The sequence below is a fragment of the Homo sapiens genome, chromosome Y (assembly GCF_000001405.40).
Source record: "Homo sapiens chromosome Y, GRCh38.p14 Primary Assembly".
Classification (NCBI taxonomy): domain Eukaryota; kingdom Metazoa; phylum Chordata; class Mammalia; order Primates; family Hominidae; genus Homo; species Homo sapiens.
This window is the reverse complement of record NC_000024.10, coordinates 11,532,278-11,592,902: the sequence shown is the minus strand read 5'-3', so window position 1 is coordinate 11,592,902 and position 60,625 is coordinate 11,532,278. Positions and strand designations below refer to the sequence as shown.

Sequence of the window (60,625 nt, the reverse complement as noted above, 5' to 3'; positions counted from 1 at the left end):
GAATTCCATTCCATTCCATTAGGGTCCATTCCATTCCTTTCCAATCCGTTCGATATCTTTCCATTACCTTCCATTCCATTCCATTCCATTCCATTCCATTCTATTCCTTTCCATTCCATTTCATTCCATTCCATTCCAGTCCGTTCTACTCCGATCCAATGGAGACCATTCCATTCCATTCCGTTCCGTTCGATTCCAATCAGTTCGATTCCGTTTTGTCCCTCGTCCATTTCTTTTGAGTCCATTCCATTCCATTTCATTCCATTCGATTCCATTACACTCGATTTCACTCCGTACCTTTCCTTTCCTTTGCATTCCATTCTATTCCATTGCATTGAACTCAAATCCCTTCAATTTTATTACATTCCATTCGATTCCATTCCCTTTGAATCAATTACATTGCAATCCATTAAATTCGAGTCTGTTCTCTTCCAGTCCATTCCATTCCCGTCCATTCCATTTGATTCCATTCCAATCGATTCCATTCCACTTCATTCAACTCCATTCCACTCCGTTGCATTCCATGCTATTCCATTCCAGTACAATCCTATCCATTCCATTGGATTCCATTCCATTCAATTCCATTCCATTTGAATGAATTAGAATTCAATCCATTACACTGCAGTCCGTTCTATGGCAGTCCATTCCATACTGGTCCATTCTATTTGATTCCATTACATTCGATTCCATTCCATTCTGTTGCATTCCATTCGATTCCATTGTATTGAATAAATTCCATTTGAGACCTTTCCTTTCGATTCCGTTCTATTTGAGTATATTCCTTTCGAGTGCATTACATTTGGGTCCATTCCATTCCATTCAATTCCATTCCATTTAGTATCTTACCATTACACGCCATTCCATCCTATTCTTTTCAATTCCATTGAATTCGTTTCCATTCCATTTGTCTCTTCTCCATTCGAGTCCATTCCATGCCGTTGCATTCCATTCCGTTCGATTCCAATCTGTTCAAATCCATTTTGATCCATTCCATTCCATTGGAGTCCATTACATTCCTGTCCATTCCTTCGTCTCCATTCCATTAAATTCCATTCCATTCCATTATATTCAATATCATCCCTTTACACTCCATTCCTTTCTATTATTTTTGATTCCATTCACTTGCAATCCATTTGATTACATTCCATTCTATTCCTTTACATTCCTCTCTACTCCAGTCGAGTACATTTCATTCCATTCCATTCTGTTCGACTCCAATCCATTTGATTCAATTTGGTTGGACTCCATTCCTTTCGAGTCCATTCCTTTTGAGTCCACTCCATTCCATTCCATTCCTTTTGATGACACTCTATTCGACTCCATTTCATGAAACTCCATTCCATTCCATTCTGTCCAATCGGATTCCATAACATTCTATTCCTTTCCATTCCATTCCGTTCCATTCTTTTCATTCCATTCGATTCCATTCCACTCCAGTCCATTCCATTGGAGACCATTCCATTCCAATCCATTTCTTTCCACTCCATTCCTTTCCATTCAATTCATTTCCATTCCATTTCATTCCAATCGATATCTTTCCATTACTCTCAATTCCATTCTCTTCCTTTCTGTTCCATTCCATTGCATTCCATTTCAATCCATTCCATTCGATGCGTTTGCATTTGACTCCATTCCATTCGTGTCCATTCCATCCCATTCCTGTCCATTTGATTCCTTTTTGTTCCAGTCCATTTCTTTCGAGTCAATTCCTTTCGAGTCAATTCCATTCAAGTCCATTCAATTCGATTTTGTTCCCATTGATTCCATTCCACTCGATTCCATTCCACTCGATTCCATTCCACTTGATTCCACTCTGCTCCTTTCCAATGCATTCCATTCTACTCCATTATATTGAATTCCGTTCCATTCCATTTGATTCCATTCCATTCGATTCCATTCCATTCGATTCCATTCAATGGTATTGTATTCCATTTGATTCCATTCTATTCAAATAAATTCCGCTCGAGGCCATTCCTTTCGACACTATTATATTTCAGTCGATTCCATTGGTGTCCATTACATTTGAGTCCATTCCATTCCATTCGGTTCCGTTCCATTCCGTTCCATTCCATTTCATTCGATGCCATTCGATTCCAATATCTTCCATTGCTTTCCATTCCATTCAAGTCCCTTTCATTCAATACCATTCCCATCGATTCTATTTTATTTGAATCCATTCTATTCCAATCCATTCCATTCCATTCCATTTGATTCCCTTCCTTTCAATTCCATTTCATTCCATTCCATTTCATTCCATTCCATTCGTTTCCATTCCATTTGTGTACATTCCTCTCCAGTCCGTTCTGATCGAGTCCATTCCATTCCAGTGCATTCCATTCGAGTTCATTCCATTCCCTTCCTTTCGATATCATTCAATTACACTCGATGCCTTTCTATTCCTTTTGATTCCATTCAATTCCATTCCATTGGATTCCATTCCTTTTTAGGTCCATTACATTCGAATACATTCCATTCGAGTCCATTCCACTCCATTCCATTCCATTCCTTTCTGTTCCGTTCGATTCTATTCCAGTAGATTCCTTTGCTTTCCATTCCATTCCATTCCATTCCTTGCCATTCCATTTGAATCCATTCCACTCCAGTCCATTCCAATCGAGTCCATTCCATTCGATTGCATTCCATTCCATTTGAATAAATTACATTGCAATATATTACGTTCCTGTCCATTCACTTCCAGTTCATTCCATTCCTGTCCATTCCATTCAATTCCATTCCATTCGATTCGATTCAATAGTATTGCATTCCATTCGATTCCATTCTATTGGAATAAATTCGATTTGACACCTTTCCTTAACAGTCCAATATATTCGCGTCCTTTCCATTCCATTCCATTCCATTTATTCCATTGCATTCGATTCCTTTCCATTGCATTGCCTTCCATTCCATTTCTTTACATTCTATTCGATTCCATTCCATTTGAATCAATTATATTGCAATTTATTTCATTTGAGTCCGTTCAATTGCACTCCATTCCGTTCCATTCCATTCCATTCTATTCCATTCTATTCGATACCATTCCATACTATTGCATTCCATTCAATATCATTCTATTCGAATAAATTACATTCGAGACCGTTTCTTTCCACTTCATTCTCTTTGAGTCCCTTTTATTTGAGTCTATTACTTTTGGGCCCATCCCATTCCAATCCATTTCATTCCATTCCATTCCATTCCATTCCATGCCATGCCATTCCATTCCATGACATTCAATTCCGTTCCATTCCATTCCATTCCATTCCATTCCATTCCATTCTATGCCATTACATTTCATTCTATTCGATTCGTGTCCATTCCATTCGATTGCATTCCATTCCATTCAAATCCACTCCATTCAATTCTGCTCCAGTCGAATCCATTCCATTCCATTTCGTTCCATTTGATTACATTCCATTCTATTCCTTTCCATTCCATTCCTTTCCAATCCATTCGAGACCATTCCACTCCAATCCATTCCATTCGAGTCCATTCTATTGCGCTCGTTTTCATTTGAGTCCTTTCCATTCCAGTCCATTCCATTCGTGTCCACTCAATTCCATTCCATTATTTTAATATCTTTCCGTTAATCTCCATTCCATTCTATTCATTTCTATTCCATTCAATTCCATTTCATTGGATTCCATTCCTTTCGATTCCGTTACATGTCACTCCATTCCATTCCAGTCCATTCCATTCGCGTACATTCCATTCAATTCCATTCGATATCTTTCGATGAAACTTTATTTCTTTCTACTGTTTTTGACTCCATTCAATTACATTCCAATTCGTTCCATTCCATTCGATTCCATTCCATTCGAATCCATTCCATTCCATTCCATTCCATTCCATTCCATTCCATTCCTTTCCATTCGAATCCAATACACTCAATTCCAATTTATTCCAATGCATTCCATTCGAGTCCATTATATTTACTTCCATTCCATTCTATTCTATTCCATTTGAGTACATTCCATTCGAGTCCATTCCATTCCTTTCTATTCCATTCCATTACATTCCATTCCATCCATTCGATGCCATTCCATTCGATTCTATTCCATTCCTTTCTGTTCCATCTGATTCCATTCTATTCCATTCCATTCAATGCGATTCCTTTCTATTCTATTCCTTTAGTTTCCATTCCATTCAATTCCGTTCCATCCGATTCCATTCCATTCTATTCCTTTCCTTTCAATTCCCTTCCTTTCCTTTCCATTGTTTTCCATTCCATTCGATTCCATTCAACTCTAGTACATTCCATTCGAGTCCATTCCATTCCATTATATTCCTTTCGAGTCCATTCAATTCTTTTCCATTCGATATTTTACCTTTTAACTCCATTGCATTCCATTTCGTTCAATGCCATTCCATTTTATTATATTCCTTTCATGTCGTTTCCATTGGAGTCCGCTCCATTCCTTGCCATTGGATGCCATTCCATTATATTGAATTCCATTCTATTTCTTTCCTTTTGACTACATTCCACTGAAATCCATTGCACTCCATTATACACCGTCCCATTGCCTTCCATTCCATTCCATTCCATGGCATTCCTTCCATTACATTTCATTACATTCCATCCGATTCCATTCCATTCCAGTCTATTCCATTCCATTGCGTTACTTTCTATGCCATTCCATGCATTCAATTCCGTTCTACTTGATTACATTCCATTCGATTTCAGTCCTTTCGAATCTAATACATTGTCATCCATTACATTCGAGGCTGTTCTATGTGAGTCCATTCCACTCGGGTCCATTCCATTCGATTCCATTCCATTTGATTCCATGCCACACTGCTGCATTCCATTGAATTCCACTCTTTTCGAATAAATTCCATTCAATACCATTCCCTTCTCTTCCATTCTATTTGTGTCCATTCCATTCGAGTTCATTACGTTTAGTTCCATTCCATTCTATTCTAATCCATTTGAGTACATTCCATTCGAGTCCATTCCATTCCATTCCATTCCATTCGATATCATTCTACACGATTATTTTCCATTCGACTCCATTACATTGCATTCCATTCTATCCGATTCCATTCCATTCTTTACCTTTCCGTTCCTTTCTATTCCATTCCATTCGTATCCATTCCTTTCCATTCCATATCTTTCCATTCGGTGACATTCCAATCCATTCTTTTCCTTTCGCCTCCATTCCATTCCATAGTATTTATTCTACTCCATTCCTTTCCATTGCATTCCATTCGTTTCCGTTCCATTCGTTTTCATTGCACGCCAGTCTATTCCATTCTATTCCATTCCATTCTTGTCCATTCCATTCGATTTCTTTTCGATTCATTCCATTCAATATCTTTCCTTTGCACTCCATTTTGTTCTATTACTTTCAATTCCATTCAATTCCTTTCCTTTCTGTTCCATTGCATTCGACTCCATTCCATTGGAGCCATTCCATTGCATTCCATTCCATTCCATTACATTCTGTTCCATTCCAATCTGGTGCAATCCATTTTATTCCTTTCCACTCCATTTGAGTACAATCCATTCCAGTCCATTCTATTCGAGTCCATTCCTTTCGAGTCCATTCCACTCCAGTCAATTACATTCGACTCCATTTCACTCCAGTCCATTCCATTCGTTTCTGTTGAATTCCATTCCATTCCATTAGGGTCCATTCCATTCCTTTCCAATCCGTTCGATATCTTTCCATTACCTTCCATTCCATTCCATTCCATTCCATTCCATTCTATTCCTTTCCATTCCATTTCATTCCATTCCATTCCAGTCCGTTCTACTCCGATCCAATGGAGACCATTCCATTCCATTCCGTTCCGTTCGATTCCAATCAGTTCGATTCCGTTTTGTCCCTCGTCCATTTCTTTTGAGTCCATTCCATTCCATTTCATTCCATTCGATTCCATTACACTCGATTTCACTCCGTACCTTTCCTATCCTTTGCATTCCATTCTATTCCATTGCATTGAACTCAAATCCCTTCAATTTTATTACATTCCATTCGATTCCATTCCCTTTGAATCAATTACATTGCAATCCATTAAATTCGAGTCTGTTCTCTTCCAGTCCATTCCATTCCCGTCCATTCCATTTGATTCCATTCCGATCGATTCCATTCCACTTCATTCAACTCCATTCCACTCCGTTGCATTCCATGCTATTCCATTCCAGTACAATCCTATCCATTCCATTGGATTCCATTCCATTCAATTCCATTCCATTTGAATGAATTAGAATTCAATCCATTACACTGCAGTCCGTTCTATGGCAGTCCATTCCATACTGGTCCATTCTATTTGATTCCATTACATTCGATTCCATTCCATTCTATTGCATTCCATTCGATTCCATTGTATTGAATAAATTCCATTTGAGACCTTTCCTTTCGATTCCGTTCTATTTGAGTATATTCCTTTCGAGTGCATTACATTTGGGTCCATTCCATTCCATTCAATTCCATTCCATTTAGTATCTTACCATTACACGCCATTCCATCCTATTCTTTTCAATTCCATTGAATTCGTTTCCATTCCATTTGTCTCTTCTCCATTCGAGTCCATTCCATGCCGTTGCATTCCATTCCGTTCGATTCCAATCTGTTCAAATCCATTTTGATCCATTCCATTCCATTGGAGTCCATTACATTCCTGTCCATTCCTTCGTCTCCATTCCATTAAATTCCATTCCATTCCATTATATTCAATATCATCCCTTTACACTCCATTCCTTTCTATTATTTTTGATTCCATTCACTTGCAATCCATTTGATTACATTCCATTCTATTCCTTTACATTCCTCTCTACTCCAGTCGAGTACATTTCATTCCATTCCATTCTGTTCGACTCCAATCCATTTGATTCAATTTGGTTGGACTCCATTCCTTTCGAGTCCATTCCTTTTGAGTCCACTCCATTCCATTCCATTCCTTTTGATGACACTCTATTCGACTCCATTTCATGAAACTCCATTCCATTCCATTCTGTCCAATCGGATTCCATAACATTCTATTCCTTTCCATTCCATTCCGTTCCATTCTTTTCATTCCATTCGATTCCATTCCACTCCAGTCCATTCCATTGGAGACCATTCCATTCCAATCCATTTCTTTCCACTCCATTCCTTTCCATTCAATTCATTTCCATTCCATTTCATTCCAATCGATATCTTTCCATTACTCTCAATTCCATTCTCTTCCTTTCTGTTCCATTCCATTGCATTCCATTTCAATCCATTCCATTCGATGCGTTTGCATTTGACTCCATTCCATTCGTGTCCATTCCATCCCATTCCTGTCCATTTGATTCCTTTTTGTTCCAGTCCATTTCTTTCGAGTCAATTCCTTTCGAGTCAATTCCATTCAAGTCCATTCAATTCGATTTTGTTCCCATTGATTCCATTCCACTCGATTCCATTCCACTCGATTCCATTCCACTTGATTCCACTCTGCTCCTTTCCAATGCATTCCATTCTACTCCATTATATTGAATTCCGTTCCATTCCATTTGATTCCATTCCATTCGATTCCATTCCATTCGATTCCATTCAATGGTATTGTATTCCATTTGATTCCATTCTATTCAAATAAATTCCGCTCGAGGCCATTCCTTTCGACACTATTATATTTCAGTCGATTCCATTGGTGTCCATTACATTTGAGTCCATTCCATTCCATTCGGTTCCGTTCCATTCCGTTCCATTCCATTTCATTCGATGCCATTCGATTCCAATATCTTCCATTGCTTTCCATTCCATTCAAGTCCCTTTCATTCAATACCATTCCCATCGATTCTATTTTATTTGAATCCATTCTATTCCAATCCATTCCATTCCATTCCATTTGATTTCCTTCCTTTCAATTCCATTTCATTCCATTCCATTTCATTCCATTCCATTCGTTTCCATTCCATTTGTGTACATTCCTCTCCAGTCCGTTCTGATCGAGTCCATTCCATTCCAGTGCATTCCATTCGAGTTCATTCCATTCCCTTCCTTTCGATATCATTCAATTACACTCGATGCCTTTCTATTCCTTTTGATTCCATTCAATTCCATTCCATTGGATTCCATTCCTTTTTAGGTCCATTACATTCGAATACATTCCATTCGAGTCCATTCCACTCCATTCCATTCCATTCCTTTCTGTTCCGTTCGATTCTATTCCAGTAGATTCCTTTGCTTTCCATTCCATTCCATTCCATTCCTTGCCATTCCATTTGAATCCATTCCACTCCAGTCCATTCCAATCGAGTCCATTCCATTCGATTGCATTCCATTCCATTTGAATAAATTACATTGCAATATATTACGTTCCTGTCCATTCACTTCCAGTTCATTCCATTCCTGTCCATTCCATTCAATTCCATTCCATTCGATTCGATTCAATAGTATTGCATTCCATTCGATTCCATTCTATTGGAATAAATTCGATTTGACACCTTTCCTTAACAGTCCAATATATTCGCGTCCTTTCCATTCCATTCCATTCCATTTATTCCATTTCATTCGATTCCTTTCCATTGCATTGCCTTCCATTCCATTTGTTTACATTCTATTCGATTCCATTCCATTTGAATCAATTATATCGCAATTTATTGCATTTGAGTCCGTTCAATTGCACTCCATTCCGTTCCATTCCATTCCATTCTATTCCATTCTATTCGATACCATTCCATACTATTGCATTCCATTCAATATCATTCTATTCGAATAAATTACATTCGAGACCGTTTCTTTCCACTTCATTCTCTTTGAGTCCCTTTTATTTGAGTCTATTACTTTTGGGCCCATCCCATTCCAATCCATTTCATTCCATTCCATTCCATTCCATTCCATGCCATGCCATTCCATTCCATGACATTCAATTCCGTTCCATTCCATTCCATTCCATTCCATTCCATTCCATTCCATTCTATGCCATTACATTTCATTCTATTCGATTCGTGTCCATTCCATTCGATTGCATTCCATTCCATTCAAATCCACTCCATTCAATTCTGCTCCAGTCGAATCCATTCCATTCCATTTCGTTCCATTTGATTACATTCCATTCTATTCCTTTCCATTCCATTCCTTTCCAATCCATTCGAGACCATTCCACTCCAATCCATTCCATTCGAGTCCATTCTATTGCGCTCGTTTTCATTTGAGTCCTTTCCATTCCAGTCCATTCCATTCGTGTCCACTCAATTCCATTCCATTATTTTAATATCTTTCCGTTAATCTCCATTCCATTCTATTCATTTCTATTCCATTCAATTCCATTTCATTGGATTCCATTCCTTTCGATTCCGTTACATGTCACTCCATTCCATTCCAGTCCATTCCATTCGCGTACATTCCATTCAATTCCATTCGATATCTTTCGATGAAACTTTATTTCTTTCTACTGTTTTTGACTCCATTCAATTACATTCCAATTCGTTCCATTCCATTCGATTCCATTCCATTCGAATCCATTCCATTCCATTCCATTCCATTCCATTCCATTCCATTCCTTTCCATTCGAATCCAATACACTCAATTCCAATTTATTCCAATGCATTCCATTCGAGTCCATTATATTTACTTCCATTCCATTCTATTCTATTCCATTTGAGTACATTCCATTCGAGTCCATTCCATTCCTTTCTATTCCATTCCATTACATTCCATTCCATCCATTCGATGCCATTCCATTCGATTCTATTCCATTCCTTTCTGTTCCATCTGATTCCATTCTATTCCATTCCATTCAATGCGATTCCTTTCTATTCTATTCCTTTAGTTTCCATTCCATTCAATTCCGTTCCATCCGATTCCATTCCATTCTATTCCTTTCCTTTCAATTCCCTTCCTTTCCTTTCCATTGTTTTCCATTCCATTCGATTCCATTCAACTCTAGTACATTCCATTCGAGTCCATTCCATTCCATTATATTCCTTTCGAGTCCATTCAATTCTTTTCCATTCGATATTTTACCTTTTAACTCCATTGCATTCCATTTCGTTCAATGCCATTCCATTTTATTATATTCCTTTCATGTCGTTTCCATTGGAGTCCGCTCCATTCCTTGCCATTGGATGCCATTCCATTATATTGAATTCCATTCTATTTCTTTCCTTTTGACTACATTCCACTGAAATCCATTGCACTCCATTATACACCGTCCCATTGCATTCCATTCCATTCCATTCCATGGCATTCCTTCCATTACATTTCATTACATTCCATCCGATTCCATTCCATTCCAGTCTATTCCATTCCATTGCGTTACTTTCTATGCCATTCCATGCATTCAATTCCGTTCTACTTGATTACATTCCATTCGATTTCAGTCCTTTCGAATCTAATACATTGTCATCCATTACATTCGAGGCTGTTCTATGTGAGTCCATTCCACTCGGGTCCATTCCATTCGATTCCATTCCATTTGATTCCATGCCACACTGCTGCATTCCATTGAATTCCACTCTTTTCGAATAAATTCCATTCAATACCATTCCCTTCTCTTCCATTCTATTTGTGTCCATTCCATTCGAGTTCATTACGTTTAGTTCCATTCCATTCTATTCTAATCCATTTGAGTACATTCCATTCGAGTCCATTCCATTCCATTCCATTCCATTCGATATCATTCTACACGATTATTTTCCATTCGACTCCATTACATTGCATTCCATTCTATCCGATTCCATTCCATTCTTTACCTTTCCGTTCCTTTCTATTCCATTCCATTCGTATCCATTCCTTTCCATTCCATATCTTTCCATTCGGTGACATTCCAATCCATTCTTTTCCTTTCGCCTCCATTCCATTCCATAGTATTTATTCTACTCCATTCCTTTCCATTGCATTCCATTCGTTTCCGTTCCATTCGTTTTCATTGCACGCCAGTCTATTCCATTCTATTCCATTCCATTCTTGTCCATTCCATTCGATTTCTTTTCGATTCATTCCATTCAATATCTTTCCTTTGCACTCCATTTTGTTCTATTACTTTCAATTCCATTCAATTCCTTTCCTTTCTGTTCCATTGCATTCGACTCCATTCCATTGGAGCCATTCCATTGCATTCCATTCCATTCCATTACATTCTGTTCCATTCCAATCTGGTGCAATCCATTTTATTCCTTTCCACTCCATTCGAGTACAATCCATTCCAGTCCATTCTATTCGAGTCCATTCCTTTCGAGTCCATTCCACTCCAGTCAATTACATTCGACTCCATTTCACTCCAGTCCATTCCATTCGTTTCTGTTGAATTCCATTCCATTCCATTAGGGTCCATTCCATTCCTTTCCAATCCGTTCGATATCTTTCCATTACCTTCCATTCCATTCCATTCCATTCCATTCCATTCTATTCCTTTCCATTCCATTTCATTCCATTCCATTCCAGTCCGTTCTACTCCGATCCAATGGAGACCATTCCATTCCATTCCGTTCCGTTCGATTCCAATCAGTTCGATTCCGTTTTGTCCCTCGTCCATTTCTTTTGAGTCCATTCCATTCCATTTCATTCCATTCGATTCCATTACACTCGATTTCACTCCGTACCTTTCCTATCCTTTGCATTCCATTCTATTCCATTGCATTGAACTCAAATCCCTTCAATTTTATTACATTCCATTCGATTCCATTCCCTTTGAATCAATTACATTGCAATCCATTAAATTCGAGTCTGTTCTCTTCCAGTCCATTCCATTCCCGTCCATTCCATTTGATTCCATTCCGATCGATTCCATTCCACTTCATTCAACTCCATTCCACTCCGTTGCATTCCATGCTATTCCATTCCAGTACAATCCTATCCATTCCATTGGATTCCATTCCATTCAATTCCATTCCATTTGAATGAATTAGAATTCAATCCATTACACTGCAGTCCGTTCTATGGCAGTCCATTCCATACTGGTCCATTCTATTTGATTCCATTACATTCGATTCCATTCCATTCTATTGCATTCCATTCGATTCCATTGTATTGAATAAATTCCATTTGAGACCTTTCCTTTCGATTCCGTTCTATTTGAGTATATTCCTTTCGAGTGCATTACATTTGGGTCCATTCCATTCCATTCAATTCCATTCCATTTAGTATCTTACCATTACACGCCATTCCATCCTATTCTTTTCAATTCCATTGAATTCGTTTCCATTCCATTTGTCTCTTCTCCATTCGAGTCCATTCCATGCCGTTGCATTCCATTCCGTTCGATTCCAATCTGTTCAAATCCATTTTGATCCATTCCATTCCATTGGAGTCCATTACATTCCTGTCCATTCCTTCGTCTCCATTCCATTAAATTCCATTCCATTCCATTATATTCAATATCATCCCTTTACACTCCATTCCTTTCTATTATTTTTGATTCCATTCACTTGCAATCCATTTGATTACATTCCATTCTATTCCTTTACATTCCTCTCTACTCCAGTCGAGTACATTTCATTCCATTCCATTCTGTTCGACTCCAATCCATTTGATTCAATTTGGTTGGACTCCATTCCTTTCGAGTCCATTCCTTTTGAGTCCACTCCATTCCATTCCATTCCTTTTGATGACACTCTATTCGACTCCATTTCATGAAACTCCATTCCATTCCATTCTGTCCAATCGGATTCCATAACATTCTATTCCTTTCCATTCCATTCCGTTCCATTCTTTTCATTCCATTCGATTCCATTCCACTCCAGTCCATTCCATTGGAGACCATTCCATTCCAATCCATTTCTTTCCACTCCATTCCTTTCCATTCAATTCATTTCCATTCCATTTCATTCCAATCGATATCTTTCCATTACTCTCAATTCCATTCTCTTCCTTTCTGTTCCATTCCATTGCATTCCATTTCAATCCATTCCATTCGATGCGTTTGCATTTGACTCCATTCCATTCGTGTCCATTCCATCCCATTCCTGTCCATTTGATTCCTTTTTGTTCCAGTCCATTTCTTTCGAGTCAATTCCTTTCGAGTCAATTCCATTCAAGTCCATTCAATTCGATTTTGTTCCCATTGATTCCATTCCACTCGATTCCATTCCACTCGATTCCATTCCACTTGATTCCACTCTGCTCCTTTCCAATGCATTCCATTCTACTCCATTATATTGAATTCCGTTCCATTCCATTTGATTCCATTCCATTCGATTCCATTCCATTCGATTCCATTCAATGGTATTGTATTCCATTTGATTCCATTCTATTCAAATAAATTCCGCTCGAGGCCATTCCTTTCGACACTATTTATTTCAGTCGATTCCATTGGTGTCCATTACATTTGAGTCCATTCCATTCCATTCGGTTCCGTTCCATTCCGTTCCATTCCATTTCATTCGATGCCATTCGATTCCAATATCTTCCATTGCTTTCCATTCCATTCAAGTCCCTTTCATTCAATACCATTCCCATCGATTCTATTTTATTTGAATCCATTCTATTCCAATCCATTCCATTCCATTCCATTTGATTCCCTTCCTTTCAATTCCATTTCATTCCATTCCATTTCATTCCATTCCATTCGTTTCCATTCCATTTGTGTACATTCCTCTCCAGTCCGTTCTGATCGAGTCCATTCCATTCCAGTGCATTCCATTCGAGTTCATTCCATTCCCTTCCTTTCGATATCATTCAATTACACTCGATGCCTTTCTATTCCTTTTGATTCCATTCAATTCCATTCCATTGGATTCCATTCCTTTTTAGGTCCATTACATTCGAATACATTCCATTCGAGTCCATTCCACTCCATTCCATTCCATTCCTTTCTGTTCCGTTCGATTCTATTCCAGTAGATTCCTTTGCTTTCCATTCCATTCCATTCCATTCCTTGCCATTCCATTTGAATCCATTCCACTCCAGTCCATTCCAATCGAGTCCATTCCATTCGATTGCATTCCATTCCATTTGAATAAATTACATTGCAATATATTACGTTCCTGTCCATTCACTTCCAGTTCATTCCATTCCTGTCCATTCCATTCAATTCCATTCCATTCGATTCGATTCAATAGTATTGCATTCCATTCGATTCCATTCTATTGGAATAAAATCGATTTGACACCTTTCCTTAACAGTCCAATATATTCGCGTCCTTTCCATTCCATTCCATTCCATTTATTCCATTTCATTCGATTCCTTTCCATTGCATTGCCTTCCATTCCATTTGTTTACATTCTATTCGATTCCATTCCATTTGAATCAATTATATTGCAATTTATTGCATTTGAGTCCGTTCAATTGCACTCCATTCCGTTCCATTCCATTCCATTCTATTCCATTCTATTCGATACCATTCCATACTATTGCATTCCATTCAATATCATTCTATTCGAATAAATTACATTCGAGACCGTTTCTTTCCACTTCATTCTCTTTGAGTCCCTTTTATTTGAGTCTATTACTTTTGGGCCCATCCCATTCCAATCCATTTCATTCCATTCCATTCCATTCCATTCCATGCCATGCCATTCCATTCCATGACATTCAATTCCGTTCCATTCCATTCCATTCCATTCCATTCCATTCCATTCCATTCTATGCCATTACATTTCATTCTATTCGATTCGTGTCCATTCCATTCGATTGCATTCCATTCCATTCAAATCCACTCCATTCAATTCTGCTCCAGTCGAATCCATTCCATTCCATTTCGTTCCATTTGATTACATTCCATTCTATTCCTTTCCATTCCATTCCTTTCCAATCCATTCGAGACCATTCCACTCCAATCCATTCCATTCGAGTCCATTCTATTGCGCTCGTTTTCATTTGAGTCCTTTCCATTCCAGTCCATTCCATTCGTGTCCACTCAATTCCATTCCATTATTTTAATATCTTTCCGTTAATCTCCATTCCATTCTATTCATTTCTATTCCATTCAATTCCATTTCATTGGATTCCATTCCTTTCGATTCCGTTACATGTCACTCCATTCCATTCCAGTCCATTCCATTCGCGTACATTCCATTCAATTCCATTCGATATCTTTCGATGAAACTTTATTTCTTTCTACTGTTTTTGACTCCATTCAATTACATTCCAATTCGTTCCATTCCATTCGATTCCATTCCATTCGAATCCATTCCATTCCATTCCATTCCATTCCATTCCATTCCATTCCTTTCCATTCGAATCCAATACACTCAATTCCAATTTATTCCAATGCATTCCATTCGAGTCCATTATATTTACTTCCATTCCATTCTATTCTATTCCATTTGAGTACATTCCATTCGAGTCCATTCCATTCCTTTCTATTCCATTCCATTACATTCCATTCCATCCATTCGATGCCATTCCATTCGATTCTATTCCATTCCTTTCTGTTCCATCTGATTCCATTCTATTCCATTCCATTCAATGCGATTCCTTTCTATTCTATTCCTTTAGTTTCCATTCCATTCAATTCCGTTCCATCCGATTCCATTCCATTCTATTCCTTTCCTTTCAATTCCCTTCCTTTCCTTTCCATTGTTTTCCATTCCATTCGATTCCATTCAACTCTAGTACATTCCATTCGAGTCCATTCCATTCCATTATATTCCTTTCGAGTCCATTCAATTCTTTTCCATTCGATATTTTACCTTTTAACTCCATTGCATTCCATTTCGTTCAATGCCATTCCATTTTATTATATTCCTTTCATGTCGTTTCCATTGGAGTCCGCTCCATTCCTTGCCATTGGATGCCATTCCATTATATTGAATTCCATTCTATTTCTTTCCTTTTGACTACATTCCACTGAAATCCATTGCACTCCATTATACACCGTCCCATTGCATTCCATTCCATTCCATTCCATGGCATTCCTTCCATTACATTTCATTACATTCCATCCGATTCCATTCCATTCCAGTCTATTCCATTCCATTGCGTTACTTTCTATGCCATTCCATGCATTCAATTCCGTTCTACTTGATTACATTCCATTCGATTTCAGTCCTTTCGAATCTAATACATTGTCATCCATTACATTCGAGGCTGTTCTATGTGAGTCCATTCCACTCGGGTCCATTCCATTCGATTCCATTCCATTTGATTCCATGCCACACTGCTGCATTCCATTGAATTCCACTCTTTTCGAATAAATTCCATTCAATACCATTCCCTTCTCTTCCATTCTATTTGTGTCCATTCCATTCGAGTTCATTACGTTTAGTTCCATTCCATTCTATTCTAATCCATTTGAGTACATTCCATTCGAGTCCATTCCATTCCATTCCATTCCATTCGATATCATTCTACACGATTATTTTCCATTCGACTCCATTACATTGCATTCCATTCTATCCGATTCCATTCCATTCTTTACCTTTCCGTTCCTTTCTATTCCATTCCATTCGTATCCATTCCTTTCCATTCCATATCTTTCCATTCGGTGACATTCCAATCCATTCTTTTCCTTTCGCCTCCATTCCATTCCATAGTATTTATTCTACTCCATTCCTTTCCATTGGATTCCATTCGTTTCCGTTCCATTCGTTTTCATTGCACGCCAGTCTATTCCATTCTATTCCATTCCATTCTTGTCCATTCCATTCGATTTCTTTTCGATTCATTCCATTCAATATCTTTCCTTTGCACTCCATTTTGTTCTATTACTTTCAATTCCATTCAATTCCTTTCCTTTCTGTTCCATTGCATTCGACTCCATTCCATTGGAGCCATTCCATTGCATTCCATTCCATTCCATTACATTCTGTTCCATTCCAATCTGGTGCAATCCATTTTATTCCTTTCCACTCCATTCGAGTACAATCCATTCCAGTCCATTCTATTCGAGTCCATTCCTTTCGAGTCCATTCCACTCCAGTCAATTACATTCGACTCCATTTCACTCCAGTCCATTCCATTCGTTTCTGTTGAATTCCATTCCATTCCATTAGGGTCCATTCCATTCCTTTCCAATCCGTTCGATATCTTTCCATTACCTTCCATTCCATTCCATTCCATTCCATTCCATTCTATTCCTTTCCATTCCATTTCATTCCATTCCATTCCAGTCCGTTCTACTCCGATCCAATGGAGACCATTCCATTCCATTCCGTTCCGTTCGATTCCAATCAGTTCGATTCCGTTTTGTCCCTCGTCCATTTCTTTTGAGTCCATTCCATTCCATTTCATTCCATTCGATTCCATTACACTCGATTTCACTCCGTACCTTTCCTATCCTTTGCATTCCATTTTATTCCATTGCATTGAACTCAAATCCCTTCAATTTTATTACATTCCATTCGATTCCATTCCCTTTGAATCAATTACATTGCAATCCATTAAATTCGAGTCTGTTCTCTTCCAGTCCATTCCATTCCCGTCCATTCCATTTGATTCCATTCCGATCGATTCCATTCCACTTCATTCAACTCCATTCCACTCCGTTGCATTCCATGCTATTCCATTCCAGTACAATCCTATCCATTCCATTGGATTCCATTCCATTCAATTCCATTCCATTTGAATGAATTAGAATTCAATCCATTACACTGCAGTCCGTTCTATGGCAGTCCATTCCATACTGGTCCATTCTATTTGATTCCATTACATTCGATTCCATTCCATTCTATTGCATTCCATTCGATTCCATTGTATTGAATAAATTCCATTTGAGACCTTTCCTTTCGATTCCGTTCTATTTGAGTATATTCCTTTCGAGTGCATTACATTTGGGTCCATTCCATTCCATTCAATTCCATTCCATTTAGTATCTTACCATTACACGCCATTCCATCCTATTCTTTTCAATTCCATTGAATTCGTTTCCATTCCATTTGTCTCTTCTCCATTCGAGTCCATTCCATGCCGTTGCATTCCATTCCGTTCGATTCCAATCTGTTCAAATCCATTTTGATCCATTCCATTCCATTGGAGTCCATTACATTCCTGTCCATTCCTTCGTCTCCATTCCATTAAATTCCATTCCATTCCATTATATTCAATATCATCCCTTTACACTCCATTCCTTTCTATTATTTTTGATTCCATTCACTTGCAATCCATTTGATTACATTCCATTCTATTCCTTTACATTCCTCTCTACTCCAGTCGAGTACATTTCATTCCATTCCATTCTGTTCGACTCCAATCCATTTGATTCAATTTGGTTGGACTCCATTCCTTTCGAGTCCATTCCTTTTGAGTCCACTCCATTCCATTCCATTCCTTTTGATGACACTCTATTCGACTCCATTTCATGAAACTCCATTCCATTCCATTCTGTCCAATCGGATTCCATAACATTCTATTCCTTTCCATTCCATTCCGTTCCATTCTTTTCATTCCATTCGATTCCATTCCACTCCAGTCCATTCCATTGGAGACCATTCCATTCCAATCCATTTCTTTCCACTCCATTCCTTTCCATTCAATTCCTTTCCATTCCATTTCATTCCAATCGATATCTTTCCATTACTCTCAATTCCATTCTCTTCCTTTCTGTTCCATTCCATTGCATTCCATTTCAATCCATTCCATTCGATGCGTTTGCATTTGACTCCATTCCATTCGTGTCCATTCCATCCCATTCCTGTCCATTTGATTCCTTTTTGTTCCAGTCCATTTCTTTCGAGTCAATTCCTTTCGAGTCAATTCCATTCAAGTCCATTCAATTCGATTTTGTTCCCATTGATTCCATTCCACTCGATTCCATTCCACTCGATTCCATTCCACTTGATTCCACTCTGCTCCTTTCCAATGCATTCCATTCTACTCCATTATATTGAATTCCGTTCCATTCCATTTGATTCCATTCCATTCGATTCCATTCCATTCGATTCCATTCAATGGTATTGTATTCCATTTGATTCCATTCTATTCAAATAAATTCCGCTCGAGGCCATTCCTTTCGACACTATTATATTTCAGTCGATTCCATTGGTGTCCATTACATTTGAGTCCATTCCATTCCATTCGGTTCCGTTCCATTCCGTTCCATTCCATTTCATTCGATGCCATTCGATTCCAATATCTTCCATTGCTTTCCATTCCATTCAAGTCCCTTTCATTCAATACCATTCCCATCGATTCTATTTTATTTGAATCCATTCTATTCCAATCCATTCCATTCCATTCCATTTGATTCCCTTCCTTTCAATTCCATTTCATTCCATTCCATTTCATTCCATTCCATTCGTTTCCATTCCATTTGTGTACATTCCTCTCCAGTCCGTTCTGATCGAGTCCATTCCATTCCAGTGCATTCCATTCGAGTTCATTCCATTCCCTTCCTTTCGATATCATTCAATTACACTCGATGCCTTTCTATTCCTTTTGATTCCATTCAATTCCATTCCATTGGATTCCATTCCTTTTTAGGTCCATTACATTCGAATACATTCCATTCGAGTCCATTCCACTCCATTCCATTCCATTCCTTTCTGTTCCGTTCGATTCTATTCCAGTAGATTCCTTTGCTTTCCATTCCATTCCATTCCATTCCTTGCCATTCCATTTGAATCCATTCCACTCCAGTCCATTCCAATCGAGTCCATTCCATTCGATTGCATTCCATTCCATTTGAATAAATTACATTGCAATATATTACGTTCCTGTCCATTCACTTCCAGTTCATTCCATTCCTGTCCATTCCATTCAATTCCATTCCATTCGATTCGATTCAATAGTATTGCATTCCATTCGATTCCATTCTATTGGAATAAATTCGATTTGACACCTTTCCTTAACAGTCCAATATATTCGCGTCCTTTCCATTCCATTCCATTCCATTTATTCCATTTCATTCGATTCCTTTCCATTGCATTGCCTTCCATTCCATTTGTTTACATTCTATTCGATTCCATTCCATTTGAATCAATTATATTGCAATTTATTTCATTTGAGTCCGTTCAATTGCACTCCATTCCGTTCCATTCCATTCCATTCTATTCCATTCTATTCGATACCATTCCATACTATTGCATTCCATTCAATATCATTCTATTCGAATAAATTACATTCGAGACCGTTTCTTTCCACTTCATTCTCTTTGAGTCCCTTTTATTTGAGTCTATTACTTTTGGGCCCATCCCATTCCAATCCATTTCATTCCATTCCATTCCATTCCATTCCATGCCATGCCATTCCATTCCATGACATTCAATTCCGTTCCATTCCATTCCATTCCATTCCATTCCATTCCATTCCATTCCATTCTATGCCATTACATTTCATTCTATTCGATTCGTGTCCATTCCATTCGATTGCATTCCATTCCATTCAAATCCACTCCATTCAATTCTGCTCCAGTCGAATCCATTCCATTCCATTTCGTTCCATTTGATTACATTCCATTCTATTCCTTTCCATTCCATTCCTTTCCAATCCATTCGAGACCATTCCACTCCAATCCATTCCATTCGAGTCCATTCTATTGCGCTCGTTTTCATTTGAGTCCTTTCCATTCCAGTCCATTCCATTCGTGTCCACTCAATTCCATTCCATTATTTTAATATCTTTCCGTTAATCTCCATTCCATTCTATTCATTTCTATTCCATTCAATTCCATTTCATTGGATTCCATTCCTTTCGATTCCGTTACATGTCACTCCATTCCATTCCAGTCCATTCCATTCGCGTACATTCCATTCAATTCCATTCGATATCTTTCGATGAAACTTTATTTCTTTCTACTGTTTTTGACTCCATTCAATTACATTCCAATTCGTTCCATTCCATTCGATTCCATTCCATTCGAATCCATTCCATTCCATTCCATTCCATTCCATTCCATTCCATTCCTTTCCATTCGAATCCAATACACTCAATTCCAATTTATTCCAATGCATTCCATTCGAGTCCATTATATTTACTTCCATTCCATTCTATTCTATTCCATTTGAGTACATTCCATTCGAGTCCATTCCATTCCTTTCTATTCCATTCCATTACATTCCATTCCATCCATTCGATGCCATTCCATTCGATTCTATTCCATTCCTTTCTGTTCCATCTGATTCCATTCTATTCCATTCCATTCAATGCGATTCCTTTCTATTCTATTCCTTTAGTTTCCATTCCATTCAATTCCGTTCCATCCGATTCCATTCCATTCTATTCCTTTCCTTTCAATTCCCTTCCTTTCCTTTCCATTGTTTTCCATTCCATTCGATTCCATTCAACTCTAGTACATTCCATTCGAGTCCATTCCATTCCATTATATTCCTTTCGAGTCCATTCAATTCTTTTCCATTCGATATTTTACCTTTTAACTCCATTGCATTCCATTTCGTTCAATGCCATTCCATTTTATTATATTCCTTTCATGTCGTTTCCATTGGAGTCCGCTCCATTCCTTGCCATTGGATGCCATTCCATTATATTGAATTCCATTCTATTTCTTTCCTTTTGACTACATTCCACTGAAATCCATTGCACTCCATTATACACCGTCCCATTGCATTCCATTCCATTCCATTCCATGGCATTCCTTCCATTACATTTCATTACATTCCATCCGATTCCATTCCATTCCAGTCTATTCCATTCCATTGCGTTACTTTCTATGCCATTCCATGCATTCAATTCCGTTCTACTTGATTACATTCCATTCGATTTCAGTCCTTTCGAATCTAATACATTGTCATCCATTACATTCGAGGCTGTTCTATGTGAGTCCATTCCACTCGGGTCCATTCCATTCGATTCCATTCCATTTGATTCCATGCCACACTGCTGCATTCCATTGAATTCCACTCTTTTCGAATAAATTCCATTCAATACCATTCCCTTCTCTTCCATTCTATTTGTGTCCATTCCATTCGAGTTCATTACGTTTAGTTCCATTCCATTCTATTCTAATCCATTTGAGTACATTCCATTCGAGTCCATTCCATTCCATTCCATTCCATTCGATATCATTCTACACGATTATTTTCCATTCGACTCCATTACATTGCATTCCATTCTATCCGATTCCATTCCATTCTTTACCTTTCCGTTCCTTTCTATTCCATTCCATTCGTATCCATTCCTTTCCATTCCATATCTTTCCATTCGGTGACATTCCAATCCATTCTTTTCCTTTCGCCTCCATTCCATTCCATAGTATTTATTCTACTCCATTCCTTTCCATTGCATTCCATTCGTTTCCGTTCCATTCGTTTTCATTGCACGCCAGTCTATTCCATTCTATTCCATTCCATTCTTGTCCATTCCATTCGATTTCTTTTCGATTCATTCCATTCAATATCTTTCCTTTGCACTCCATTTTGTTCTATTACTTTCAATTCCATTCAATTCCTTTCCTTTCTGTTCCATTGCATTCGACTCCATTCCATTGGAGCCATTCCATTGCATTCCATTCCATTCCATTACATTCTGTTCCATTCCAATCTGGTGCAATCCATTTTATTCCTTTCCACTCCATTCGAGTACAATCCATTCCAGTCCATTCTATTCGAGTCCATTCCTTTCGAGTCCATTCCACTCCAGTCAATTACATTCGACTCCATTTCACTCCAGTCCATTCCATTCGTTTCTGTTGAATTCCATTCCATTCCATTAGGGTCCATTCCATTCCTTTCCAATCCGTTCGATATCTTTCCATTACCTTCCATTCCATTCCATTCCATTCTATTCCTTTCCATTCCATTTCATTCCATTCCATTCCAGTCCGTTCTACTCCGATCCAATGGAGACCATTCCATTCCATTCCGTTCCGTTCGATTCCAATCAGTTCGATTCCGTTTTGTCCCTCGTCCATTTCTTTTGAGTCCATTCCATTCCATTTCATTCCATTCGATTCCATTACACTCGATTTCACTCCGTACCTTTCCTATCCTTTGCATTCCATTTTATTCCATTGCATTGAACTCAAATCCCTTCAATTTTATTACATTCCATTCGATTCCATTCCCTTTGAATCAATTACATTGCAATCCATTAAATTCGAGTCTGTTCTCTTCCAGTCCATTCCATTCCCGTCCATTCCATTTGATTCCATTCCGATCGATTCCATTCCACTTCATTCAACTCCATTCCACTCCGTTGCATTCCATGCTATTCCATTCCAGTACAATCCTATCCATTCCATTGGATTCCATTCCATTCAATTCCATTCCATTTGAATGAATTAGAATTCAATCCATTACACTGCAGTCCGTTCTATGGCAGTCCGTTCCATACTGGTCCATTCTATTTGATTCCATTACATTCGATTCCATTCCATTCTATTGCATTCCATTCGATTCCATTGTATTGAATAAATTCCATTTGAGACCTTTCCTTTCGATTCCGTTCTATTTGAGTATATTCCTTTCGAGTGCATTACATTTGGGTCCATTCCATTCCATTCAATTCCATTCCATTTAGTATCTTACCATTACACGCCATTCCATCCTATTCTTTTCAATTCCATTGAATTCGTTTCCATTCCATTTGTCTCTTCTCCATTCGAGTCCATTCCATGCCGTTGCATTCCATTCCGTTCGATTCCAATCTGTTCAAATCCATTTTGATCCATTCCATTCCATTGGAGTCCATTACATTCCTGTCCATTCCTTCGTCTCCATTCCATTAAATTCCATTCCATTCCATTACATTCAATATCATCCCTTTACACTCCATTCCTTTCTATTATTTTTGATTCCATTCACTTGCAATCCATTTGATTACATTCCATTCTATTCCTTTACATTCCTCTCTACTCCAGTCGAGTACATTTCATTCCATTCCATTCTGTTCGACTCCAATCCATTTGATTCAATTTGGTTGGACTCCATTCCTTTCGAGTCCATTCCTTTTGAGTCCACTCCATTCCATTCCATTCCTTTTGATGACACTCTATTCGACTCCATTTCATGAAACTCCATTCCATTCCATTCTGTCCAATCGGATTCCATAATATTCTATTCCTTTCCATTCCATTCCGTTCCATTCTTTTCATTCCATTCGATTCCATTCCACTCCAGTCCATTCCATTGGAGACCATTCCATTCCAATCCATTTCTTTCCACTCCATTCCTTTCCATTCAATTCCTTTCCATTCCATTTCATTCCAATCGATATCTTTCCATTACTCTCAATTCCATTCTCTTCCTTTCTGTTCCATTCCATTGCATTCCATTTCAATCCATTCCATTCGATGCGTTTGCATTTGACTCCATTCCATTCGTGTCCATTCCATCCCATTCCTGTCCATTTGATTCCTTTTTGTTCCAGTCCATTTCTTTCGAGTCAATTCCTTTCGAGTCAATTCCATTCAAGTCCATTCAATTCGATTTTGTTCCCATTGATTCCATTCCACTCGATTCCATTCCACTCGATTCCATTCCACTTGATTCCACTCTGCTCCTTTCCAATGCATTCCATTCTACTCCATTATATTGAATTCCGTTCCATTCCATTTGATTCCATTCCATTCGATTCCATTCCATTCGATTCCATTCAATGGTATTGTATTCCATTTGATTCCATTCTATTCAAATAAATTCCGCTCGAGGCCATTCCTTTCGACACTATTATATTTCAGTCGATTCCATTGGTGTCCATTACATTTGAGTCCATTCCATTCCATTCGGTTCCGTTCCATTCCGTTCCATTCCATTTCATTCGATGCCATTCGATTCCAATATCTTCCATTGCTTTCCATTCCATTCAAGTCCCTTTCATTCAATACCATTCCCATCGATTCTATTTTATTTGAATCCATTCTATTCCAATCCATTCCATTCCATTCCATTTGATTCCCTTCCTTTCAATTCCATTTCATTCCATTCCATTTCATTCCATTCCATTCGTTTCCATTCCATTTGTGTACATTCCTCTCCAGTCCGTTCTGATCGAGTCCATTCCATTCCAGTGCATTCCATTCGAGTTCATTCCATTCCCTTCCTTTCGATATCATTCAATTACACTCGATGCCTTTCTATTCCTTTTGATTCCATTCAATTCCATTCCATTGGATTCCATTCCTTTTTAGGTCCATTACATTCGAATACATTCCATTCGAGTCCATTCCACTCCATTCCATTCCATTCCTTTCTGTTCCGTTCGATTCTATTCCAGTAGATTCCTTTGCTTTCCATTCCATTCCATTCCATTCCTTGCCATTCCATTTGAATCCATTCCACTCCAGTCCATTCCAATCGAGTCCATTCCATTCGATTGCATTCCATTCCATTTGAATAAATTACATTGCAATATATTACGTTCCTGTCCATTCACTTCCAGTTCATTCCATTCCTGTCCATTCCATTCAATTCCATTCCATTCGATTCGATTCAATAGTATTGCATTCCATTCGATTCCATTCTATTGGAATAAATTCGATTTGACACCTTTCCTTAACAGTCCAATATATTCGCCTCCTTTCCATTCCATTCCATTCCATTTATTCCATTTCATTCGATTCCTTTCCATTGCATTGCCTTCCATTCCATTTGTTTACATTCTATTCGATTCCATTCCATTTGAATCAATTATATTGCAATTTATTGCATTTGAGTCCGTTCAATTGCACTCCATTCCGTTCCATTCCATTCTATTCCATTCTATTCGATACCATTCCATACTATTGCATTCCATTCAATATCATTCTATTCGAATAAATTACATTCGAGACCGTTTCTTTCCACTTCATTCTCTTTGAGTCCCTTTTATTTGAGTCTATTACTTTTGGGCCCATCCCATTCCAATCCATTTCATTCCATTCCATTCCATTCCATTCCATGCCATGCCATTCCATTCCATGACATTCAATTCCGTTCCATTCCATTCCATTCCATTCCATTCCATTCCATTCCATTCCATTCCATTCTATGCCATTTCATTTCATTCTATTCGATTCGTGTCCATTCCATTCGATTGCATTCCATTCCATTCAAATCCACTCCATTCAATTCTGCTCCAGTCGAATCCATTCCATTCCATTTCGTTCCATTTGATTACATTCCATTCTATTCCTTTCCATTCCATTCCTTTCCAATCCATTCGAGACCATTCCACTCCAATCCATTCCATTCGAGTCCATTCTAATGCGCTCGTTTTCATTTGAGTCCTTTCCATTCCAGTCCATTCCATTCGTGTCCACTCAATTCCATTCCATTATTTTAATATCTTTCCGTTAATCTCCATTCCATTCTATTCATTTCTATTCCATTCAATTCCATTTCATTGGATTCCATTCCTTTCGATTCCGTTACATGTCACTCCATTCCATTACAGTCCATTCCATTCGCGTACATTCCATTCAATTCCATTCGATATCTTTCGATGAAACTTTATTTCTTTCTACTGTTTTTGACTCCATTCAATTACATTCCAATTCGTTCCATTCCATTCGATTCCATTCCATTCGAATCCATTCCATTCCATTCCATTCCATTCCATTCCATTCCTTTCCATTCGAATCCAATACACTCAATTCCAATTTATTCCAATGCATTCCATTCGAGTCCATTATATTTACTTCCATTCCATTCTATTCTATTCCATTTGAGGACATTCCATTCGAGTCCATTCCATTCCTTTCTATTCCATTCCATTACATTTCATTCCATCCATTCGATGCCATTCCATTCGATTCTATTCCATTCCTTTCTGTTCCATCTGATTCCATTCTATTCCATTCCATTCAATGCGATTCCTTTCTATTCTATTCCTTTAGTTTCCATTCCATTCAATTCCGTTCCATCCGATTCCATTCCATTCTATTCCTTTCCTTTCAATTCCCTTCCTTTCCTTTCCATTGTTTTCCATTCCATTCGATTCCATTCAACTCTAGTACATTCCATTCGAGTCCATTCCATTCCATTATATTCCTTTCGAGTCCATTCAATTCTTTTCCATTCGATATTTTACCTTTTAACTCCATTACATTCCATTTCGTTCAATGCCATTCCATTTTATTATATTCCTTTCATGTCGTTTCCATTGGAGTCTGCTCCATTCCTTGCCATTGGATGCCATTCCATTATATTGAATTCCATTCTATTTCTTTCCTTTTGACTACATTCCACTGAAATCCATTGCACTCCATTATACACCGTCCCATTGCATTCCATTCCATTCCATTCCATGGCATTCCTTCCATTACATTTCATTACATTCCATCCGATTCCATTCCATTCCAGTCTATTCCATTCCATTGCGTTACTTTCTATGCCATTCCATGCATTCAATTCCGTTCTACTTGATTACATTCCATTCGATTTCAGTCCTTTCGAATCTAATACATTGTCATCCATTACATTCGAGGCTGTTCTATGTGAGTCCATTCCACTCGGGTCCATTCCATTCGATTCCATTCCATTTGATTCCATGCCACACTGTTGCATTCTATTGAATTCCACTCTATTCGAATAAATTCCATTCAATACCATTCCTTTCTCTTCCATTCTATTTGTGTCCATTCCATTCGAGTTCATTACGTTTAGTTCCATTCCATTCTATTCTAATCCATTTGAGTACATTCCATTCGAGTCCATTCCATTCCATTCCATTCCATTCGATATCATTCTACACGATTATTTTCCATTCGACTCCATTACATTGCATTCCATTCTATCCGATTCCATTCCATTCTTTACCTTTCCGTTCCTTTCTATTCCATTCCATTCGTATCCATTCCTTTCCATTCCATATCTTTCCATTCGGTGACATTCCAATCCATTCTTTTCCTTTCGCCTCCATTCCATTCCATAGTATTTATTCTACTCCATTCCTTTCCATTGCATTAAATTCGTTTCCATTCCATTCGTTTTCATTGCACGCCAGTCTATTCCATTCTATTCCATTCCATTCCTGTCCATTCCATTCGATTTCTTTTCGATCCATTCCATTCAATATCTTTCCTTTGCACTCCATTTTGTTCTATTACTTTCAATTCCATTCAATTCCTTTCCTTTCTGTTCCACTGCATTCGACTCCATTCCATTGGAGCTATTCCATTGCATTCCATTCCATTCCATTACATTCTGTTCCATTCCAATCTGGTGGAATCCATTGTATTCCTTTCCACTCCATTCGAGTACAATCCATTCCAGTCCATTCTATTCGAGTCCATTCCTTTCGAGTCCATTCCACTCCAGTCAATTACATTCGACTCCATTTCACTCCAGTCCATTCCATTAGTTTCTGTTGAATTCCATTCCATTCCATTAGGGTCCATTCCATTCCTTTCCAATCCGTTCGATATCTTTCCATTACCTTCCATTCCATTCCATTCCATTCCATTCCATTCTATTCTGTTCCATTCCATTTCATTCCATTCCATTCCAGTCCGTTCTCCTCCGATCCAATGGAGACCATTCCATTCCACTCCGTTCCGTTCGATTCCAATCAGTTCGATTCCGTTTTGTGCCTCGTCCATTTCTTTCGAGTCTATTCCATTCCATTTCATTCCATTCGATTCCATTACACTCGATTTCACTCCGTACCTTTCCTGTCCTTTGCATTCCATTCTATTCCATTGCATTGAACTCAAATCCCTTCAATTTTATTACATTCCATTCGATTCCATTCCATTTGAATCAATTACATTGCAATCCATTAAATTCGAGTCTGTTCTCTTCCAGTCCATTCCATTCCCGTCCATTCCATTTGATTCCATTCCAATCGATTCCATTCCACTTCATTCAACTCCATTCCACTCCGTTGCATTCCATGCTATTCCATTCCAGTACAATCCTATCCATTCCATTGGATTCCATTCCATTCAATTCCATTCCATTTGAATGAATTAGAATTCAATCCATTACACTGCAGTCCGTTCTATGGCAGTCCATTCCATTCTGGTCCATTCTATTTGATTCCATTACATTCGATTCCATTCCATTCTATTGCATTCCATTCGATTCCATTGTATTGAATAAATTCCATTTGAGACCTTTCCTTTCGATTCCATTCTATTTGAGTATATTCCTTTCGAGTGCATTACATTTGGGTCCATTCCATTCCATTCAATTCCATTCCATTTAGTATCTTACCATTACACGCCATTCCATCCTATTCTTTTCAATTCCATTGAATTCGTTTCCATTCCATTTGTCTCTTCTCCATTCGAGTCCATTCCATTCCATTGCATTCCATTCCGTTCGATTCCAATCTGTTCAAATCCATTTTCATCCATACCATTCCATTGGAGTCCATTACATTCCTGTCCATTCCTTCGACTCCATTCCATTAAATTCCATTCCATTCCATTATATTCAATATCATCCCTTTACACTCCATTCCTTTCTATTATTTTTGATTCCATTCACTTGCAATCCATTTGATTACATTCCATTCTATTCCTTTACATTCCTCTCTACTCCAGTCGAGTTCATTCCATTCCATTCCATTCTGTTCGACTCCAATCCATTTGATTCAATTTGGTTGGACTCCATTCCTTTCGAGTCCATTCCTTTTGAGTCCACTCCATTCCATTCCATTCCTTTTGATGCCACTCTATTCGACTCCATTTCATGAAACTCCATTCCATTCCATTCTGTCCAATCGGATTCCATAACATTCTATTCCTTTCCGTTCCATTCCGTTCCATTCTTTTCATTCCATTAGATTCCATTCCACTCCAGTCCATTCCATTGGAGACCATTCCATTCCAATCCATTTCTTTCCACTCCCTTCCTTTCCATTCAATTCCTTTCCATTCCATTTCATTCCAATCGATATCTTTCCATTACTCTCAATTCCATTCTCTTCCTTTCTCTTCCATTCCATTGCATTCCATTTGAATCCATTCCATTCGATGCGTTTGCATTTGACTCCATTCCATTCGTGTCCATTCCATCCCATTCCTGTCCATTTGATTCCTTTTTGTTCCAGTCCATTCCTTTCGAGTCAATTCCATTCAAGTCCATTCAATTCGATTTTGTTCCCATTGATTCCATTCCACTCGATTCCATTCCACTTGATTCCAGTCTGCTCCTTTCCAATGCATTCCATTCTACTCCATTATATTGAATTCCGTTCCATTCCATTTGATTCCATTCCATTCGATTCCATTCCATTCGATTCCATTCAATGGTTTTGTATTCCATTTTATTCCATTCTATTCAAATAAATTCCGCTCGTGGCCATTCCTTTCGACACTATTATATTTCAGTCGATTCCATTGGTGTCCATTACATTTGAGTCCATTCCATTCCATTCGGTTCCGTTCCATTCCGTTCCATTCCATTTCATTCGATGCCATTCGATTCCAATATCTTCCATTGCTTTCCATTCCATTCAAGTCCCTTTCATTCAATACCATTCCCATCGATTCTCTTTTATTTGAATCCATTCTATTCCAATCCATTCCATTCCATTCCATTCCATTTGATTCTGTTCCTTTCAATTCCATTTCATTCCATTCCATTTCATTCCATTCCATTCGTTTCCATTCCATTTGTGTACATTCCTCTCCAGTCCGTTCTGATCGAGTCCATTCCATTCCAGTGCATTCCATTCGAGTTCATTCCATTCCCTTCCTTTCGATATCATTCAATTACACTCTATTCCTTTCTATTCCTTTTGATTCCATTCAATTCCATTCCATTGGATTCCATTCCTTTTTAGGTCCATTACATTCGAATACATTCCATTCGAGTCCATTCCACTCCATTCCATTCCATTCCTTTCTGTTCCGTTCGATTCTATTCCAGTAGATTCCTTTGCTTTCCATTCCATTCCATTCCATTCCTTGCCATTCCATTTGAGTCCATTCCACTCCAGTCCATTCCAATCGAGTCCATTCCATTCGATTGCATTCCATTCCATTTGAATAAATTACATTGTAATATATTACGTTCCTGTCCATTCACTTCCAGTTCATTCCATTCCTGCCCATTCCATTCAATTCCATTCCATTCGATTCGATTCAACAGTATTGCATTCCATTCGATTCCATTCTATTGGAATAAATTCGATTTGACACCTTTCCTTAACAGTCCAATATATTCGCGTCCTTTCCATTCCATTCCATTCCATTTATTCCATTTCATTCGATTCCTTTCCATTGCATTGCCTTCCATTCCATTTGTTTACATTCTATTCAATTCCATTCCATTTGAATCAATTATATTGCAATTTATTGCATTTGAGTCGGTTCAATTGGACTCCATTCCGTTCCATTCCATTCCATTCTATTCCATTCTATTCGATACCATTCCATACTATTGCATTCCATTCAATATCATTCCATTCGAATACATTACATTCGAGACCGTTTCTTTCCACTTCATTCTATTTGAGTTCCTTTTATTTGAGTCTATTACTTTTGGGCCCATCCCATTCCAATCCATTTCATTCCATTCCATTCCATTCCATTCCATGCCATGCCATTCCATTCCATGCCATTCCATTCCGTTCCATTTAATTCCATTCCATTCCATCCCATTCCATTCCATTCCATTCCATTCCATTCCATTCCATTCTATGCCATTTCATTTCATTCTATTTGATTCGTGTCCATTCCATTCGATTGCATCCCATTCCATTCAATTCCACTCCATTCAATTCTGCTCCGGTCGAATCCATTCCATTCCATTTCGTTCCATTTGATTACATTCCATTCTATTCCTTTCCATTCCATTCCTTTCCAATCCATTCGAGACCATTCCACTCCAATCCATTCCATTCCAGTCCGTTCTAATGCGCTCCATTTCATTCGAGTCCTTTCCATTCCAGTCCATTCCATTCGTGTCCACTCAATTCCATTCCATTATTTTAATATCTTTCCATTCATCTCCATTCCATTCTATTCATTTCTATTCCATTCAATTCCATTTCATTGGATTCCATTCCTATCGATTCCGTTACATGTCACTCCATTCCATTCCAGTCCATTCCATTCGCGTACATTCCATTCAATTCCATTCGATATCATTTGATGAAACTTTATTTATCTCTACTGTTTTTGACTCCATTCAATTACATTCCAATTCGCTCCATTACATTCGATTCCATTCCATTCGAATCCATTCCATTCCATTCCATTCCATTCCATTCCATTCCATTCCTTTCCATTCGAATCCAATACACTCAATTCCAATTTATTCCAATGCATTCCATTCGAGTCCATTATATTTACTTCCATTCCATTCTATTCTATTCCATTTGAGGACATTCCATTCGAGTCCATTCCATTCCTTTCTATTCCATTCCATTACATTTCATTCCATCCATTCGATGCCATTCCATTCGATTCTATTCCATTCCTTTCTGTTCCATCTGATTCCATTCTATTCCATTCCATTCAATGCGATTCCTTTCTATTCTATTCCTTTAGTTTCCATTCCATTCAATTCCGTTCCATCCGATTCCATTCCATTCTATTCCTTTCCTTTCAATTCCCTTCCTTTCCTTTCCATTGTTTTCCATTCCATTCGATTCCATTCAACTCTAGTACATTCCATTCGAGTCCATTCCATTCCATTATATTCCTTTCGAGTCCATTCAATTCTTTTCCATTCGATATTTTACCTTTTAACTCCATTGCATTCCATTTCGTTCAATGCCATTCCATTTTATTATATTCCTTTCATGTCGTTTCCATTGGAGTCTGCTCCATTCCTTGCCATTGGATGCCATTCCATTATATTGAATTCCATTCTATTTCTTTCCTTTTGACTACATTCCACTGAAATCCATTGCACTCCATTATACACCGTCCCATTGCATTCCATTCCATTCCATTCCATGGCATTCCTTCCATTACATTTCATTACATTCCATCCGATTCCATTCCATTCCAGTCTATTCCATTCCATTGCGTTACTTTCTATGCCATTCCATGCATTCAATTCCGTTCTACTTGATTACATTCCATTCGATTTCAGTCCTTTCGAATCTAATACATTGTCATCCATTACATTCGAGGCTGCTCTATGTGAGTCCATTCCACTCGGGTCCATTCCATTCGATTCCATTCCATTTGATTCCATGCCACACTGTTGCATTCCATTCAATCCCACTCTATTCGAATAAATTCCATTCAATACCATTCCTTTCTCTTCCATTCTATTTGTGTCCATTCCATTCGAGTTCATTACGTTTAGTTCCATTCCATTCTATTCTAATCCATTTGAGTACATTCCATTCGAGTCCATTCCATTCAATTCCATTCCATTCGATATCATTCTACACGATTATTTTCCATTCGACTCCATTACATTGCATTCCATTCTATCCGATTCCATTCCATTCTTTACCTTTCCGTTCCTTTCTATTCCATTCCATTCGTATCCATTCCTTTCCATTCCATATCTTTCCATTCGGTGACATTCCAATCTATTCTTTTCCTTTCGCCTCCATTCCATTCCATAGTATTTATTCTACTCCATTCCTTTCCATTGCATTCCATTCGTTTCCATTCCACTCGTTTTCACTGCACGCCAGTCTATTCCATTCTATTCCATTCCATTCCTGACCATTCCATTCGATTTCTTTTGAATCCATTCCATTCAATATCTTTCCTTTGCACTCCATTATGTTCTATTACTTTCAATTCCATTCAATTCCTTTCCTTTCTGTTCCATTGCATTCGACTCCATTCCATTGGAGCTATTCCATTGCATTCCATTCCATTCCATTACATTCTGTTCCATTCCAATCTGGTGGAATCCATTTTATTCCTTTCCACTCCATTCGAGTACAATCCATTCCAGTCCATTCTATTCGAGTCCATTCCTTTCGAGTCCATTCCACTCCAGTCAATTACATTCGACTCCATTTCACTCCAGTCCATTCCATTCGTTTCTGTTGAATTCCATTCCATTCCATTAGGGTCCATTCCATTCTTTTCCAATCCGTTCGATATCTTTCCATTACCTTCCATTCCATTCCATTCCATTCCATTCCATTCCATTCTATTCCTTTCCATTCCTTTTCATTCCATTCCATTCCAGTCCGTTCTACTCCGATCCAATGGAGACCATTCCATTCCATTCCGTTCGATTCCAATCAGTTCGATTCCGTTTTGTCCCTCTTCCTTTTCTTTTGAGTCCATTCCATTCGATTTCATTCCATTCGATTCCATTACACTCGATTTCACTCCGTACCTTTCCTTTCCTTTGCATTCCATTCTATTCCATTGCATTGAACTCAAATCCCTTCAATTTTATTACATTCCATTCGATTCCATTCCATTTGAATCAATTAAATTGCAATCCATTAAATTCGAGTCTGTTCTCTTCCAGTCCATTCCATTCCCGTCCATTCCATTTGATTCCATTCCAATCGATTCCATTCCACTTCATTCAACTCCATTCCACTCCGTTGCATTCCATGCTATTCCATTCCAGTACAATCCTATCCATTCCATTGGATTCCATTCCATTCAATTCCATTCCATTTGAATGAATTAGAATTCAATCAATTACACTGCAGTCCGTTCTATGGCAGTCCATTCCATTCTGGTCCATTCTATTTGATTCCATTACATTCGATTCCTTTCCATTCTATTGCATTCCATTCGATTCCATTTTATTGAATAAATTCCATTTGAGACCTTTCCTTTCGATTCCATTCTATTTGAGTGTATTCCTTTCGAGTGCATTACATTTGGGTCCATTCCATTCCATTCAATTCCATTCCATTTAGTATCTTACCATTACACGCCATTCCATCCTATTCTTTTCAATTCCATTGAATTCGTTTCCATTCCATTTGTCTCTTCTCCATTCGAGTCCATTCCATTCCATTGCATTCCATTCCGTTCGATTCCAATCTGTTCAAATCCATTTTGATCCATTCCATTCCATTGGAGTCCATTACATTCCTGTCCATTCCTTCGTCTCCATTCCATTAAATTCCATTCCATTCCATTATATTCAATATCATCCCTTTAAACTCCATTCCTATTATTTTTGATTCCATTCACTTGCAGTCCATTTGATTACATTCCATTCTATTCCTTTACATTCCTCTCTACTCCAGTCGAGTTCATTCCATTCCATTCCATTCTGTTCGACTCCAATCCATTTAATTCAATTTGGTTGGACTTCATTCCTTTCGAGTCCATTCCTTTTGAGTCCACTCCATTCCATTCCATTCCTTTTGATGCCACTCTATTCGACTCCATTTCATGAAACTCCATTCCATTCCATTCTGTCCAATCGGATTCCATAACATTCTATTCTTTCCGTTCCATTCCGTTCCATTCTTTTCCTTCCATTCGATTCCATTCCACTCCAGTCCATTCCAATGGAGACCATTCCATTCCAATCCATTTCTTTCCACTCCATTCCTTTCCATTCAATTCCTTTCCATTCCATTTCATTCCAATCGATATCTTTCCATTACTCTCAATTCCATTCTCTTCCTTTCTGTTCCATTCCATTGCATTCCATTTGAATCCATTCCATTCGATGCGTTTGCATTTGACTCCATTCCATTCGTGTCCATTCCATCCCATTCCTGTCCATTTGATTCCTTTTTGTTCCAGTCCATTCCTTTCGAGTCAATTCCTTTCGAGTCAATTCCATTCAAGTCCATTCAATTCGATTTTGTTCCCATTGATTCCATTCCACTCGATTCCATTCCACTCGATGCCATTCCACTTGATTCCAGTCTGCTCCTTTCCAATGCATTCCATTCTACTCCATTATATTGAATTCCGTTCCATTCCATTTGATTACATTCCATTCGATTCCATTCCATTCGATTCCATTCAATGGTATTGTATTCCAATTGATTCCATTCTATTCAAATAAATTCCGCTCGAGGCCATTCCTTTCGACACTATTATATTTCAGTCGATTCCATTGGTGTCCATCACATTTGAGTCCATTCCATTCCATTCGGTTCCTTTCCATTCAAGTCCCTTTCATTCAATACCATTCCCATCGATTCTATTTTATTTGAATCCATTCTATTCCAATCCATTCCATTCCATTCCATTCCATTTGATTCCGTTCCTTTCAATTCCATTTCATTCCATTCCATTTCATTCCATTCCATTCGTTTCCATTCCATTTGTGTACATTCCTCTCCAGTCCGTTCTGATCGAGTCCATTCCATTCCAGTGCATTCCATTCGAGTTCATTCTATTCCCTTCCATTCGATATCATTCAATTACACTCTATTCCTTTCTATTCCTTTTGATTCCATTCAATTCCATTCCATTGGATTCCATTCCTTTTTAGGTCCATTACATTCGAATACATTCCATTCGAGTCCATTCCACTCCATTCCATTCCATTCCTTTCTGTTCCGTTCGATTCTATTCCAGTAGATTCCTTTGCTTTCCATTCCATTCCATTCCATTCCTTGCCATTCCATTTGAGTACATTCCACTCCAGTCCATTCCAATCGAGTCCATTCCATTCGATTGCATTCCATTCCATTTGAATAAATTACATTGCAATATATTACGTTCCTGTCCATTCACTTCCAGTTCATTCCATTCCTGTCCATTCCATTCAATTCCATTCCATTCGATTCGATTCAATAGTATTGCATTCCATTCGATTCCATTCTATTGGAATAAATTCGATTTGACACCTTTCCTTAACAGTCCAATATATTCGCGTCCTTTCCATTCCATTCCATTCCATTCCATTTATTCCATTTCATTCGATTCCTTTCCATTGCATTGCCTTCCATTCCATTTGTTTACATTCTATTCAATTCCATTCCATTTGAATCAATTATATTGCAATTTATTGCATTTGAGTCGGTTCAATTGCACTCCATTCCGTTCCATTCCATTCCATTCTATTCCATTCTATTCGATACCATTCCATACTATTGCATTCCATTCAATATCATTCTATTCGAATAAATTACATTCGAGACCGTTTCTTTCCAGTTCATTCTATTTGAGTCCCTTTTATTTGAGTCTATTACTTTTGGGCCCATCCCATTCCAATCCATTTCATTCCATTCCATTCCATTCCATTCCATGCCATGCCATTCCATTCCATGCCATTCCATTCCGTTCCATTTAATTCCATTCCGTTCCATTCCATTCCATTCCATTCCATTCCATTCCATTCTATGCCATTTCATTTCATTCTATTTGATTCGTGTCCATTCCATTCGATTGCATTCCATTCCATTCAATTCCACTCCATTCAATTCTGCTCCAGTCGAATACATTCCATTCCATTTCGTTCCATTTGATTACATTCCATTCTATTCCTTTCCATTCCATTGCTTTCCAATCCATTCGAGACCATTCCACTCCAATCCATTCCATTCCAGTCCATTCTAATGCGCTCCATTTCATTCGAGTCCTTTCCATTCCAGTCCATTCCATTCGTGTCCACTCAATTCCATTCCATTATTTTAATATCTTTCCGTTAATCTCCATTCCATTCTATTCATTTCTATTCCATTCAATTCCATTTCATTGGATTCCATTCCTTTCGATTCCGTTACATGTCACTCCATTCCATTCCAGTCCATTCCATTCGCGTACATTCCATTCAATTCCATTCGATATCATTCGATGAAACTTTATTTCTTTCTACTGTTTTTGACTCCATTCAATTACATTCCAATTCGCTCCATTCCATTCGATTCCATTCCATTCGAATCCATTCCATTCCATTCCATTCCATTCCATTCCATTCCATTCCATTCCATTCCATTCAATTCGAATCCATTCCATTCCCTTCCATTCCATTCCATTCATTCCATTCCATTCCTTTCCATTCGAATCCAATACACTCAATTCCAATTTATTCCAATGCATTCTATTCGAGTCCATTATATTTACTTCCATTCCATTCTATTCTATTCCATTTGAGGACATTCCATTCGAGTCCATTCCATTCCTTTCTATTCCATTCCATTACATTTCATTCCATCCATTCGATGCCATTCCATTCGATTCTATTCCATTCCTTTCTGTTCCATCTGATTCCATTCTATTCCATTCCATTCAATGCGATTCCTTTCTATTCTATTCCTTTAGTTTCCATTCCATTCAATTCCGTTCCATCCGACTCCATTCCATTCTATTCCTTTCCTTTCAATTCCCTTCCTTTCCTTTCCATTGTTTTCCATTCCATTCGATTCCATTCAACTCTAGTACATTCCATTCGAGTCCATTCCATTCCATTATATTCCTTTCGAGTCCATTCAATTCTTTTCCATTCGATATTTTACCTTTTAACTCCATTGCATTCCATTTCGTTCAATGCCATTCCATTTTATTATATTCCTTTCATGTCGTTTCCATTGGAGTACGCTCCATTCCTTGCCATTGGATGCCATTCCATTATATTGAATTCCATTCTATTTCTTTCCTTTGGACTACATTCCACTGAAATCCATTGCACTCCATTATACACCGTCCCATTGCATTCCATTCCATTCCATTCCATGGCATTCCTTCCATTACATTTCATTACATTCCATCCGATTCCATTCCATTCCAGTCTATTCCATTCCATTGCGTTACTTTCTATGCCATTCCATGCATTCAATTCCGTTCTACTTGATTACATTCCATTCGATTTCAGTCCTTTCGAATCTAATACATTGTCATCCATTACATTCGAGGCTGTTCTATGTGAGTCCATTCCACTCGGGTCCATTCCATTCGATTCCATTCCATTTGATTCCATGCCACACTGTTGCATTCCATTGAATTCCACTCTATTCGAATAAATTCCATTCAATACCATTCCTTTCTCTTCCATTCTATTTGTGTCCATTCCATTCGAGTTCATTACGTTTAGTTCCATTCCATTCTATTCTAATCCATTTGAGTACATTCCATTCGAGTCCATTCCATTCCATTCCATTCAATTCCATTCCATTCGATATCATTCTACACGATTATTTTCCATTCGACTCCATTACATTGCATTCCATTCTATCCGATTCCATTCCATTCTTTACCTTTCCGTTCCTTTCTATTCCATTCCATTCGTATCCATTCCTTTCCATTCCATATCTTTCCATTCGTTGACATTCCAATCTATTCTTTTCCTTTCGCCTCCATTCCATTCCATAGTATTTATTCTACTCCATTCCTTTCCATTGCATTCCATTCGTTTCCATTCCATTAGTTTTCACTGCACGCCAGTCTATTCCATTCTATTCCATTCCATTCCTGACCATTCCATTCGATTTCTTTTCGATCCATTCCATTCAATATCTTTCCTTTGCACTCCATTTTGTTCTATTACTTTCAATTCCATTCAATTCCTTTCCTTTCTGTTCCATTGCATTCGACTCCATTCCATTGGAGCTATTCCATTGCATTCCATTCCATTCCATTACATTCTGTTCCATTCCAATCTGGTGGAATCCATTTTATTCCTTTCCACTCCATTCGAGTACAATCCATTCCAGTCCATTCTATTCGAGTCCATTCCTTTCGAGTCCATTCCACTCCAGTCAATTACATTTGACTCCATTTCACTCCAGTCCATTCCATTCGTTTCTGTTGAATTCCATTCCATTCCATTAGGGTCCATTCCATTCCTTTCCAATCCGTTCGATATCTTTCCATTACCTTCCATTCCATTCCATTCCATTCCATTCCATTCCATTCCATTCTATTCCTTTCCATTCCATTTCATTCCATTCCATTCCAGTGCGTTCTACTCCGATCCAATGGAGACCATTCCATTCCATTCCGTTCCGTTCGATTCCAATCAGTTCGATTCCGTTTTGTCCCTCTTCCATTTCTTTTGAGTCCATTCCATTCGATTTCATTCCATTCGATTCCATTACACTCGATTTCACTCCGTACCTTTCCTTTCCTTTGCATTCCATTCTATTCCATTGCATTGAACTCAAATCCCTTCAATTTTATTACATTCCATTCGATTCCATTCCATTTGAATCAATTACATTGCAATCCATTAAATTCGAGTCTGTTCTCTTCCAGTCCATTCCATTCCCGTCCATTCCATTTGATTCCATTCCAATCGATTCCATTCCACTTCATTCAACTCCATTCCACTCCGTTGCATTCCATGCTATTCCATTCCAGTACAATCCTATCCATTCCATTGGATTCCATTCCATTCAATTCCATTCCATTTGAATGAATTAGAATTCAATCCATTACACTGCAGTCCGTTCTATGGCAGTCCATTCCATTCTGGTCCATTCTATTTGATTCCATTACATTCGATTCCATTCCATTCTATTGCATTCCATTCGATTCCATTGTATTGAATAAATTCCATTTGAGACCTTTCCTTTCGATTCCATTCTATTTGAGTATATTCCTTTCGAGTGCATTACATTTGGGTCCATTCCATTCCATTCAATTCCATTCCATTTAGTATCTTACCATTACACGCCATTCCATCCTATTCTTTTCAATTCCATTGAATTCGTTTCCATTCCATTTGTCTCTTCTCCATTCGAGTCCATTCCATTCCATTGCATTCCATTCCGTTCGATTCCAATCTGTTCAAATCCATTTTGATCCATTCCATTCCATTGGAGTCCATTACATTCCTGTCCATTCCTTCGTCTCCATTCCATTAAATTCCATTCCATTCCATTATATTCAATATCATCCCTTTACACTCCATTCCTTTCTATTATTTTTGATTCCATTCACTTGCAATCCATTTGATTACATTCCATTCTATTCCTTTACATTCCTCTCTACTCCAGTCGAGTTCATTCCATTCCATTCCATTCTGTTCGACTCCAATCCATTTGATTCAATTTGGTTGGACTCCATTCCTTTCGAGTCCATTCCTTTTGAGTCCACTCCATTCCATTCCATTCCTTTTGAGGACACTCTATTCGACTCCATTTCATGAAACTCCATTCCATTCCATTCTGTCCAATCGGATTCCATAACGTTCTATTCCTTTCCGTTCCATTCCGTTCCATTCTTTTCATTCCATTCGATTCCATTCCATTCCAGTCCATTCCATTAGAGAACATTCCATTCCAATCCATTTCTTTCCACTCCATTCCTTTTCGTTCAATTCCTTTCCAATCCATTTCATTCCAATCGATATCTTTCCATTACTCTCAATTCCATTCTCTTCCTTTCTATTCCATTCAATTGCATTCCATTTGAATCCATGCAATTCGATGCGTTTGCATTTGACTCCATTCCATTCGTGTCCATTCCATACCATTCCTGTCCATTTGATTCCTTTTTGTTCCAGTCCATTCCTTTCGAGTCAATTCCTTTCGAGTCAATTCCATTCAAGTCCATTCAATTCGATTTTGTTCCCATTGATTCCATTCCACTCGATTCCATTCCAATCGATTCCACTCTGCTCCTTTCCAATGCATTCCATGCTACTCCATTATATTGAATTCCGTTCCATTCCATTTGATTCCATTCCATTCGATTCCATTCCATTCGATTCCATTCAATGGTATTGTATTCCATTTGATTCCATTCTATTCAAATAAATTCCGCTCGAGGCCATTCCTTTCGACACTATTATATTTCAGTCGATTCCATTGGAGTCCATTACATTTGAGTCCATTCCATTCCATTCGGTTCCGTTCCATTCCGTTCCATTCCATTTCATTTGATGCCATTCGATTCCAATATCTTCCATTGCTTTCCATTCCATTCAAGTCCCTTTCATTCAATACCATTACCATCGATTCTATTTTATTTGAATCCATTCTATTCCAATCCATTCCATTCCATTCCATTTGATTCCCTTCCTTTCAATTCCATTTCATTCCATTCCATTTCATTCCATTCCATTCGTTTCCATTCCATTTGTGTACATTCCTCTCCAGTCCGTTTTGATCGAGTCCATTCCATTCCAGTGCATTCCATTCGAGTTCATTCCATTCCCTTCCTTTCGATATCATTCAATTACACTCTATTCCTTTCTATTCCTTTTGATTCCATTCAGTTTCATTCCATTGGATTCCATTCCTTTCAGGTCCATTACATTCGAATACATTCCATTCGAGTCCATTCCACTCCATTCCATTCCATTCCTTTCTGTTCCGTTCGATTCTATTCCAGTAGATTCCTTTGCTTTCCATTCCATTCCATTACATTCCTTTCCATTCCATTTGAGTCCATTCCATTCCAGTCCATTCCATTCGAGTCCATTCCATTCGATTGCATTCCATTCCATTTGAATAAATTACATAGCAATATATTACGTTCCTGTCCATTCACTTCCAGTTCATTCCATTCCTGTCCATTCCATTCAATTCCATTCCATTCGATTCGATTCAATAGTATTGCATTCCATTCGATTCCATTCTATTGGAATAAATTCGATTCGACAACTTTCGTTAACAGTCCTATATATTCGAATCCTTTCCATTCCATTCCATTCCATTTATTCCATTTCATTCGATTCCTTTCCATTGCATTGCCTTCCATTCCATTTGTTTACATTCTATCCGATTCCATTACATTTGAATCAATTATATTGCAATTTATTGCATTTGAGTCCGTTCAATTGCACTCCATTCCGTTCCATTCCATTCCATTCTATTCCATTCTATTCGATACCATTCCATACTATTGCATTCCATTCAATATCATTCTATTCGAATAAATTACATTCGAGACCATTTCTTTCCACTTCATTCTATTTGAGTCCCTTTTATTTGAGTCTATTACTTTTGGGCCCATCCCATTCCAATCCATTTCATTCCATTCCATTCCATTCCATACCATGCCATGCCATTCCATTCCACGCCATACCATTCCATTCCATTCCATTCCATTCCATTCCATTCCATTCCATTCCATTCTATGCCATTTCATTTCATTCTATTCAATTCGTGTCCATTCCATTCGATTGCATTCCATTCCATTCAATTCCACTCCATTCAACTCTGCTCCAGTCGAATCCATTCCATTCCATTTCGTTCCATTGGATTACATTCCATTCTATTCCTTTCCAATCCATTCGAGACCATTCCACTCCAATCCATTCCATTCGAGTCCATTCTAATGCGCTCCATTTCATTCGAGTCCTTTCATTCCAGTCCATTCCATTCGTGTCCACTCAATTCCATTCCATTATTTTAATATCTTTCCATTAATCTCCATTCCATTCTATTCATTTCTATTCCATTCAATTCCATTTCATTGGATTCCATTCCTTTCGATTCCGTTACATGTCACTCCATTCCATTCCAGTCCATTCCATTCGCGTACATTCCATTCAATTCCATTCGATATCATTCGATGAAACTTTATTTCTTTCTACTGTTTTTGACTCCATTCAATTACATTCCAATTCGTTCCATTCCATTCGATTCCATTCCATTCCATTCCATTCCATTCCATTCCATTCCATTCCATTCCTTTCCATTCGAATCCAATACACTCAATTCCAATTTATTCCAATGCATTCCATTCGAGTCCATTATATTTACTTCCATTCCATTCTATTCTATTCCATTTGAGTACATTCCATTCGAGTCCATTCCATTCCTTTCTATTCCATTCCATTACATGCCATTTCATCCATTCGATGCCGTTCCATTCTATTCTATTCCATTCCTTTCTGTTCCATCTGATTCCATTCCATTCCATTCCATTCAATACGATTCCTATCTATTCTATTCCTTTAGTTTCCATACAATTCAATTCCGTTCCATCCGATTCCATTCCATTCTATTCCTTTCCTTTCAATTCCCTTCCTTTCCTTTCCATTGTTTTCCATTCCATTCGATTCCATTCAACTCTAGTACATTCCATTCGAGTCCATTCCATTCCATTATATTCCTTTCGCGTCCATTCAATTCTTTTCCATTCGATATTTTACCTTTTAACTCCATTGCATTCCATTTCGTTCAATGCCATTCCATTATATTATATTCCTTTCATTTCGTTTCCATTGGAGTCCGCTCCATTCCTTGCCATTGGATGCCATTCCATTATATTGAATTCCATTCTATTTCTTTCCTTTTGACTACATTCCACTGAAATCCATTGCACTCCATTATACACCGTCCCATTGCATTCCATTCCATTCCATTCCATGGCATTCCTTCCATTACATTTCATTACATTCCATCCGATTCCATTCCATTCCAGTCTATTCCATTCCATTGCGTTACTTTCTATGCCATTCCATGCATTCAATTCCGTTCTACTTGATTACATTCCATTCGATTTCAGTCCTTTCGAATCTAATACATTGTCATCCATTACAATCGAGGCTGTTCTATGTGAGTCCATTCCACTCGGGTCCATTCCATTCGATTCCATTCCATTTGATTCCATGCCACACTGTTGCATTCCATTGAATTCCACTCTATTCGAATAAATTCCATTCAATACCATTCCTTTCTCTTCCATTCTATTTGTGTCCATTCCATTCGAGTTCATTACGTTTAGTTCCATTCCATTCTATTCTAATCCATTTGAGTACATTCCATTCTAGTCCATTCCATTCCGTTCCATTCCATTCCATTCCATTTCATTCCATTCCATTCCATTTCATTCCATTCCATTCCATTCCATTCGATATCATTCTACACGATTATTTTCCATTCGACTCCATTACATTGCATTCCATTGTATCCGATTCCATTCCATTCTTTACCTTTCCGTTCCTTTCTATTCCCTTCCATTCGTATCCATTACTTTCCATTCCATATCTTTCCATTCGGTGACATTCCAATCCATTCTTTTCCTTTCGCCTCCATTCCATTCCATAGTATTTATTCTACTCCATTCCTTTCCATTGCATTCCATTCGTTTCCATTCCATTCGTTTTCATTGCACGCCAGTCTATTCCATTCTATTCCATTCCATTCCTGTCCATTCCATTCGATTTCTTTTCTATCCATTCCATTCAATATCTTTCCTTTGCACTCCATTTTGTTCTATTACTTTCAATTCCATTCAATTCCTTTCCTTTCTGTTCCATTGCATTCGACTCCATTCCATTGGAGCTATTCCATTGCATTCCATTCCATTCCATTCCATTACATTCTGTTCCATTCCAATCTGGTGGAATCCATTTTATCCCTTTCACTCCATTCGAGTACAATCCATTCCAGTCCATTCTATTCGAGTCCATTCCTTTCGAGTCCATTCCACTCCAGTCAATTACATTCGACTCCATTTCACTCCAGTCCATTCCATTCGTTTCTGTTGAATTCCATTCCATTCCATTAGGGTCCATTCCATTCCTTTCCAATCCGTTCGATATCTTTCCATTCCATTCCATTCCATTCCATTCCATTCCATTCCATTCTATTCCTTTCCATTCCATTTCATTCCATTCCATTGCAGGCCGTTCTACTCCGATCCAATGAAGACCATTCCATTCCATTCCGTTCCATTCGATTCCAATCAGTTCGATTCCGTTTTGTCCCTCGTCCATTTCTTTTGATTCCATTCCATTCGAATTCTTTCCATTCGATTCCATTACACTCGATTTCACTCCGTACCTTTCCTTTCCTTTGCATTCCATTTTATTCCATTGTATTGAACTCAAATCCCTTCAATTTTATTACATTCCATTCGATTCCATTCCATTTGAATCAATTACATTACAATCCATTAAATTCAAGTCTGTTCTCTTCCAGTCCATTCCATTCCCGTCCATTCCATTTGATTCCATTCCGATCGATTCCATTCCACTTCATTCAACTCCATTCCACTCCGTTGCATTCCATGCTATTCCATTCCAGTACAATCCTATCCATTCCATTGGATTCCATTCCATTCAATTCCATTCCATTTGAATGAATTAGAATTCAATCCATTACACTGCAGTCCGTTCTATGGCAGTCCATTCCATTCTGGTCCATTCTATTTGATTCCATTACATTCGATTCCATTCCATTCTATTGCATTCCATTCGATTCCATTGTATTGAATAAATTCCATTTGAGACCTTTCCTTTCGATTCCATTCTACTTGAGTATATTCCTTTCGAGTGCATTTCATTTGGGTCCATTCCATTCCATTCAATTCCATTCCATTTAGTATCTTACCATTACACGCCATTCCATCCTATTCTTTACAATTCCATTGAATTCGTTTCCATTCCATTTATCTCTTCTCCATTCGAGTCCATTCCATTCCATTGCATTCCATTCCGTTCGATTCCAATCTGTTCAAATCCATTTTGATCCATTCCATTCCATTGGAGTCCATTACATTCCTGTCCATTCCTTCGACTCCATTCCATTAAATTCCATTCCATTCCATTATAGTCAATATCATCCCGTTACACTCCATTCCTTTCGATTATTTTTGATTCCATTCACTTGCAATCCATTTGATTACATTCCATTCTATTCCTTTACATTCCTCTCTACTCCAGTCGAGTTCATTCCATTCCATTCCATTCTGTTCGACTCCAATCCATTTGATTCAATTTGGTTGGACTCCATTCCTTTCGAGTCCATTCCTTTTGAGTCCACTCCATTCCATTCCATTCCTTTTGATGCCACTCTATTCGACTCCATTTCATGAAACTCCATTCCATTCCATTCTGTCCAATCGGATTCCATAACATTCTATTCCTTTCCGTACCATTCCGGTCCATTCTTTTCATTCCATTCGATTCCATTCCACTCCAGTCCATTCCATTGGAGACCATTCCATTCCAATCCATTTCTTTCCACTCCATTCCTTTCCATTCAATTCCTTTCCATTCCATTTCATTCCATTCGATATCTTTCCATTACTCTCAATTCCATTCTCTTCCTTTCTATTCCATTCAATTGCATTCCATTTGAATACATTCTATTCGATGCGTTTGCATTTGACTCCATTCCATTCGTGTCCATTCCATCCCATTCCTGTCCATTTGATTCCTTTTTGTTCTAGTCCATTCCTTTCGAGTCAATTCCTTTTGAGTCAATTCCATTCAAGTCCATTCATTTCGATTTTGTTCCCATTGATTCCATTCCACTCGATTCCATTCCACTCGATTCCACTCTGCTCCTTTCCAATGCATTCCATTCTACTCCATTATATTGAATTCCGTTCCATTCCATTTGATTACATTCCATTCGATTCCATTCCATACGATTCAATTCAATGGTATTGTGTTGCATTTGATTCCATTCTATTCAAATAAATTCCGCTCGAGGCCATTCCTTTCGACACTATTATATTTCAGTCGATTCCATTGGAGTCCATTACATTTGAGTCCATTCCATTCCATTCGGTTCCGTTCCATTCCGTTCCATTCCATTTCATTCGATGCCATTCGATTCCAATATCTTCCATTGCTTTCCATTCCATTCAAATCCCTTTCATTCAATACCATTCCCATCGATTCTATTTTATTTGAATCCATTCTATTGCAATCCATTCCATTCCATTCCATTCCATTTGATTTCGTTCCTTTCAATTCCATTTCATTGAATTCCATTTCATTCCATTCCATTCGTTTCCATTCCATTTGTGTACATTCCTCTCCAGTCCGTTCTGATCGAGTCCATTCCATTCCAGTGCATTCCATTCGAGTTCATTCTATTCCCTTCCATTCGATATCATTCAATTACACTCTATTCCTTTCTATTCCTTTTGATTCCATTCAATTCCATTCCATTGGATTCCATTCCTTTCAGGTCCACTACATTCGAATACATTCCATTTGAGTCCATTCCACTCCATTCCATTCCATTCCTTTCTGTTCCGTTCGATTCTATTCCAGTAGATTCCTTTGCTTTCCATTCCATTCCATTCCATTCCATTCCATTCCATTTGAGTCCATTCCACTCCAGTCCATTCCAATAGAGTCCATTCCATTCGATTGCATTCCATTCCATTTGAATAAATTACATTGAAATATAATACGTTCTTGTCCATTCACTTCCAGTTCATTCCATTCCATTCCATTCCATTCAATTCCATTCCATTCGATATCATTCTACACGATTATTTTCCATTCGACTCCATTACATTGCATTCCATTCTATCCGATTCCATTCCATTCTTTACCTTTCCATTCCTTTCTATTCCATTACATTCGTATCCATTCCTTTCCATTGCATGTCTTTCCATTCGGTGACATTCCAATCCATTCTTTTCCTTTCGCCTCCATTCCATTCCATAGTATTTATTCTACTCCATTCCTTTCCATTGCATTCCATTCGTTTCCATTCCATTCGTTTTCATTGCACGCCAGTCTATTCCATTCTATTCCATTCCATTCCTGTCCATTCCATTCGATTTCTTTTCGATCCATTCCATTCAATATCTTTCCTTTGCACTCCATTTTGTTCTATTACTTTCAATTCCATTCAATTCCTTTCCTTTCTGTTCCATTGCATTCGACTCCATTCCATTGGAGCTATTCCATTGCATTCCATTCCATTCCATTCCATTACATTCTGTTCCATTCCAATCTGGTGGAATCCATTTTATTCCTTTCAACTCCATTCGAGTACAATCCATTCCAGTCCATTCTATTCGAGTCCATTCCTTTCGAGTCCATTCCACTCCAGTCAATTACATTCGACTCCATTTCACTCCAGTCCATTCCATTCGTTTCTGTTGAATTCCATTCCATTCCATTAGGGTCCATTCCATTCCTTTCCAATCCGTTCGATATCTTTCCATTCCATTCCATTCCATTCCATTCCATTCCATTCTATTCCTTTCCATTCCATTTCATTCCATTCCATTCCAGGCCGTTCTACTCCGATCCAATGGAGACCATTCCATTCCCTTCCGTTCCATTCGATTCCAATCAGTTCGATTCCGTTTTGTCCCTCGTCCATTTCTTTTGATTCCATTCCATTCGAATTCTTTCCATTCGATTCCATTACACTCGATTTCACTCCGTACCTTTCCTTTCCTTTGCATTCCATTTTATTCCATTGTATTGAACTCAAATCCCTTCAATTTTATTACATTCCATTCGATTCCATTCCATTTGAATCAATTACATTACAATCCATTAAATTCAAGTCTGTTCTCTTCCAGTCCATTCCATTCCCGTCCATTCCATTTGATTCCATTCCGATCGATTCCATTCCACTTCATTCAACTCCATTCCACTCCGTTGCATTCCATGCTATTCCATTCCAGTACAATCCTATCCATTCCATTGGATTCCATTCCATTCAATTCCATTCCATTTGAATGAATTAGAATTCAATCCATTACACTGCAGTCCGTTCTATGGCAGTCCATTCCATTCTGGTCCATTCTATTTGATTCCATTACATTCGATTCCATTCCATTCTATTGCATTCCATTCGATTCCATTGTATTGAATAAATTCCATTTGAGACCTTTCCTTTCGATTCCATTCTACTTGAGTATATTCCTTTCGAGTGCATTTCATTTGGGTCCATTCCATTCCATTCAATTCCATTCCATTTAGTATCTTACCATTACACGCCATTCCATCCTATTCTTTACAATTCCATTGAATTCGTTTCCATTCCATTTATCTCTTCTCCATTCGAGTCCATTCCATTCCATTGCATTCCATTCCGTTCGATTCCAATCTGTTCAAATCCATTTTGATCCATTCCATTCCATTGGAGTCCATTACATTCCTGTCCATTCCTTCGACTCCATTCCATTAAATTCCATTCCATTCCATTATAGTCAACATCATCCCGTTACACTCCATTCCTTTCGATTATTTTTGATTCCATTCACTTGCAATCCATTTGATTACATTCCATTCTATTCCTTTACATTCCTCTCTACTCCAGTCGAGTTCATTCCATTCCATTCCATTCTGTTCGACTCCAATCCATTTGATTCAATTTAGTTCGACTCCATTCCTTTCGAGTCCATTCCTTTTGAGTCCACTCCATTCCATTCCATTCCTTTTGATGCCACTCTATTCGACTCCATTTCATGAAACTCCATTCCATTCCATTCTGTCCAATCGGATTCCATAACATTCTATTCCTTTCCGTACCATTCCGGTCCATTCTTTTCATTCCATTCGATTCCATTCCACTCCAGTCCATTCCATTGGAGACCATTCCATTCCAATCCATTTCTTTCCACTCCATTCCTTTCCATTCAATTCCTTTCCATTCCATTTCATTCCATTCGATATCTTTCCATTACTCTCAATTCCATTCTCTTCCTTTCTATTCCATTCAATTGCATTCCATTTGAATACATTCTATTCGATGCGTTTGCATTTGACTCCATTCCATTCGTGTCCATTCCATCCCATTCCTGTCCATTTGATTCCTTTTTGTTCTAGTCCATTCCTTTCGAGTCAATTCCTTTTGAGTCAATTCCATTCAAGTCCATTCATTTCGATTTTGTTCCCATTGATTCCATTCCACTCGATTCCATTCCACTCGATTCCACTCTGCTCCTTTCCAATGCATTCCATTCTACTCCATTATATTGAATTCCGTTCCATTCCATTTGATTACATTCCATTCGATTCCATTCCATACGATTCAATTCAATGGTATTGTGTTGCATTTGATTCCATTCTATTCAAATAAATTCCGCTCGAGGCCATTCCTTTCGACACTATTATATTTCAGTCGATTCCATTGGAGTCCATTACATTTGAGTCCATTCCATTCCATTCGGTTCCGTTCCATTCCGTTCCGTTCCATTTCATTCGATGCCATTCGATTCCAATATCTTCCATTGCTTTCCATTCCATTCAAATCCCTTTCATTCAATACCATTCCCATCGATTCTATTTTATTTGAATCCATTCTATTGCAATCCATTCCATTCCATTCCATTCCATTTGATTTCGTTCCTTTCAATTCCATTTCATTGAATTCCATTTCATTCCATTCCATTCATTTCCATTCCATTTGTGTACATTCCTCTCCAGTCCGTTCTGATCGAGTCCATTCCATTCCAGTGCATTCCATTCGAGTTCATTCTATTCCCTTCCATTCGATATCATTCAATTACACTCTATTCCTTTCTATTCCTTTTGATTCCATTCAATTCCATTCCATTGGATTCCATTCCTTTCAGGTCCACTACATTCGAATACATTCCATTTGAGTCCATTCCACTCCATTCCATTCCATTCCTTTCTGTTCCGTTCGATTCTATTCCAGTAGATTCCTTTGCTTTCCATTCCATTCCATTCCATTCCATTCCATTCCATTTGAGTCCATTCCACTCCAGTCCATTCCAATAGAGTCCATTCCATTCGATTGCATTCCATTCCATTTGAATAAATTACATTGAAATATAATACGTTCTTGTCCATTCACTTCCAGTTCATTCCATTCCATTCCATTCCATTCAATTCCATTCCATTCGATATCATTCTACACGATTATTTTCCATTCGACTCCATTACATTGCATTCCATTCTATCCGATTCCATTCCATTCTTTACCTTTCCATTCCTTTCTATTCCATTACATTCGTATCCATTCCTTTCCATTGCATATCTTTCCATTCGGTGACATTCCAATCCATTCTTTTCCTTTCGCCTCCATTCCATTCCATAGTATTTATTCTACTCCATTCCTTTCCATTGCATTCCATTCGTTTCCATTCCATTCGTTTTCATTGCACGCCAGTCTATTCCATTCTATTCCATTCCATTCCTGACCATTCCATTCGATTTCTTTTCGATCCATTCCATTCAATATCTTTCCTTTGCACTCCATTTTGTTCTATTACTTTCAATTCCATTCAATTCCTTTCCTTTCTGTTCCATTGCATTCGACTCCATTCCATTGGAGCTATTCCATTGCATTCCATTCCATTCCATTACATTCTGTTCCATTCCAATCTGGTGGAATCCATTTTATTCCTTTCAACTCCATTCGAGTACAATCCATTCCAGTCCATTCTATTCGAGTCCATTCCTTTCGAGTCCATTCCACTCCAGTCAATTACATTCGACTCCATTTCACTCCAGTCCATTCCATTCGTTTCTGTTGAATTCCATTCCATTCCATTAGGGTCCATTCCATTCCTTTCCAATCCGTTCGATATCTTTCCATTACCTTCCATTCCATTCCATTCCATTCCATTCCATTCTATTCCTTTCCATTCCATTTCATTCCATTCCATTCCAGTCCGTTCTACTCAGATCCAATGGAGACCATTCCATTCCATTCCGTTCCGTTCGATTCCAATCAGTTCGATTCCGTTTTGTCCCTCGTCCATTTCTTTTGAGTCCATTCCATTCGATTTCATTCCATTCGATTCCATTACACTCGATTTCACTCCGTACCTTTCCTTTCCTTTGCATTCCATTTTATTCCATTGTATTGAACTCAAATCCCTTCAATTTTATTACATTCCATTCGATTCCATTCCATTTGAATCAATTACTTTGCAATCCATTATATTTGAGTCTGTTCTCTTCCAGTCCATTCCATTCCCGTCCATTCCATTTGATTCCATTCCAATCGATTCCATTCCACTTCATTCAACTCCATTCCACTCCGTTGCATTCCATGCTATTCCATTCCAGTACAATCCTATCCATTCCAATGGATTCCATTCCATTCAATTCCATTCCATTTGAATGAATTAGAATTCAATCCATTACACTGCAGTCCGTTCTATGGCAGTCCATTCCATTCTGGTCCATTCTATTTCATTCCATTACATTCGATTCCATTCCATTCTATTGCATTCCATTCGATTCCATTGTATTGAATAAATTCCATTTGAGACCTTTCCTTTCGATTCCATTCTATTTGAGTATATTCCTTTCGAGTGCATTACATTTGGGTCCATTCCATTCCATTCAATTCCATTCCATTTAGTATCTTACCATTACACGCCATTCCATCCTATTCTTTTCAATTCCATTGAATTCGTTTCCATTCCTTTTCTCTCTTCTCCATTCGAGTCCATTCCATTCCATTGCATTCCATTCCGTTCGATTCCAATCTGTTCAAATCCACTTTGATCCATTCCATTCCATTGGAGTCCATTACATTCCTGTCCATTCCTTCGTCTCCATTCCATTAAATTCCATTCCATTCCATTACAGTCAATATCATCCCGTTACACTTCATTCCTTTCTATTATTTTTGATTCCATTCACTTGCAATCCATTTGATTACATTCCATTCTATTCCTTTACATTCCTCTCTACTCCAGTCGAGTTCATTCCATTCCATTCCATTCTGTTCGACTCCAATCCATTTGATTCAATTTAGTTCGACTCCATTCCTTTCGAGTCCATTCCTTTTGAGTCCTCTCCATTCCATTCCATTCCTTTTAATGCCACTCTATTCGACTCCATTTCATGAAACTCCATTCCATTCCATTCTGTCCAATCGGATTCCATAACATTCTATTCCTTTCCGTACCATTCCGGTCCATTCTTTTCATTCCATTCGATTCCATTCCACTCCAGTCCATTCCATTGGAGACCATTCCATTCCAATCCATTTCTTTCCACTCCATTCCTTTCCATTCAATTCCTTTCCATTCCATTTCATTCCAATCGATATCTTTCCATTACTCTCAATTCCATTCTCTTCCTTTCTATTCCATTCAATTGCATTCCATTTGAATCCTTTCCATTTGATACGTTTGCATTTGACTCCATTCCATTCGTGTCCATTCCATCCCATTCCTGTCCATTTGATTCCTTTTTGTTCCAATCCATTCCTTTCGATTCAATTCCTTTCGCGTCAATTCCTTTCGAGTCAATTCCATACAACTCCATTCAATTCGATTTCGTTCCCTTTGATTCCATTCCACTCGATTCCACTCTGCTCCTTTCCAATGCATTCCATTCTACTCCATTATATTGAATTCCGTTCCATTCCATTTGATTACATTCCATTCGATTCCATTCCATTCGATTCCATTCAATACTATTGTATTCCATTTGATTCCATTCTATTCAAATAAATTCCGCTCGAGGCCATTCCTTTCGAGACTATTATATTTCAGTCGATTCCATTCGAGTCCATTACATTTGAGTCCATTCCACTCCATTCGGTTCCGTTCCATTCCGTTCCACTCCATTTCATTCGATGCCATTCGATTCCAATATCTTCCATTGCTTTCCATTCCATTCAAGTCCCTTCCATTCAATACCATTCCCATTGATTCTATTTTATTTGAATCCATTCTATTCCAATCCATTCCATTCCATTCCATTCCATTTGGTTCCGTTCCTTTCAATTCCATTTCATTCCATTCCATTTCATTGCATTCCATTCGTTTCCATTCCATTTGTGTACATTCCTCTACAGTCCGTTCTGATCGAGTCCATTCCATTCCAGTGCATTCCATTCGAGTTCATTCCATTCCCTTCCATTCGATATCGTTCAATTACACTCTATTCCTTTCTATTCCTTTTGATTCCATTCAATTCCATTCCATTGGATTCCATTCCTTTCAGGTCCATTACATTCGAATACATTCCATTCGAGTCCATTCCACTCCATTCCTTTCCATTCCTTTCTGTTCCGTTCGATTCTATTCCAGTAGATTCCTTTGCTTTCACTTCCTTTACATTACATTCCTTTCCATTCCATTTAAATCCATTCCACTCCAGTCCATTCCAATCGAGTCAATTCCATTCGATTGCATTCCATTCCATTTGAATAAATTACATTGCAATATATTACGTTCTTGTCCAGTCATTTCCAGTTCATTCCATTCCTGTCCATTCCATTCAATTCCATTCCATTCGATTCGATTCAATAGTATTGCAATCCATTCGATTCCATTCTATTGGAATAAATTCGATTCGACACCTTTCCTTAACAGTCCAATATATTCGCGTCCTTTCCATTCCATTCCATTCCATTTATTCCATTTCATTCGATTCCTTTCCATTGCATTGCCTTCCATTCCATTTGTTTACATTCTATTCGATTCCATTCCATTTGAATCAATTATATTGCAATTTATTGCATTTGAGTCTGTTCAATTGCACTACATTCCGTTCCATTCCATTCCATTCTATTCCATACTATTCGATAGCATTCCATACTATTGCATTCCATTCAATATCATTCTATTCGAATAAATTACATTGGAGACCGTTTCTTTCCACTTCATTCTATTTGAGTCCCTTTTATTTGAGTCTATTTCTTTGAGCCCATCCCCTTCCAATCCATTTCATTCCATTCCATTCCATTACATGCCATGCCATTCCATTCTATGCCATTCCATTCCATTCCATTCCGTTCCATTCCATTCCATTCCATTTCATTCCATTCTAGGCTATTTCATTTCATTCTATTCGATTCGTGTCCATTCCATTTGATTGCATTCCATTCCATTCAATTCCACTACATTCAATTCTGTTCCAGTCGAATCCATTCCATTCCATTTCGTTCCATTTGATTACATTCCATTCTATACCTTTCCATTCCATTCGTTTCCAATCCATTCGAGACCATTCCACTCCAATCCATTCCATTCGAGTCCATTCTAATGCGCTCCATTTCATTCGAGTCCTTTCCATTCCAGTGCATTCCTTTCGTGTCCACTCAATTCCATTCCATTATTTTAATATCTTTCCATTAAACTCCATTCCATTGTATTCCTTTCTATTCCATTCAATTCCATTTCATTGGATTCCATTCCTTTCGATTCCGTTACATTTCACTGCATTCCATTCGAGTCCATTCCATTCGCGTACATTCCACTCAATTCCATTCGATATCATTCGATTAAACTTCATTTCTTTCTACTGTTTTTGACTCCATTCAATTACATTCCAATTCGTTCCATTCCATTCGATTCCATTCCATTCGTATCCATTCCATTCTATTCCATTCCATTCCTTTCCATTCGAATCCAATACACTCAATTCCAATTTATTCCAATGCATTCCATTCGAGTCCATTATATTTACTTCTATTCCATTCTATTGTATTCTATTTGACTACATTCCATTCGAGTCCATTCCATTCCTTTCTATTCCATTCCATTACATTCCATTCCAATCCTTTCGATGCCATTCCATTCGATTCTATTCCTTTACTTTCTATTCCATCTGATTCCATTCCATTCCATTCCATTCAATGCCATTCCTTTCTATTCTATTCCTTTAGTTTCCATTCCATTCAATTCCGTTCCATCCGATTCCATTCCATTCTATTCCTTTCCTTTCAATTCCTTTCCTTTCCTTTCCATTGTTTTCCATTCCATGCGATTCCATTCAACTCTAGTACATTCCATTCGAGTCCATTCCATTCCATTATATTCCATTCGAGTCCATTCAATTCTTTTCCTTTCGATATTTTACCTTTTAACTCCATTGCATTCCATTTCCTTCAATGCCATTCCGTTATATTATATTCCTTTCATGTCGTTTCCATTGGAGTCCGCTCCATTCCTTGCCTTTGGATGCCATTCCATTATATTGAATTCCATTCTATTTCTTTCCTTTTGACTACATTCCACTGAAATCCATTGCACTCCATTATACACCGTCCCATTGCATTCCATTCCATTCCATTCCATGGCATTCCTTCCATTATATTTCATTACATTCCATCCGATTCCATTCGATTCCAGTCTATTCCATTCCATTGCATTACTTTCTATGCCATTCCATGCATTCAATTCCGTTCTACTTGATTACATTCCATTCGATTTCAGTCCTTTCGAATCTAATATATTGTAATCCATTACATTCGAGGCTGTTCTATGTGAGTCCATTCCACTCAGGTCCATTCCATTCGATTCCATTCCATTTGATTCCATGCCACACTCTTGCATTCCATTGAATTCCACTCTATTCGAATAAATTCCATTCAATACCATTCCTTTCTCTTCCATTCTATTTGTGTCCATTCCATTCGAGTTCATTACGTTTAGTTCCATTCCATTCTATTCTAATCCATTTGAGTACATTCCATTCGAGTCCATTCCATTCCATTCCATTCCATTAAATTCCATTCCATTCGATATCATTCTACTCGTTTACTTTCCCTTCGACTCCATTACATTGCATTCCATTCTATCCGATTCCATTCCATTCTTTACCTTTCCGTTCCTTTCTATTCCATTCCATTCGTATCCATTCCTTTCCATTCCGTATCTTTCCATTCGGTGACATTCCAATCCATTCTTTTCCTTTCGCCTCCATTCCATTCCATAGTATTTATTCTACTCCATTCCTTTCCATTCCATTCCATTCGTTTCCATTCCATTCGTTTTCATTGCAGGCCAGTCTATTCCATTCTATTCCATTCCATTCCTGTCCATTCCATTCTATTTCTTTTCGATCTATTCCGTTCGATATCTTTCCTTTGCACTCCATTTTATTTTGTTACTTTCAATTCCATTCAATTCCTTTCCTTTCTGTTCCATTGCGTTCGACTCCATTCCATTCGTGCTATTCCATTGTATTCCATTCCATTACATTACATTCTGTTCCATTCCAATCTGGTGGAATCCATTTTATTCCTTTCCACTCCATTCGAGTTCAATCCATTCCAGTCCATTCTATTCGAGTCCATTCCACTCCAGTCAATTACATTCGACTCCATTTCACTCCAGTCCATTCCATTCGTTTCTGTTGAATTCCATTCCATTCCATTAGGGTCCATTCCATTCCTTTCCAATCCGTTCGATATCTTTCCATTTCCTTCCATTCCATTCCATTCCATTCTATTCCTTTCCATTCCATTTCATTCCATTCCATTCCAATCCGTTCTACTGCGATCCAATGGAGACCATTCCATTCCATTCCGTTCCGTTCGATTCCAATCATTTCGATTCCGTTTTGTCCCTCGTCCATTTCTTTTGAGTCCATTCCATTCGATGTCATTCCCTTCGATTCCATTACACTCGGTTTCACTCCGTACCTTTCCTTTCCTTTGCATTCCATTCTATTCCATTGCATTGAACTCAATTCCCTTCAATTTTATTACATTCCATTCGATTCCATTCCGTTTGAATCAATTACTTTGCAATCCATTATATTCGAGTCTGTTCTCTTCCAGTCCATTCCATTCCCGTCCATTCCATTTGATTCCATTCCAATCGATTCCATTCCACTTCATTCAACTCCATTCCACTCCGTTGCATTCCATTCTATTCCATTGCAGTACAATCCTATCCATTCCATTGGATTCCATTCCATTCAATTCCATTCCATTTGAATGAATTAGAATTCAATCCATTACACTGCAGTCCGTTCTATGGCAGTCCATTCCATTCTGGTTCATTCTATTTGATTCCATTACATTCGATTCCATTCAATTCTATAGCTTTCCATTCGAATCCATTGTATTGAATAAATTCCATTTGAGACCTTTCCTTTCGATTCCATTCTATTTCAGTATATTCCATTCGAGTGCATTACATTTGGTTCCATTCCATTACATTCCGTTCAATTCCATTCCATTTAGTATCTTACCATTACACGCCATTCCATCCTATTCTTTTCAATTCCATTGAATTCGTTTCCATTCCATTTGTCTCTTCTCCATTCGAGTCCATTCCATTCCATTACATTCCATTCCGTTCGATTCCAATCTGTTCAAATCCATTTTGATCCATTCCATTCCATTGGCGTCCATTACATTCCTGTCCATTCCTTCGTCTCCATTCCATTAAATTCCATTCTATTCCATTATATTCAATATCATCCCTTTACACTCCATTCCTTTCTATTATTTTTGATTCCATTCACTTGCAATCCATTTGATTACATTCCATTCTATTCCTTTACATTCCTCTCTACTCCAGTCGAGTTCATTCCATTCCATTCCATTCTGTTCGACTCCAATCCATTTCATTCAATTTGGTTCGACTCCATTCCTTTCGAGTCCATTCCTTTTGAGTCCACTCCATTCCATTCCATTCCTTTTGATGCCACTCTATTCGACTCCATTTCATGAAACTCCATTCCATTCCATTCTGTCCAATCGGATTCCATAACATTCTATTCCTTTCCGTTCCATTCCGTTCCATTCTTTTCATTCCATTCGATTCCATTCCCCTCCAGTCCACTCCGTTGGAGACCATTCCATTGCAATCCATTTCTTTCGAGTCCATTCCTTTCCATTCAATTCCTTTCCATTCCATTTCATTCCAATCGATATCTTTCCATTACTCTCAATTCCATTCTCTTCCTTTCTATTCCATTCAATTGCATTCCATTTGAATCCATTCCATTCGATGCGTTTGCATTTCACTCCATTCCATTCGAGTCCATTCCATTCCTGTCCATTTGATTCCTTTTTGTTCCAGTCCATTCCTTTCGAGTCAATTCCTTTCGAGTCAATTCCATTCAAGTCCATTCAATTCGATTTCATTCCCTTTGATTCCATTACACTCGATTCCACCCTGCTCCTTTCCAGTGCATTCCAGTCTATTCCATTATATTGAATTCCTTGCCATTCCATTTTATTACATTCCATTCGATTCCATTCGATTCTATTCCTTTCAATACTATTGTATTCCAATTGATTCCATTCTATTCAAATAAATTCCGCTCGAGTCCATTCCTTTCGAGTCTATTATATTTCATTCGATTACATACGAGTCCATTACATTTGAGTCCATTCCATTCCATTCGGTTCCGTTCCATTCCGTTCCATTCCATTTCATTCGATGCCATTCGATTCCAATATCTTCCATTGCTTTCCATTCCATTCAAGTCCCTTCCATTGAATACCATTCCAATCGATTCTATTTTATTTGAATCCATTCTATTCCAATCCATTCCATTCCTTTTGATTCCATTTGATTCAGTTCCTTTCAATTCCATTTCATTCTATTCCATTTCATTCCATTCCACTCGTTTCTATTCCATTTGTGTACATTCCTCTCCAGTCCGTTCTGATCAAGTCCATTCCATTCCAGTGCATTCCATTCGAGTTCATTCCATTCTCTTCCTTTCGATATCATTCAATTACACTCTATTCGTTTCTATTCCTTTTGATTCCATTCAATTCCATTCCATTGGATTCCATTCCCTTCAGGTCCATTACATTCGAATACATTCCATTCGAGTCCATTCCGCTCCATTCCATTCCATTCCTTTCTGTTCCGTTCGATTCTATTCCAGTAGATTCCTTTGCTTTCCGTTCCATTCCATTACATTCGTTTCCATTCCATTTGAGTCCATTCCACTCCAGTCCATTCCAATCGAGTCCATTCCATTCGATTGCATTCCATTCCATTTGAATAAATTACACTGCAATATATTACGTTCTTGTCCATTCACTTCCAGTTCATTACATTCCTGTCCATTCCATTCTATTCCATTCCGTTCGATTCGATTAAATAGCATTGCATTCCATTCGATTGGAATAAATTCAATTCGAGACCTTTCCTTAACAGTCCATTATATTCGCGTCCTTTCCATTCGATTCCATTCTATTTATTCCATTTCATTCTATTCCTTTCCATTGCATTGCCTTCCATTCCATTTGTTTGCATTCTATTTGATTCCATTCCATTTGAATCAATTATATTGCAATTTATTGCATTTGTGTCTGTTCAAATGCACTGCATTCCGTTCCATTCCATTCCATTCTATTCCATTCTATTCGATACCATTGCATACTTTTGCATTCCATTCAATATCTTTCTATTCGAATAAATTACATTCGAGACCTTTTCTTTCCAATTCATTCTATTTGAGTCCCTTTTATTTGAGTCCATTACTTTTGGGTCCGTCCCATTCCAATCCATTTCATTCCATTGCATTCCATTCCATGCCATTCCATTCCATTCCATTCCATTCCATTCCATTCCATTCTATGCCATTTCATTTCATTCTATTCCATTCGTGTCCATTCCGTTCGATTGCATTCCATTCCATTCAATTCCACTCCATTCAATTCTGTTCCAGTCTAATCCATTCCATTCCTTTTCGTTCCATTTGATTACATTCCATTCTATTCCTTTCCTTTCCATTCGTTTCCAATCCATTCGAGACCATTCAACTCCAATCCATTCCATTAGAGTCCATTCTAATGCGCTCCAT

The 60,625-nt window shown here is 38.0% G+C and overlaps 3 annotated features.

The window, feature by feature from the left end:
* Positions 30,993 to 31,502: an enhancer, noted in NCBI's record as "OCT4-NANOG hESC enhancer chrY:13717077-13717586 (GRCh37/hg19 assembly coordinates)". NCBI's record gives its function as "activates a minimal SCP1, AML or CMV promoter by ChIP-STARR-seq in naive H9 embryonic stem cells {active_cell/tissue: H9 hESC(naive)}" and the evidence as "EXISTENCE:reporter gene assay evidence [ECO:0000049][PMID:30033119]".
* Positions 42,326 to 42,855: an enhancer, noted in NCBI's record as "OCT4-NANOG hESC enhancer chrY:13705724-13706253 (GRCh37/hg19 assembly coordinates)". NCBI's record gives its function as "activates a minimal SCP1, AML or CMV promoter by ChIP-STARR-seq in primed H9 embryonic stem cells {active_cell/tissue: H9 hESC(primed)}" and the evidence as "EXISTENCE:reporter gene assay evidence [ECO:0000049][PMID:30033119]".
* Positions 42,856 to 43,386: an enhancer, noted in NCBI's record as "OCT4-NANOG hESC enhancer chrY:13705193-13705723 (GRCh37/hg19 assembly coordinates)". NCBI's record gives its function as "activates a minimal SCP1, AML or CMV promoter by ChIP-STARR-seq in primed H9 embryonic stem cells {active_cell/tissue: H9 hESC(primed)}" and the evidence as "EXISTENCE:reporter gene assay evidence [ECO:0000049][PMID:30033119]".